Source organism: Quercus suber, unplaced genomic scaffold (assembly GCF_002906115.3).
Source record: "Quercus suber isolate HL8 unplaced genomic scaffold, Cork oak 2.0 scaffold_575, whole genome shotgun sequence".
NCBI lineage: Eukaryota > Viridiplantae > Streptophyta > Magnoliopsida > Fagales > Fagaceae > Quercus > Quercus suber.
In genome coordinates, this window is record NW_027070020.1 from 350,881 (window position 1) to 422,969 (window position 72,089).

At 34.1% G+C, this 72,089-nt stretch overlaps 5 protein-coding genes and 1 long non-coding RNA gene across 7 annotated transcripts in view; 2 read left to right on the forward strand and 4 right to left on the reverse strand.

Moving 5' to 3' along the window:
• The window catches only part of LOC112016262 (upstream activation factor subunit spp27), a 5,008-nt gene extending 4,795 nt beyond the window's left edge, over positions 1 to 213 (forward strand). The window contains exon 6 of the mRNA XM_024048781.2: positions 1 to 213. This exon is cut by the window's left edge and continues 263 nt beyond it. The gene's annotated coding sequence lies outside the window, so the exon portion shown is untranslated.
• A 2,067-nt stretch (positions 214 to 2,280) lies between these two features.
• On the forward strand, positions 2,281 to 11,888 carry LOC112016170 (uncharacterized). Its single transcript, XM_024048686.2, has 10 exons — positions 2,281 to 2,491; positions 2,623 to 2,700; positions 3,917 to 4,018; positions 4,990 to 5,035; positions 6,418 to 6,493; positions 7,957 to 8,317; positions 9,811 to 10,060; positions 10,303 to 10,545; positions 10,635 to 10,754; positions 11,352 to 11,888. The coding sequence occupies exons 2-10, from the start codon at positions 2,629 to 2,631 to the stop codon at positions 11,795 to 11,797; spliced, it is 1,716 nt and encodes a 571-aa protein (XP_023904454.1). The 5' UTR covers positions 2,281 to 2,491; positions 2,623 to 2,628; the 3' UTR covers positions 11,798 to 11,888.
• A 1,332-nt stretch (positions 11,889 to 13,220) lies between these two features.
• On the reverse strand, positions 13,221 to 14,138 carry LOC112016292 (protein LATERAL ORGAN BOUNDARIES). The gene has a single exon (XM_024048826.2). The coding sequence runs from the start codon at positions 14,115 to 14,117 to the stop codon at positions 13,266 to 13,268; it is 852 nt and encodes a 283-aa protein (XP_023904594.1). The 5' UTR covers positions 14,118 to 14,138; the 3' UTR covers positions 13,221 to 13,265.
• A 6,581-nt stretch (positions 14,139 to 20,719) lies between these two features.
• LOC136063777 (uncharacterized) lies at positions 20,720 to 22,264 on the reverse strand. Of its 2 annotated transcripts, XR_010625431.1 has the most exons (4): positions 22,062 to 22,264; positions 21,816 to 21,962; positions 21,404 to 21,539; positions 20,720 to 20,800 (listed from the first exon to the last, which is right to left on the reverse strand). It is a non-coding gene; the product is annotated as an uncharacterized LOC136063777 (long non-coding RNA). The 2 variants fall into 2 exon arrangements; XR_010625430.1 differs by lacking the exon at positions 20,720 to 20,800 and having other exon boundaries at positions 21,034 to 21,539; positions 22,062 to 22,258.
• A 10,311-nt stretch (positions 22,265 to 32,575) lies between these two features.
• Positions 32,576 to 33,172, reverse strand: LOC112015112 (uncharacterized). Its single transcript, XM_024047472.1, has one exon. It carries the CDS (start codon positions 33,170 to 33,172, stop codon positions 32,576 to 32,578), a length of 597 nt encoding a protein of 198 aa, XP_023903240.1.
• A 37,135-nt stretch (positions 33,173 to 70,307) lies between these two features.
• LOC112025867 (uncharacterized) lies at positions 70,308 to 71,345 on the reverse strand. Its single transcript, XM_024058553.1, has one exon. The coding sequence runs from the start codon at positions 71,343 to 71,345 to the stop codon at positions 70,308 to 70,310; it is 1,038 nt and encodes a 345-aa protein (XP_023914321.1).
• Between the last annotated feature and the right edge of the window lie 744 nt (positions 71,346 to 72,089).

Here is a 72,089-nt window from a genome sequence, read left to right on the forward strand (position 1 = left end):
AAAAGAAAAAAAAAATAGTCTCTCTTTTTTTCCCTAACATTTCGTATGTCTTGTCATGTCTTCTTTAGCCGCTGCTGAAATTTTAGTATTCTTTGTTGAGGCCAAAAACTGGAGATTTTCGGTACAGAGTGCCTCCACTGCAGTCATTCAGTAGGCTGAACATGTTGCCTTTCAACTTAATTTGATCTTTCTGGATTTTGGTTGTGATTTCCACATGAGAAATTAGGTCCACAAATCCTCTGGAAAAAGGCTTAAGTAACAGCCACTGTATTCATAATGAGTTGTTGCTTAATTGTTATTTCCTTTTCCATAATAATAGGATGGATGGGGTGACAGTGGACTAAACTCCTACGGGTGCCTGTGTGGAACTTATCAATAAATAAATTATATAAAAAAAAAATTTAGAGATAATTTCAGCCTATGACGTTTACTCCGAATGATTGATGATTATTATCAAACCAAGATTTCAATTAGATTTTTGGTGTAAGAAGAAAAACAAACTTATTCATATACTAGAGATTTAGTCATTTTTTCTAGTAAATTCAATGGTGTTTTAAAATAAGGTAATATTGTGATGAATAATTTATATGTTTATTTGAAAACTTGTAGTGATGCATCTGAATTGATACTGATTTCTGAAATTAAAAAAATGAAAAAAGAAATAAAAGTGATACTAATTCACATTCATCTCATAATGTTTCTACAAATTCCAAAATTGAATATTCTAAAATGATGGTTTTATTGTTGGATTTTGTTAACAAATCCCTAAAAGTAGTAGTTAAGTGTATATAATGTTTTATTAAATAAATTTTTAATACATTTTTTCAAAAAATAAAGTCAAACTATATACATATAAAAAAAAAGCGCATACAACCACAATAAATTTGAGTAAGACTGTAAGCACATGAATCATTAACATGTGTATTTTATTCTTTGAAAGTGTGTATTACTGCTTATAATTGAGCAATTATTAATCTTTAACATGTACTCTTAGACACTCGTTAACATAAACCGTTATTATTTTGCATATCTAATCTAAGGCCTTAAAACCAAGGATGAGATGCTTTGAAACCTTTATTATCTTGTTTATCTGATCTAAGCCTTAAAACCAAGAGTGGGATGCTTTGCGTGGTCTAAGTCAATGACCCGAAAATGTAGAGTTAATCGAATGAAAGAGACCAATTCAAACTCCCAATTTTTTTTTTTCAAGGCTTGAAGATACAAAAGAAATTAAATGAAGAGCACGAATGACGATTCAGTGCTTTTCTCCGTTATTGATCTTGTTTAAAATAAGCACAAAAACTATTATCTATTGCTGGTTATGTTACTTAAAGAATTTTTTATTTTTTTGGGGGGATGAACATGGGAATGCATTAGATTAATAAAAGAAAGGGTTTTTTTTTTTTTTGTTTTTTGTTTTTTTTTTTGGGTTTAACTTGTATCAGAGTACATTTGTTAAGGAGGCTCCTAACTACATGAAAATCGTAAAAACTAATATAAAAAAAAAGAAAAGAAAAAAAAGAAGAGGTAATTGCACATTCTAAATATTTAATGTCTATAAGTTCAAGTATGATGTTCACATTTAAAATGTGAAATAAGAAATGTGTACTGATGCATTTTAACACTCATTAACATAATTGAAAAAAAAAAACATAATAAAAAAAAAAAGGTCAGACAAAATATCACATCTAATTGGAAAAAAAAAAAAAAATCTCCTTATTCTGTTGGTAGATTTCGTTGTATTGTGCCACCCATAAGCTTTTGATGAGTATCATTTAAAAAAAAAAAAAAAACTTAAAAAAAATGATACACTAAAAAGCTAGTATAAGTTAAATTCTAGCATATCCATATTTTGAGATGTGGCCACCCACCCAAGATGGATGGGGTGACCCATTTAAACCAATGGTCTTCACGTTCTCGATTCTTAGCAATTTGTTGTTTTGTTTTGTGAGCTACCCACCCATGGCCCATGATGGATTTGGGTTATATCCAGACACATATTTTGTGAGACGGTTCATGCATGTTTTGGATTGGCCCATTAACTGCTTGGGCCAACAACACAACTAGCAGGCCAGGCCACATCCCTGTAATTTTTTCATTTGGTAGAAAGGAACTTTCATTAAAAACTAAACTAGCTGAAAGCCTAAAACAAAGGAAGATACAAATCGAACCCCCGCACTATCCAGGCCTAAACAAAAGAGCTACGTCTGCTATATCGTATCTATTACTCACTATTAGTTTTAATGAAATATATATATATATATATATATAAAAGTTTAAATATGTCATTTGCTAACGGAGTTTGCCAAGAGGGTCATATCGATTAAAAAATCCAAATGGAAGTACCTACTGTTTCCAAAAACTTCCAAACCCTTTCCTTTCTCTCCCTCCCAAACACCGCCTCAACCTGAAGTCTATGCAACGGTTGTAAAGCCCATGCTCTGAGTTTGATTTTTCTGCTCTCTCTCTCTCAAAGAACCCTTATTCGTAGGTGAGTACTTCTAGAATCTTCTATTGCTTCAATTGTTATCACTTGTATGTATTTCCTTTCAACTTTTTACTTGTAATTGTTAAATAACAAGATTATATATATATAAAAAAAGTAACTACTTGTAATGGCAGGGAAGTATGAAGGAAATTGTGACTGTTCAAGTTGGAGGGTTCGCCAACTTCGTTGGCTCTCACTTCTGGAACTTCCAGGTATTTTTTACTCGTTAAACCCTGTCCCTTCTGTTTTTTTTTTTTTTTTTTTTTTTTTTTTTTTTTTTTTTTTTTTTTTTTTTTTTTTTTTTTTTTTGTGGTGATTCTCCACATTTTATATTCAGCAAATATAGTGGTTCGTCTATAAAAATTGTTCACATTGGAAAGGAAAAGTTGACATTTGCTGAAATTAGTGTTCAAAATATGAACTTGATCAAAGGCAATAGAAAAAAAGGAGTATCACTTTTTAAATTAAGTACACAGTAAGTTAGTGAAGTTATTACACTGTTTCTTTTTGACTTTGCATATGTAACATTTGAAAGCCAATAACAGATTTTGCATTTACATGAGTTCTTAATTATGTCAATGAATTATGGGATGATAATTTATTGATTCTCTTATAAAACATGGGTTTGCGAGGTTTAGTTTTGCTCTGTCTGATCCATTGGAACTGGATTAAGTTATAAAAATTGAATATTGGTCAGTTTTGGGCATTAAATTGAAAATATTACTTCTCGGTTTGCATGGGGTTAAAGTTACTTTTGCTACTCTTGGTTATGGGGAAGTTGTATTTATTTTGTTATTTTTGAAGCAGTGGTCAAATTTGCTGCTTCTATGGTCTCCTTCACGTCGGAAATTTGTAAACTTCTCTTTTGTGAAAGACTTTCAATTGAAAAACTTTATAGGAAGTTTATAAAAGTATCAGGAAAATCCTAGTTTGCAGATTGAGGGAAATGTTAAAAAATGCATTGCTATCCCAAGCTTTGTATTTAGAAGGAATTTTGGTGTATCATTCTGGTAGACAGAATAATTTGGTGACTTCCCCATAGTTCATGTTGTCAAAGAAATCCGAACTTTTCCATTTTCTTTTATTTATTAAACATTTTTTCTCATGTGCTACACTGCTGCGGTGTACAAATAGCATTGTTAATGAAGGGACGGGCTTTATAGTTAAACAGGCGTTTGATTCCAACTTAGATACAGTCCTATGTTCACTTTTCTGTGTTGTCTATTAATAGTCCTTTTAGCTTGTGATTAACTGTAGCACTCCTAGCTGTCGAGACTCAAGACACGGTCCCAATGTAGGTTCTTTTGCTAACGCCAAGGAATAAAATTATCTCTTGATAAAGTAATAGGATATTTTAATTTTTAATTTGTATTTATTTAGGCATTTTTTAAAATGTGATATATTAACCTCATGTGCTTGATGCTGAAGGATGAGTTGCTTGGATTGGCTTCGGACCCTTCTGGTGATCCAGTCTTCAAGAATGATGCTTTAAATATGGATGTGCTCTACCGTACTGGTGAGACACAACAGGTGAAGCGTTAGGACATTGAAGTTCAATTTAAGCAGATATTTTGCAATTGTTTTTACTTACAAGCTTAAATTGGTGGCTGACTTGTTTTAGTACGTTGGTATCAGCAAATGTGGGAAGAAATCTATGCAGTTTTTGTTTTGATATCCATTTAGATATTAGTTGTGAGAGTACATCATCAACTCATTGTTATTGAAAGTTAGCTTAGAAAAATATAAGGTTCTTTTTATTAATATGGAAGAAGTACACACTTTTTAAGCACCCTTTTTCTTTTTATGACGTGGAACCTCACCAAGACAAGGCCGTTTGGATGCATCCCTGGGGAGAAAACCTTGGATACATGGCCTCACCTGCTAGAACCGTGTATCGGATAATCTAGGGGAACTCCTACTGGGGATTGAATCAAGTTGTCTAGGTCTTCAGCTCATCTCAAGCCTTCAACCACTAGGCTGCACCTTGATTGGTTTTTCCATCACAATTTTTAAATCCTTGTAATTTGAATGTTGCACTATGCCTGAGGGTTATATTGTATTTCTTTATTTGACTTCATAGATCATTTAAATCTTCATTGTGTAATTCTTTTGGAAGCTCCATCTTTGTTTGTTCCTTTCTTTAATAAGATTTTATTAATAAGAAATAAATTTTATGTCTTTTTTAAATTCCTTTTCTTTTCAATGAGTGGAAGATTCTTTTTTTGAGATTAATGGAATTTTCCTGGTGATAATTTTCTTGTTAACTAAAATTATTATTGCTAGAGTTCTATTATTTTGAAATTATAATATTTCATTTTTTTTTTTTCCATTTTTAATGCTTTCTCATATTTAATTTCTATGCTTTCTTATGAAGAAATATTTACCCTTGAGGTTGTCTCATCACTGGACCATTTTTAGTTGAACTTGATTTTGTCATTTCTAACTTGCATGGCTCTTGTAAAGATACATTGCTAACAGCATTGCTGCCAAAACACTTGCAGGGCACCCTTACATATACTCCTCGCCTGCTTTCAGTTAACTTCCAAGGTACTTGATTTATATTCGATGTTAAAAGAATACTCAATCTAGTTTCCTTTTTCATTAGGCAATGGGATTTATCTGAATGTGGTAGTAGAACTTAGATTGACTAGAGTTTCATTTTCTGAATAAGCTGGCGCCCTCTTGCTTGCTGCCCACCTTCTTACCTCATCTCATCTCTAGGCTTTCTAAAAGTGATGCCATTCTTTGCTTGCAAGGTGAAGCTCAGTCTTTATACATTAGTTCAGCACTTAAAGAGTGTAGAAATGTATTGCTCTCAAACCACAGTTGACTCTCAAAAAATTCAGATATGAATTCTGTGTATTGGACCATTGGTGCTTGGGTAAATGTCTGTAAGCCTTATGCTGGCCATCTATGTGCTACTCTGAACATAATTTAGTTCAAGCTGGCACTGCGTCCTTCATCTTCTGCACTCTGGAGCTACTTTTCAACTTAAGGGTGAAATTGGTAGGGCTAAAACATAAACATTATAGTTATAGTGCATCCAGACATGCTCTTGAGGATGAGAATGGCATGGTTCCTAGATATCATTTTTCTGAAATGCATTTCAAATTCTGATTGTGAAACTTTAGACAGGTTCGTTTAGATGTTCATCTCCAATGTGCTGAGAGGAGAGCTTTTCTATTTTGCTAATGGTGACCTGTTTTGTGTGGGGGTTAATTATAACTTCCATCAATGTTTTTGCTTTTGTCTTATTGTACACTTGTGAAAAACATAATTATAGATTACATTCTTTCTTGTCTTTTATTAAAGGGTAAATTACAATTTACTCCCTTGTGGTTTGGCCTTATCACCATTTAGTCTACAAACTTTCGGTGGCACATTTGACCCCTTAAAGTTTGGATTAAAATGAAACTGTTAAGGTTTTGTGCAAATTAACAGATTCTGCATTTTTTGGACAAACAGATCAACCTAGTATACTTTGACATAATCACAATTTACTACAACAAGAATTTTCAATTGTTACATTTTGACTCCCTAAGGTTAGGATTAAAATGAGTTAGGGTACGTTGGAGAGAACCCTAATGATTTTATTTTTGTCCAAAAGCAATTGAAAGTTTGTTGGCTAAACTGTGATAATTTCAAATCACAGAGAGGCTAGTAATGCATGCTTGTCACCAAGTGGGGCATTAAAGTGGTTAAATTTGTGTGGAATTGCTAAGGGTTAGATGCAGAATCTCTGTGGTTTGTCCAAGTCTGGAGCGCAAGCCCCTCACCCTTGGGGTTGAAGGGTGACGCCCATCCACCATGGGTGGGTAGCTATGCTATGTATCTGGCTTGCATTTTTTTTGTTCCCTTGGTATCCTATGAGATGTTATTTAATTTATTAGTGTTTCTCTTGAATAATGTGTTAAGTTTTGATATCACAGGATCCCTTGGATCAATGAGTTCGTTTGGTACATTGTATAATGAGGTTGCATCTACACCACCAGATGTTCTCACATGGTAAGATTACACGCACACAAATGAATGTTTGAAATGATGACTTCATTACTGATCTAGGTTTGTCTAGTAGCATTAACTTTTAAGCTGGCATTTTAAAATAGTTAAGCTCTTTACAAATGACATGCTTTTCAAGTTTCTAATATTTAGAATTAAAACAATCTAAAGTTAGAAAAGCGTATGCCTTAAAAGGATGTTCCCCTTGATAATATCTTTTAATAGTGAGTTTTCTTTTAATAGTGTGTTCTTTTAGTCTGATTCGACTGTAACATGATTTGGCCTCATTTATGATGATATAAAACATAGCTGATAGAATGTCATTTACTTTGTGCATGACCAAAAAAGCGTCATTTATGATGATATAAAGTAAAACATAGCTGATATAAAGTTCTGTCAGCTATGATTGCCACCTTAGATTCTCATATGATCTATTTTGTGCATAACCATCATTTCCAATGCAAAGAAACCCTGGAGGCTTTTTTGTGTGTGTGGGTTTGGATGTTGTTTTCTACTAGAAATTACATGCTTTTGGCCCTACTGGTGTTAGATGTTTTATTAGATCACTTTATCAGGAATACTGATGATTATGCACATCTTAGATATGTGTACATCAGTGGCATATATGCATGTGCTGCAATTTGGGATCAACTGTAATTCTAGTATGCTTTCTCTTACTTACATTTTTTCATTATTGTACGTAGTACCCACTGTATCAATTTCATTTCTCTCATCCCGCCCCCCTCCTCTTCCTCCCTCTCTCCCTCCTTTCCTCTTTCAGTTTCCTTTACATTGATAATGTTGCTGTGGAATATAAGTTTGATATTGGATCTTACCTCATTGTCTGATTGTAATATGTCCATCCTTTTTAGTAGTTCATCAGCCTATGTACAATTCTGGATTTTATGTGATTTCTTAAAGGTAGAGGAAGATAAAAAATTAAATTAGTAGAAGCAATAAAAAATTACATCAATTAATGGAGTAGCAGAGAATATGACTTTAGATAGAGCAGAATGGAGGCAAAGAATACATATGGCTGATCCTAACTAATATGTTGAGGATCCATAGCCCCAAAATTTTGGTACTAAGGCTTTGTTGTTGTTGTGTTGAATTTAAGTCAATGAGTAAGTCTTCATGAGTCAACAAGTCTTATCTGACTTTTGACTGCATGATTTTGGAACTAGGGGGTGTTTATTATGCAAGTTGTCTCTAGCGAATCATTTTAGGCTAATGTGAAGCTTCTTTTACTAATTAATGTTATCTATTATAGAGAATTGTTCTCTACAAACCTATCTTGGGTTTGTGTCTCTTCATCTATTTTTCTGTTCTCCTTTTTCTTTGCTCTAGATCAGCTCTAGCAGTCCTTTGAGTACTGTGTACCGCATCAAAACCTAAGGCTGGGGTTGCAAGACTGGTAATGTTTTATTGTGCTTTTTAAATGAATTGAATATCTGTAAATCAATGTGCAGGACTGGTAATGTTTCCACTCATGCATCTGAACCTCGAAAGAGGAATTTGTTCTTGCAAAGATTGTATGAAGAAGAACGGGATAGTTTGACTCAGGAGAATGCCATCAATGGTGGGAAGAATAAACCCCAGAGAGAAACTGAGGATGAGGATATAGTTGAATACTTAGAAAATGGAGTCCAATATTGGACAGACTTCTCAAAAGTTCACTACCATCCTCAAAGTTTATATGAAATGAGTGGATTATGGATGAGTGTTCAGGAATTTGACAGTTATGGAATTGGAAGGGATACCTCTTGGGCTTTACGAGAAGAAATTAGTGAGAGGCTTCGCTTTTTTGTAGAGGAGTGTGACCATGTACAGGTATATATTAAAAGCTCCTCGTCCTTTAGCATGATTATGTCTTTGATTTTTTACATTTTACCCCAATATTGAAGAAAGATATGGTAATCAGGAATATTCACTCTATAAAGCTCAAGATTGATAATATGTTGCTGCATGTCACTTGAAGTTAGGAGTGGGTGAAGATTTCCAATGTCCCATCTATATATGATGATTATATTCTTATAATTACGGCCGAATTACCCTATATTCTATGAGACCAAGTTATCTTTTGATTTTCTTATTAAAATAAATAAATAAGATTTTTTAAAAAATTTCTTACTGTCAAGGGCCTTGCTCAATTGGTATCTCCTAGTGTTTCCAACAGATACGTCCAAATTCAAATCCCTCCCTCCCCCTTTTTTTTCTTTTTTGATACGCCCTCCCTTCCCTATTATAACTATCAAAATCCCTTAATTTTCTTATTGAGAAACTTCTTTATCTTTTTTCTTATAAAGTTTGTAGAAGTACAAAAATCAATGAAGAAAGTTTTATTAGTGTTCAGGTGCTAATTACATTTTTTATATTTCAATTATTATGGGTTTAAGAAAATGGGACCTTTTTCTTGGAGTGCTTAATGATTTCCTACGCTCGAGTTTTGTAAAACTTGTAGTGCTAAGGTTATTGTTGCCTATAATTTAAAATTGCACCCAATAACTCATTCCAGGATGTGTTTTCTCAAATGGGGGCATTGTTATTGCCACTTGTCAAGAAGTGTTGTAGTCTTTACTAGCGAGGTTGAATTTGTAGTGTTTGTAAGTTTTGCATTACATGTCAAGGTATCTGAAGTAATCAGATAGAGCCTAAAGCTGATATTGCTGCTCTTCATCTGTGCTACTAATTCATGGTTTTTTTAACCATGTTTCCGTCTTGTCATTATTACTCTATCCATTGGTGCTAAGATGTCATTTTGGAGTCCATTTGTTTTGAGGCTTTTTTTTTTTTGGAGTTTTGGGACCATTCAATGTTGTCTGTGATCAGTATCTCTATGGCTATAGGCAATGTGTAAGTTTTGACTTGCCAAGTCTTTACAAGGTTTGTGATCTTCGCATGTGACGGTCCTATTCAAAACATCCTTGGCTGTCAAGAAAATGGTTCCATTTTCACCATATGAACCAAGTTTATTTAAATGGTTAGAATCTAGCTTCATGAACTTTTCCTGGCCTTTTGTATAAGGATGCCTAGACCAAGTTCTTGTTTCGTTTAGCCTTTTTTTAAAAAAAAAAACTTTTTTGTTGATGTACAGCTTTATAAAGCTTCATTTTTTTTTCTAGGTACAACTGTACATTTACCCAGCTTAATTTTTAAGCAAAATAAGTCAATGAAAATAAGCTAAAACAAACCAAGCTCTAAGATATAAGTTTGGGTGTAGGCACCTTGTTGTATGCCTGTGGCTGCAGGGATTCTCAATATGAATTGTGATTCGATCTTTATCCTTCTTTTTCTTTGTGCTGAACCTTTGGTGATTTTGACAGGGTTTTCAGTTCATTGTCAACGATTCAGGAGGCTTCTCATCTGTAGGTGCCGATTTTCTAGAGAATATTGCTGATGAATACACAAACACACCTGTGCTGCTCTATGCTGTTAAGGATCCTGGTTCTCACATGATCCCCAAAAGCCAAAAGCAAGTGGTCTCTAAGAATCTTCATGATGCAATTTCATTTTCAAGACTATCATCCTTTTGTAAACTGATTGTGCCAGTTGGTCTACCCTCCTTGAGAAGAAGTAAGTTATATGATATATGTGGAATGTATTGTTTCAGTTTCAGATGTCTCTCTACCCTTCCTCAGTATTTCGTTGTTGCTTTTCATGTGCCATTTCTTTACCCTTTTTAACTTGCAATTTTTTATAATAATAAGTCTTTTCCTGGCATCCAAACAACACCCTCTCCACCCAGCAGGCACCCACTGACCCAACCATTTTTCCCCTATATTACAAACTAATCTTTTGTTCTTATTTTTATGAAGGTAAAGCTTCCGCGTTCCTCTGCGTTGAAGATGAGAAGCCTTACCACTGTAGTGCAGTTTATGCCTCTGCTCTGCACGCAATTAGTCTCCCTTTCCGAATGGAACCACTTGGTCCCAGTGCAGATTCATGTTATTTTTCTGGTGCTGTTGATATCCATGGTGTTGTAGAAATTTTAGCAGGGCAAGCTAGACAGAATAGGGTGACTATTCTCGATGTTGCAATGCCTGCACCTTCTTTGACTGGTAATATCTGAATGGCTTACATGTTTAGGCCTTGATTTTAAGTGATGGGTTTGGGTAATTGACTAATTGTTCAAAATTTTGAAATCCAGGTAAACAGGTTGAGCAATCTTTCTTAGGGAATTTGCAGACACTGACACCTGAGATATCAGAGGATGTGGAAGACTTGCAGGCGGTGGAATCCATGACCATCCATGGAGCTCTTGGATCAGGTGCTTTGAAGAATCTGTTCACATATCGCCATCTTTATTTTTCTCATTTCATTGCCTTAAGTCCATAATTAGTTCTGGAGATCAAGTTGACTTTACTGGCTAGAAGAGATTTAAAAGTGCTAATTGAAGGGTTGAATTTGTGGAGTTGGGGGTGTTCTCCTATGGGATTTTCGGGATCATATTTATCTTAATTTAAGATCACAAAATTATAAAATGCAAACTGTATGGACCTTTAAAGCCTATTTTGTAAAGGTTGAGGAGTGATGAGTTAGCTGAAGACATACTTGTTTCTGTCTCCCTTTTTTTTGCCATTTTTAGTGAACTCAAAATTTACTGATAAATTTAAGACAGAGAAGTCATCCTGAATTTGGTTGCAGGACAATCTTTAAGTATGCCAGGCCACATTATCTTGTTATAAAAGACTAAACTGCTTTTTCTTAAAATATTTTGTTGGGTATGTGCTTTTATTGGTGGGGTTGGGGGGGTGGTGTGGTGAGAGGGTAGACAATATAATCACTAATTTTTGTCTTATATTTATTTTGGTGCTTAAGAAGTGTCCATGTATCTAATGCTTTGACTTATTGTTTTGTTCTACAGGAGGTCATCGGGCTCTAGTTTCTGAAGTGAAAAATATGGTTCGTGCTGCTTATGAAAATGCAACGACAAGACCAAGGTTCTGCAATCTGTCAGTGGCTCTTTGTCCTCTTCCAATACCCTTACCTTTTCCAAAAATATTTGGAAACCTTGTTGGCCAACATGGTGAGCTACTGGGTAGTCCAGTCGATTCTCCATTGAGGGGGTCACTTGACGTCCATTCCATCCCTTTGGCGGCTAGACTACGTTCTAGCAGTGCGGTCTTGCCATTTCTGGAGAATAGATTGGGGAATATTCGTAGACTTGGAATTCAGCAAGGGGCAGCTGGGGCTGAGATAGTTAGAAATTTGGGCTATGGAAAGGATGAATTAGAAGACATGGGGGAGACGCTATCTAAAATGGTTCTGGAATTGGATCCTTATTCTCAGATGTCTTCTGATTCAGATTAAGTTTCTAGTTTGTGTAAAATTTGGTTTCTTTTTCGTTTGTTTTCTCCACCAATGTACATTTCTTGAAGAAAATGGTTCAATTTTGCCTTCATATCACTCCGCCACATTTAGATATTGGGATGCCTTTACAGTTTACACAACAGAAGACGAAAAAAAAAGAGGGGGGGGGGGGGGGGGGGGGGGGGGGGGGANTATTTGTTTTTCAATGACTCCAGATATTTGACAAATTTCACAACCATTTAGTGTTAGGTGTGATTGGTGTATAATAAATTATAATATCAGTTGTTGTCTTATGTGAACATAATGTTGAACTCATCACAATCTCACATCAAATGTGAAATTTGTCAATGCTATACTCATCACAATCTCATCACATAAGACGTGAAATTTGTCATGTCTATGGCAATGTTATTTTTTGTACGAAAATTTCAATCATGTGGCTGTGGCAGGTGGAGATAATCATTAAAGCGGGGAAATAAGTTTTACATTTGCATGGATGAGAGTTTAAAGCACAAGTTGTGGAGATTTGGGAGTAAAGTCAAACCTTAAAGTGTGCTTGAATTGAAAAAAAAAAAAAAAACACTAAGGGTGTGTTTGAATATTGTTTATTTTGTTAAAAACTAAAAACTTATTACTGATAATAATAAAAAAAATAATTTTTAAATTACTGTTTACTCTCCTAAATACTGTTCATTTACCTTAATATACTGTTTATGAACAGTGCAAAAGACGTTAAAAAAAAAAAAAAGACAAAATGCTAAACGTGGACGCTGGAAGTGGGATCCAGATTCCAAATAGGTACTAAATGCTCCAATGCTGAATGGATCAAAGTGAAAATAAAATAAAACCCTAAAATTTTGCAAAAAATAGTTAAATTTCGCAGCATCCTTCTAAAGTTTACCTACAATAATTTTCCCATCTGTGACAACAAGATTACAAGTGTGTTTTGAGGCTCCTTGAGTATGGAACATCAACAATTTAAGCACCAATTTCTTTTTCAACAAAGTCTCACATGCTTGTTACAATAGAATTAAAATCTGAAAATTATGACATTCATACGATTGAAAGCCTCCTCTATTAAGCCAGTTTTTACTTGAGACAATATTTCAGTAAGATCCAACCTTATCAAAATCATAATTTTATTTCGTCTTCTACTAAACAATGAAATACAACCCGTCCCATAGACACAAACAGAACCTAAAAATCTAACCTTTAAAACATTTTTGGAAGGAAAAAAACCTTTTAAATATAAAATAAAGCAAACATATTGAAAGAAAAAAGAAAAAGAAAAAGAAAGGAGATCTAGACTTCTAGTGGAGTGTACAGAATGGAACACACATTCAAAGAATATATTTTTATTCACGATTTCCATCTAGCAGACCTAATGAAAGAATGCATCCCTCAAATGGAGGGACGAAAAAGCCAGGAAGGTCAAAGAGCAACAAAAACGTCAATCAACAAGACTAACCTAACTCCTACCCTCCTTGCTTTCCAACTTAGGCTGCTGAGGCTGACTTTGTTGGCCTTGTTGTGGTGGTTGTGGTTGAAGATGGTGTTGAGGTTCAGCGACCTGTGTTTGAATTAGGTAAGGGTTTTCAAAGGTGCCCAAAGCCAAAGGAGACATGCCAGCAGCAGCATCATTCCTTTGATTATACACATTGGGATTGATCGAACCCAGGTTAGCTGGTGGGTCAAATCCAGTGTTGAACCTCACAAACTCCCGTTCCTGTTGCTCTCTGGCAGCCACAGCCGCAACCATTTTTTGTTCCTCAAAAATCTGTTGCTGCATTTGCAACATATGTTGTTGTTGCTGCTGCTGCTGATGTAGTTGCCGCTGCGTTTCGCGAATCGCCAATTGGCCACCATGCGTATCAGCTCCAGTGGGAATGTAGGGCAAGACTGAAGAAGAAGAGGAAGGGTTGTCCAGGTGCTGTAGTTTTGGGATAAACCCTGGTGAATAGAGAGTAGGGTGGATGGCTTGACCGCTCGAGAACCTTGCAAGCTCCTGCTTGGCATTGTAGAGACTGATCTGGATCTGTTTCAGCTTGTACTGGAGAATGGAAATGATACCTACGCAGCCATAGACTGGATCGCTCAGACGAGCCTCTGCCTCGTACGCCAAGGAGTTTACTGCGTCCTCACGCTGGACAGGGTTGAGTTCATTCAGAATCTTGGCAACATTGCTAGCTCCAAACACATTGTGGACATTAGCAAACTTCTGGGGCTGGTCCGCTGGAAAATACGGTGCAAACACGCAGTCTTGCGTGCACTTTCGCCTTTGGAGCTTGCATGCTGCGCATGGCGAATTTGAAGATGACATTTTCTCTCTCAATTTTTAGAAATTGAGAGGATCCTGTTAAAATTTAAAAACCAAAATTTGGTTCAGAAAAAAAGTTGACAAATGGATAAATCGACTTCTTCTTTGAAATACTAACTTTTTAACTTTGTTGACGTAGTCAAGTAAAAAAAAAATCTTCATTCACAAAAATTAAAAAATAAAAAGTAAAAAAGATTCTTAACATGGTATATTATTGCAATATCTCCTAATTAATGTGCTGGATTTTATTAATTATTTTCATTTATTAATTTACTTGTTTGAAAGATATATTTATAGTTAGCTTAAATAGTTAAATTATAAAGTAGTTTATATATATTATTGGACAAAATTTGGCTACAAATTTGTTTTAATTCCAATTAAAAAAGAAAAAATTTACATGGCTGAAAATTTTGAAATTTTAATCATATTCTCTACTATTCAAGCAATAAATTTATTTTTTATGCATAATTTTAGATAACAAAAATTTGAAATTTAAACATTTGATTATAATATAACTATTAATATTTGATATTCTTGAAATTTTGCAAATATGAAAGATATAAAAAGAATTAATATATCCTCCATACTTGTAAAATTTTAAGAATATCAAAAGTTAATAGTTGTGTCATCAATTAAATGTTTAAATTTCAATTTTTTTTTAAATTTAAAACAATACATAAAAAAAATTATTTTATAAATTAAATAATAAATAACATCTGTTTGACATGAAATTAATATATATATATATATATAAGTAAAGACCTCATGTTGGAGAGTGTGGAGTTGTGCCAAGTGGCACATTTCTTAAAATTATTTTTGTGGGTACTAGAGATTTTGGGCTACCCGGAGGTTTTACACCCTCACCCGAAGCACCACACCAGAAGGTTTTTGTAGTGGTACACTCTTGGTCGTGCCAAGCACTTATAAACCTTGAGTGGGAGGGTTACTTAGGCGATGTGGGACAATCCTACCCCTTTGTGACAAAACCGTGAGGGCTTGGTTCTCCAAAGCGGACAAAAGCCTTCTGGTGTGGTGCTTCGGGTGAGGGTGTAAAACCTCCGGGTAGCCCAAAATCTCTGGTACCCACAAGTTTTATTTAGGCTTCTACTTCAAAGAGTTTGCATTTATATCAAATTATTAGTTCATTGAATTAGCTAATAGAGTAGATGTATATGCTAATTATATATAGTTGTGCATTAATTATTTATATTAAATGAATTTATAAGATTATTTTTATAAACTTTGTTTAAGAAATAACTTTTAGTTGGAATAATAATATTCGATTTACAATATGACATTGTTCCTCATGTTTAGTTACTTTGATAAAAATTGACACAAAAACTAAAAATAAATAAATAAACATTTGTGAATTCACTAAAAATTAATTTTAACCTTTTAAATTTCCTGATTCCTTTTAGTGACGTGTGATATATGTATATATATATATATGTATATATGTATGTGGAACTAACATTGTGTTATTTATTTTATATAATTAGAAAAATAACTAATAGAGTGAATATGTTTATTTTGTTATATTAATTATTTTAAGCATAATGAACTTCTAATATCATTTTTCTAAGATTTATATGAAAAACAATTGATTTTTTTTTTTTTTTTTTTTTTATGTGAGGAACAATTGTTTTGAAATATGGTATTCTTACTAAAATTTTTGTTGTCTTTGCAACTATTGAAACAATGTCCAACCAAAAGGGAAAAAAATAAATAACTTTACTAACACAAAATCTAGAATGTAAAAAAAATAATTGAAGGATATTTGCATTTTTTGTAAGCATGAAACATGCCTATTTATATGACCCAATATATCATGCAATTTTCAATTTAAAAACACATATATATACTATGATCAAATCACTATATTATTGTTAGTGTCTTTCAATTTTGTCTATAAAATAACTAAAGATTACCCTTTTTTACAAGGAAAGTTATTGAATTTTTTTTTATATATATATAAATTGATAGCTGAGGGTGAGAGATTTAAATTTGTCTCTATTAGAAATTGAGATACCAACTAGTTAAACTAAATCTTATTAAAATGATACCAACTAGTTAAACTAAATCTTATTAAAATATTGGAGAAAACTAAAATGAGTTGCACAGGAACTTATGTAGCTATGTTAAAATAAAAGTTGTAACCTTAGTTACAATTAAGTTTATAGCCAAATTTTGTGTGATTTTGTTAAAATTTTCATCCAATAAAAAAATATTGATTGAAGATTAGCTATAAACTTGCCAACTTGCCAACCAAGTACGATAATCAAATATAGGAGAAGTTAATCAATATGGGAATAATTAATGCATTAGTTTAGGAAATATTTTTGAAAACTTTTTTTTATGAAAATTGATAAAAAATTTTTTTTAAAAATCTATTGACTTACTTTTCCGAATCATTAACAAATATCACAAGAGTACCCATTAACAAGAGTATCTATTAACAAATATCGTAAATGTATCGATTAACAAGGATATCCATTAATCTAAGGTATCTATTAACAAGGGTATCCATTAATTTATTAACAAATATCATAAAGATATCTTGATAGTATTAATTAACATGATACATCATGTATTTTTTTTAATAATAATAGTAAAAAATGCTCAATGAAGCATAGAATCTTATATCGGATTACCTTTTTTTTTTTTTTCTTTCAAATGTCAGATCACAATCTTGGCACTTTTTTCTTTTCCCCTCTCAAATGTCAGATCACAATCTTGGCACTTTTTTCTTTCCCCTCCCTCGGTGCTAGTAATGCACTGTCACCCCTGTCACCCCTGCGATTTCGTCTGCCCTCTCTGCGATTTCGTCTGCCCTCTGTCGGTGCTAGTAATACTTTATCACCCCTTCGATTAAACATAGACTCCAAGAACCGAAAGTTTGTAGTGGAATGAAAAAAACTGTTATAAGAAATGAAAGATGAGAAAGTTTGTAGTGGAATGAAAAAAACTGTTATAAGAAATGAAAGATGAGAGTAATGTTCAAGTGAGAGAGCATTTGATCCGATATTTGAGTTTCACGATCCCAACAGAAGAAGACTGGGAAAAATAACATGTGTAAATTTTAGAATAAATTGAGAGAGATACGTATCATAACAGAACCGGTAAGGACTGTTTCAGTAGAAACATACAATGCACTTCGAGATCCTCTTTATTTTTAAGTCCGCTCTATTTCTTTCATTTCTTCATAAAATTCTTTTTCCTCTTGGATTTAACCAGCATAAAAACTGCCACGTTATTTAAAATTTTAAATGATGCGATAACTTTTATAGGTTTGAATTCATAAAATCTAATTTGAATCATAAAATCTATGAAATGATTAATATTTTTAAAGAAATGATATGTTCACAATATTTTTACAACAAATTTTAAGTGGCAGGTTATTATTGGTTGTTATTGTAGAGACAAAAAAGTAATCTTAGTGTTAAGTTAAAATTTGAACTTATAACAATTAACCACCTATGATTTTTTGTGAAAATATTATAAAAATGTTGTGGATGTGGTACCTCTCATATTTTTATGAGGGTAAGTATGCCTATAGAAGAATGAGAAAAAGATAAAGATAATTCTCATAGGATCTCTCCGTTTGAAATTGATATGGAGAGGATCCTAACGTTTTGGTTTCAATCTCAGCTAAGCCCCACGTGCTTTTCAACATACCCATGCAGTTTACACAAATAAAACTCTTTCTTCCCTTATCTCTAAGGCTTCGTAGGCTTCCCAAAAAAAAATCCCTAGGGCCTCGTAGCCTAATATTCATTATAAAAAAATATAAAAAAAAGTCGTAGCCTAATCTTGACAAGTGACAACTCACCTAGCCTAAAAGAATAGAAGGGTTTATGTTATATTCAAGTTAACCTTCCTTTTTTGTTTTTGTTTTTTTGGTATAACGCTTATCACATTTTATTATAAAAAAAATAAAAAATAAAAACTCGTAACAATGATAACCCAGATAACAATACGTACTATTTAGTTATTTGCATTTACCCAAGATCTATTTATTTACTTTTTTAGTAGTTGATAGTATTTGTTTAAGAAAAGCGTATATTTCATCCATATTTGTTTAAGAAAAGCGTACGTATATTTACTTCTTTGGTAGCTTTTAACCATGCGAATTTTATTAATGTCAGTTTATTTGTTAATTTTTTTGGGATATTTGTTATGTATTTAGTTTAAGTTATTTAAACTAATGTTTCTAAAAAAAATTATTTAAACTAATAAAGTAAATAAATAATAAAAAATTTAATGTCATACATTATATATAGTAAAAAAAAAAACATATTTATATATATATAATGTTGCATTATTTTATGCTTCTATTTTAATCTCAATTGTAAATAATTTAATAATGAAAATTGTGCACTTCATACAAAGCAATTCATGGGTACTACTATGAATTGACAATATCTAATTATTTATCTATATATTTTATATCATATCATATCATATCATATATTATATAATAAAAGTTAGGTTTAGGAACCGTGGTTGCACCAAGTAACTTCATTAAATTGTAGACAATTGTAGAAAATTCTTTTTGAAAATAGATATAATTTTTCTTCTCCTATAATTTCTAAGTTAATAAAAATCATAATTTGATTACAATCCAAATTATATTTTAATTTGATTACAATCCAAATTCTTCATCTAATCTTTTATTTTTAAAAAATCTTAATTAGAAAAAAAACCTTTGCACGTTTATATGATTTTAACTTCTCCTATAATTTCTAAGTTGATAAAAATCATAATTTGATTATAATCCAAATTCTATCTTAATTTGATTACAATCCAAATTCTTCATCTAATCTTTTATAATAAAAATATTAATTAAAAAAAAAAAAAAAACCAGCAACATAGTACACGTTTAAGTTGAAAAAAAAATCTTAATTTAAAAAAAAAAGTTGGCTGCCCCAAATTGCAAGAAATTTATAGATAAAAACAAAAACAAAAAAAATAAATAAATATTAAGCCCTATGTATATCACTATATCCTACTTGAATTTGATCACTAATCCGTATCAAATACCACTTCCAAAACTAATTAGATAAAGCATGAATACGAAAACTTCTAATTAAAATGAATTACAAGGATCAAAAAAACTAATTTGATAAAGCCTAAGACACCTAAACAAAAAGGAGAATATGCATAAATAAATAAATAAATAAATAAAAAGACAAAAAAGTAGAAGAAAATTTGATTACAATTGAAACACTATCTGTGTCAAATACAACTTTTTTTTTTTTTTTTTAAATACAAGATAGAAATTTTAGTCTAACCTAATCTAAGTGTATATCTGTGTGAAACTCCCTTCTGTATACTTGAACCTCAGTTTTTGCTCTTACACTCTACAAACACTTATACTTGTAGAATAACCATCGCACCAAGGTGTATAGTGGTCAAATACCACTTTTAAATATTAAAGTTTTAGTATTATATATTGATTTCTTTTTCAAACTAAGTCTCTCTCTCTCTCTCTCTCTGTTTGGAAAAAAAAAAAAAAAATCTCACTCCCTCTCCAAGAAGCGGTTTGACATGGAAGACATCACCACCACTACCACAAGCAAGTATTTTTTTACACTCTACATGCACTTGATTTGTCTTTCAAATATGCATACTTTTAATTGGGTTGTGTATTTCATAATAATTTGCAAGATTAAAACAAAAATCCATTATGAATTTATGGCTATTAAGATCTGTAGATTCAGCCAATAAAAGACAAAGAATAACAGATCATATAAGCAATGAACAATTGATGGCAACCAAATAGTCATACATTTATTTTACATAATAAATTTTTATCAATCTACTTCAATTGTGTACATTTATTTTTATAATACATTTGTTGAATATTTCAATTAAATAATAGGATGCTTCAAAATAATAAACAAATAGATAACATATCTTCCAGATTTCAATGCCTTAAAAACAAAGATTTACCAAGCAACTAACTAAATTTGAATGCTGAAACTAATACTCTTTTCGATCTCAATGCATCTGTTTGGCTGCATTGAACTTAAAAAAAATAACATTGACTCAAAATTCAATAGAATTCACCCCCTCACATCATAATCAATAATTGTTCAACAACTATAATTTTATGTTTTACCCTAGGTATAAAAGGAAACCCTAGCCACAGTTTTTTGCGGTTTGCTTTATTTGTTGTGTGTGTGAATCTCTTGTGACATCTGAGAGGTGGTTGCCTTCACACATACTTAGGATTATCAAGAAGGAGATTTCATTGAGAGCTTGATAATCATTTAGTTGCTGTACTAAAGAGCTTAAAAGATACACAAGCGGGTGTACTTGTACTTGCTGGACTAACAGTTGTTATTTACAACTATGTGTTTTGTTAGCTTATATTCCGTACCAAATTTGACTGTATTTTTATTCAATCTTTTGTACAACTAATTATTTATGTAGATTTTTGTCAACTGTGTTTCTTTTGTAAACTAAATCCAAATCTAATCATAAACTAATCTCAAAAACCAAATCTTGTTGGAATTTGAACATATAGCACAAATTAATCAACCATTTATTAACAAAAGAATAAATTAAGAACCAGACAATTAATGGGGAAATTCATAAAAACTACCTTTCAAAATTTTTGGTGCTTGTCTAATGCAATGACTCAATCGCTATAATTTGTGAACGCTGTAGCCTATGTATCGCAACTGCAGGGAAAAAATTAAATTTTATTTTAATTTTTTAATAAAAAGCTCTCAAATAACTTGACAAAAACGAACAAAGAGAACATTAGAAACAAAAACATAGGAAGAAGGAATGAAATAAATACCAATTAAAAAAATAAAAAAAAACAAAAAAAAAACAACAACAACAACAACATAAATTAAAAGGCATGCATGTTGATTTTAAATAGATACCCAAAACGAATGTAACCCAAATAGACAAAACAAAAACAATTCTAATCCAATTTCTTTAGGCAAAACCTAATATAAACCAAATACCAAAAAATAAAAAACAAAAAACAAAAGGACCAATTCTAAACTGAATTCCAACGGTTTAACGATGGTGGGAGGCCGTGCTGACAGCGGAGGCGGCCCACAGATTTCAATCTCTACCTTACAGACTCTGACTCTCTCTCAGTTGTATAGGTCTACATCATTAGTCCAATTTTTTCCCGTTGTTAAAAAATAGAGAGAATGACATGGGATTAGGCAAAAATGGAACCAAATTATGATCAGTGAAACTTCAAAGTGGAAATATTAGAGAGAGAGAGAGAGAGAGAGAGAGAGAGAGAGAGAGAGAGCACTTACCTATAGTGTGTTAGCCGAAAATACCAAAAATGGAACCAAATCCCGTTTCCTTATGATCTGTTTCTCTCTCCCTCTTTCAGTATCTTCTCACCTTAGAAAGGAGAAACCCACGCACACATAACTCCAAACCCAACAGCTAAAAGTTTAGAAGAAAAGAAACCCAAAAGAAGAAATCATGAATGGTTAATACCCATATTAAAGAAGGATATCTAAAACAAGAATGAAAAACGCATTGAAATTTCAGAGAATTGGGTTTTGGCGAAATTCCCAGCCTTGAGACGTCAAAGCTTTCATCAAATATAATAAAGGCTCACTACCAGTTTTGTGAAATCAATACCTCAGTATAATAAACAAAAGAAAAAGATAGATAGAAATCAATCAAACTATAAAGAAATTTAGGGATAGAATATACATGTCATGTGAGCTTAAAGAAAACCACCGAAGCCACAAATCAGTCCTCTGCTTTTCCATTTCCTTCTCTCAACCTTCATATGCTTGGCTATGATCTTGGAAGGGACGGAAGAGGGTTTGAGAAGTCTTGGGAGGGTCCTTTCCACACCTACCCATAACACATATCAAAAATCTGGAAGAAAGAAAGAAATAAATAAATAAAAGCAAAGTATATAGAAGTAAAAAGGAAGAAAGCAAAAGATCATACCTTTCAACTCAAAGCCTTCCCTCACTCCGATCTATCCATCCCCCTTTGCTCTATTCAGATCAATCGATATACCACCATAGACATCCAAAAAAAGCCATCGGTAACCATGGCTTGCTCTCTCATTCCAAAAATTCTCTAGATATTGAGGCAGAGAGAGTTCTAGATTCCAAAACTCTCTAGCCCTCTCACCCTCTATCTCTGCCTTCTTTTTCTTTTCTTTTTTATTTGGTTTTCACATTTTAGCCAAACAAACCGTTTTGGTTTCACAAAAAGACAAAATAGAGAGACTCACCAAAATTGCACTGTTGATGAACAGTGAAAAACGTTGGATGCACAGTGACAAAGCACTGTAGTGGCATAGCCGCTTTTTATATAGTTAATAGAAAAAAAAAAATTGTGTTTTATCGTTCTATCCATAAAATAGAACCAGAAAGTTTAGAAAACGCAGAGATTCTCTTCTTGAGTTCTTGGTCGTTTATCTATCTTTATGCCTATTCAGGAACTAGGTTGATACATTTATACTTATGATTTATGCAGATTTGATTGTTATTTTGGAACTTGGTTGATTTTGAGATATATGTGGTGTAGTTTTCATGGGTGTATATATCATTAATTTCTGCCTTACAGCTTTTTGAGTTTATTTGTCATTAGATATTTAGCTGTGGTCTTGATCTTGGTAATCTGTGTTGTATGTGTAATTTATATCATTTTTTTGGGACAGACAGAAGAACCACTCCTAAAGAAAAACCGAAGGGGAGATGAAGACCCACGAGGTAAAAGATGACAATTATTTAGTGGTTGTAGTACAATTATATTAAATCAATGTGGCTAAAGAAATCTCATTATCAAGTAAAAAATAAAACACCTGATATGAGTAATAAAATGTTGTTTAAGAAGTTTTAGGTTTTGTTGTATATGTTTGTTATTTAATCTTTTTATATTTTTTGAGCACTCATATATTTTTATTTACTAAAATTTTTTTCTTAATCTTTGAGACGAAAAAGAATGCAAGTCAAGTGAGATATCAATTTGGAAGAAAAAAATATAATTGTTTAAGAAAATAATTAGAATGATAGTTTCTTTAAATGATTTTTTATTGGTGTATTGCTTTGGTATAGTTTTAGTTTACTTTTATTAAATTGATGATTTGGTATAGTTTTCAATTTTTCACAATGGTAGGTACACAACTTTTATTTAAAAAATTATGGTTAATTACCTTTTAATTCTAGAGTTTTAAGTATCTTTTATATATTTAAGACTTTTTTTCACTTAAATAATTACACTTAAAAATTTCTAAATACACTTCATTTAAATCTTTTATTTGTTACCACCATTTTTTTATGAATATGGTTAAACATCATATATAAGTTGATTTAAGCAAATTTGCAAATCCACTTTTACAATTCACTGTACATCTCACTCTCTATTCTACAATTCAATATTCTATTAAAATATTAAAACAACCCATATAGACTTTTCTCCAAAAATATACCAGATTAGACCCAAAATACTCTAAAAATGCTCGGTGAGACCAAAATGAGCTGAAATCATATAGTACAACTTAGAGCTGAGAAAAAGAAAGCTTCCCCCCCCCCCCCCAAAAAAATGATATAAATTACACATACAACACAGATTACCAAGATCAAGACCACAGCTAAATATCTAATGACAAATAAACTCAAAAAGCTGTAAGGCAGAAATTAATGATATATACACCCATGAAAACTACACCACATATATCTCAAAATCAACCAAGTTCCAAAATAACAATCAAATCTGCATAAATCATAAGTATAAATGTATCAACCTAGTTCCTGAATAGGCATAAAGATAGATAAACGACCAAGAACTCAAGAAGAGAATCTCTGCGTTTTCTAAACTTTCTGGTTCTATTTTATGGATAGAACGATAAAACACAATTTTTTTTTTTCTATTAACTATATAAAAAGCGGCTATGCCACTACAGTGCTTTGTCACTGTGCATCCAACGTTTTTCACTGTTCATCAACAGTGCAATTTTGGTGAGTCTCTCTATTTTGTCTTTTTGTGAAACCAAAACGGTTTGTTTGGCTAAAATGTGAAAACCAAATAAAAAAGAAAAGAAAAAGAAGGCAGAGATAGAGGGTGAGAGGGCTAGAGAGTTTTGGAATCTAGAACTCTCTCTGCCTCAATATCTAGAGAATTTTTGGAATNGGGGGTGGGGCGGGGCAGGGTTAGAGACCGGAAAGACAAATTCAACAATTCAGGGATGCCTTGGATGATTGCGAATTAATGGACTTGGGATATAGAGGGCCAAAATTTACTTGGTTCAAAAGAAATGGTGAAGAAGAGAGTATTTTTGAAAGACTTGACCGTGGAGTTGCAAACCCGGCGTGGATAAAAACCTTCCATGAAGGGTATATTCAGCATTTAATAGTGGCCTCCTAGGATCACAGGCCAATTATTTTGAGAACAAAAAAGAGAAACAAAAGGAGGATTCGTCCATTTCGGTTTGAATCGATGTGGGTGGGCTCAGAAGTGTGTGAAGCTGCTATTAGAAACTCATGGAATGAAGAGGAAAGAGATGGAGATATGGAAAATCTTTTTGAACGAATTCAGTTGTGCGCTCGGAATTTAGAAGAATGGAGCAGAAAGGACTTTGGAGAGATTACCAATCTTTTGCAGGAAAAGAAAAAGATACTGCATAAGCTTGGAGAGGAACCTAGAACTGAGGCCATTGTCCAACAAGAGGCTGAATTGAGAAGAGAAGTAAATTTGCTCTTGGTAAAAGAAGAAAAGATGTGGCATCAGAGATCCATATTTAATTGGCTACAAAGTGGAGATCAAAATACAAAATTCTTCCACACTTACGAGTCAAGGCGAAAGAAGGGCAACTGGATTCAGGGAATTGAAGATAATGATGGTGTATGGCACGAAGATGTAGATAAAATTGAGGATGTGGCTGTACAATTTTTCACAAATCTTTTCACATCAACGAGACCGCAACTGGGTGAACAGTCTCTCAAAGGAGTACACAAACTCATCACTGATGACATGAACAGGGAACTTTCATGGGAGTTCACGGCAGAGGAGGTTCATCTAGCTCTGAGACACATGGCTCCCCTAAAGGCCCCTGGGCTAAATGGTATGCCTGCACTCTTTCATCACTCATTTTGGCATATTATTGGGCCTAACGTTACTTATACTATCCTCTCTTGTCTAAACTCATGTAAAATACCAGAAAGCATAAACCACACTTTCATCACCTTAATTCCAAAAGTCTCAAGCCCTAAAAGAATGTCTGATTTTCGTCCCTTTAGTTTATGTAATGTTATATATAAAATCATGTCCAAAATGATTGCCAACAGACTAAAACCCATTCTTTCAAAAATCATATCTGAAACTCAAAGTGCATTTGTTCTAGACAGATTGATTACTGATAATGTTTTGGTGGCATTTGAAACACTATATTACATGAAAACTAGATGTGAGGGTAGAAAGGGTTTTATGGCAATAAAACTTGGCATGAGTAAAGCATACGATAGAGTTGAATGGGGATATCTTAGCCAAGTAATGAGGAAAATGGGTTTTGAGGAAAAATGGATCTCTTTGATTATGCAATGTATATCCTCTGTTTCATATTCTGCTCTTATTAATGGTGATCCTTGTGGTTCTATTCACTCAGAGAGAGGTTTGCGTCAAGGTGACCCTCTCTCCCCGCATCTTTTTCTTATTTGTGCAGAAGGTCTTTTAGCTAAATTGAAAGAAGCAAAGTTGGAAGGAAAAATCACGGGGGTGGCCATAAGTCGAGGAGGTCCCAAGATCACAAACCTTTGCTTTGCAGATGACAGCCTACTTCTCTGCCGGGCAAACATTGAGGAGTGCAGAAATATTCAACAAGTCCTACAGGAATATGAAGAAGAGTCAGGGTAAAAATTGAACCAAGATAAGACTACTATCTGCTTTAGCAAAAATATGGAGGAAGACACAAAGAATGCCATACAGGCGAGTCTTAGTATCCCAGAGATAAAAGAGTTCGAAAAATATATTGGCATGCCTTCTTTTGTGGGGAGGAATTAATGAGTTTCCTTCAGCAACATAAAGGAGAAGGTGTGGCGAGTGATACAAGGGTGGGGTGAAAAACTACTGTCACAGTCTGGTAAGGAAATTTTAATCAAGGTAGTCGTACAAGCAATCCCCACGTATGTGATGAGCTGTTTCCGGCTACCCACATCTCTTTGCAAAGAATTAGAGATTATGATAAGGAAGTTTTGGTGGGGTGGTGTTGATAGGAGGCACAAGATCCACTGGGTAAATTGGGAGAGACTTTGTAAACCCAAATTTGGAGGCAGGTTGGGATTTAGAAACATTATAAAGTTCAATGAAGCTGTCCTAGCAAAACAATACTGGAGACTATTAAACAACAACAGCTCTTTGGCTCACAAAGTATTCCAACACCAATTCTTTCCAGATGGGAATATTCTCAATCTAAATAACCGGGCTAAGGGGTCATATGCTTGGAATAGTATAAAGGGCGTTAAACATATAATAGAGATGGGCAGCAAGTGGCGGATTGGGAGAGGTAATAACGTGAAAATTTGGAGAGACCTATGGCTGCCAAATTCTCACACACACAAGGTCCAATCCCCAGTTAGTCTCTTACCTCATGATGCCAAAGTTGAAGAGCTCATTGATTGGGAGAACATGAGATGGAGAAATGATTTAATTGACCAAATTTTCTGGCATGAGGAAGCTACTCTTATTAAAAAAATCCCATTGAGTGAATGAAAACCACCTAACCGTTTGATTTTGGCTGAATTGAAGGACGGAAAATACACAATTCGTAGTGCCTATCGAATATTACTTGCAAGGGAGGAAGCTAATCAACCAAGTAGCTCTTGTTTCAAAGAGAACACTATTTGGCGTAAGATATATGGAAGCTGAACATCCCTTCAAAGATTAAGCATTTCCTATGGAGAGCTCTAATTAACTCACTGCCCACTAAGATGAATTTAAAGAAACGGGGAGTACAAGTTTGGGAAATTTGTGATAGATGTGGTGTAGACAAAGAGGACACAAACCATTTCCTATGGTTTTTTCCTTCAACAAGAGTGGTGTGGGAAAGCAGCCCATTGTGGGGCTTGTTTTGCAATTCTCAGCATCAGAATTTGGAGGAGGTGACAAAGTTTATTCTCCAATTAGATCAACCAGAGGTGCGAAGCAGTTCGCAATCCTTGCTTGGTCTTTATGGTTTTGCCGAAACAAAATTAGAGTGAATGAGCTTGATAAAGTCCCTCATGATGTGATTTCTTGGGCTAATAATTTTAGAGTTGAATTTCAATCCTTGAAGGAAGGAACGAAAGCTGCTAGACCAAAGGATAATTTGAAATGGGTACCACCCCCCCAAGGCTGGTTCAAAGCTAACGTAGATGGAGCTATATTCAAAGAGTCTAATTCAGCAGGTATAGGTGTGGTGGTGCGTGACAGTCAAGGTTGGGTGCTGGCTGCTTTGTCGGGGAAACTGGAAGGTGTGCAAGAGGCAGAAGTCATTGAGACATTGGCTATCTGGCAGGCCATCAGGTTTGCAATTGAAACTAGCTTTAATTGTGTTATAATTGAGAGTGATTCACGTGGGGTGGTTAAAGCTATCCAAGACTCTACTGATTCTACTTGTCATGTTGGACACATCATTGAGGACGTGAAGCAGTTGGCAAAGGCTTTGAAAAGCTGTGATTTCCAGCACACAAAGAGGGAGGCAAACCAGGTTGCTCACACTCTGGCCCGCAATGCTATTAAGGTTGACACAGTACTGGCTTGGCTTGAAGAGATCCTCCTTGTGTGGCTAATGTAATCTAGTTGGATGCTGTGTAGTTGTTGTATTTGCTTGTTGCTATTCTGCTGTTGTTGCTGTTCTGGTGTAGCTCTGTTCCTCTTTGGTTCTTTGTTTTAGCTACTGTATTTCATTTCTCTCAAAAAAAAAAATGGAGTTTTTATAAAAAATTTATAATCTATTGGTAATTTTTTATTGTTTTTTATGAGATATTACAATCTTGTTAAAACTTTTTAAGTTCCTTAAAAAAAAAAAAATTTGTTTTGTTTTCTTCTTTTGAAGAGGGGTCAATTTTTATATTTTTTTTTGGGAGTCCAAATCATGGACCACTGACTAAACCTTCTCTTTTAGAAAGAAATTGGAAATACCAATATTAGCCGATATTAATCAGTCCGAATACAAGTTATAGAACTTAGCAGCATTTAGATTTAGATAGGAAATTTCAATGGACACTCGAATGAACTGCAAGTTGCAATGATTACAATGGACAATTATGTTTGAGCCTTTATCAAGTACACTACTTCTTATAGCATGTGCACAACGCCAAAACACTAGATTAAAGTCCTATAAAACCCCATATTCGACAATATTCGGCCCCACATGATACATACAGTTTTGGCCAAGCAGGCTGGTAGACATGAGTCAAGTTGTACAATCAATGTAATGTGCACAAAGGCACAAAGGAAAAGGATTCAAGCTTATGTGCACGAAGGCAGAGAGGAAAAGGATCAAATTTATGCGCACGAAGGCAGAGAGGACAAGGATCAAGCTTATGTACACGAAGGCAGAGAGGACAAGGACACAAGCTTATGTGTAAAAAGGAAAAGGAGCGAACTTATTCGCACGAAGGAATAAAGGACAAAGACCAAGCTTAATCATGGGCCGAACGCCTCAAAGTAAACACATGACATGTCACACCAAAATTCCTACAAACCCTGTCACAGAAATCTGTAATGTTACCCTCTCACAGCAACATTTAGCTCCTATAAGCGCAAGAGCCTACAAGCCCTTTCCCTATTCTCTTCCTCTTGCTAATTCGAACAGGTGAGTGGTGATAATAGCTATAACCATCTTGTATTTACAATTTACAATTTCCTTTTTTTTTTTTTTTTGGCTCCAGTATTCATGGAATTAATTNTGATATAAAAAAGTACAAAAAGAAAAAAGAAAGAAAAAAGAAGAAGAAGATAAGAAAATAAGGATTGAACCTGAACACACAAAAAAACACAAAACATGAACATGTTCTTCTGAAAAAAAAATAATAATAAAAAAAATTTATTTTATTTTATTTTTAAAAAAAGTTAGAGGAATTTTGGTTTAATTTTTTTTTTAATGTGGCTTTTATTAGAGAAGTACTACATCCACAATATCTTTACAATACTTTCATAATAAATCATAGGTGGTAAATTGTTATTGATTCTAATTTGAATCTATAATTAAATTACTTTTTTGCTCACATATAATAATCAATAACAACTTGTCACTTAGAATTTGTTATGAAAAAGTTGTGGACATAACATTTCTCTTTTATTTATTCATTTAAATGTTGACATGTAATTGTTTTATTGTTAATTAAACATTTTAATATTATTTTAATGACCATGTCAGCATCTATGTGCCAGCAGTGCACTCCATATGTCACATAGCTATTTCCGTTAATGAGAAATGGTAGAGACTAAAATGAGAATACTTTTTGATTTTAGGGACCACATCCAGGAAAAAACGTGGGGACCATGATAGAAATTGGTCCAAAATGTAAGGACCAAAAGTATATTTATATCAAGAATTTTGTTAATAATGGCCAAAGGGCAGTGATTAAAATATATTTTATATATTATATTGAATAATACTATATCTATAATATTTTCACAATAAATTATGAATAGTAAATTATTATTGTAAAATAAAAAAATGATGTCAATAATAAACCAAATTAGAACCAATAACAATTTATCATTTAGAGTTTATTGTGAAATTATTCTGAAAATGTTATTGACGCAGTATTACTCTATTCAAATATTTTTTTATACATTTTCCAAAAAAAAAGTCGAATGTACAAATATATCTAAAAAAGTACACATAATCACAATAAATTTATATGCATGAGTCAATAAATGACATCTACTTTATTTTATTTATTTTAAATATGCACTAAATTCATATATTTATAGATTTTTAACTTTTACCCAGGAATCATTATAAAAGAGCAAACCAAACAAAACAGATGGGCCCACGGCGTACAAAGTACAACAAAAAACAAACAACAAAGCACAAATAATTTGTGAGCGAGGTTGAGGTGTAAGTCCAAATGGACCAAATCCCAACAAGGAAAGGCCGTACAAATTGTACATTCGGCGTTCTTGTGCCTAAAATGTAGAAACAAATCGTACTTGTTTTATTTTATTTTATTGATTTCAGGTTCATTGGGCTTAGCTCTTTCAAGCGACTTTATTGTGCCTAGATTTTTGAATGAGGTAAAAAAAATTGTGACGTTTTTTATTTGAATTTAAGAACATATTTAATTATCATCGTAGTAAATCTTTTTTTTTTTTTTTTGAGAAGCAATCATCGTAGTAAATCTTTGTATACAATATCCAACAACAATGTGGTCTTTCTTCAATCCTAACATCGATACTAGCTTACAAGAATATGAGCTTTATGAGCTTGAACCCTTGTAGTTGTATTATGAGTGTATTTGATATTAGTTTATTTAACTTTTTTATTTATTTTTTTATTGAAAGTGTATTAAAATATATTTGTATTATGAAAAAGTAATAATTTTTTTTTTTGTTCGGTAGATTATTATTTGCAAGTCCCAAAATTATGTTTTTGGAAAAGAAAAATCAATACAATTAACTGAATGCAAGTCTCACACTATTAATTTTCTCAAAATGTCAAATTTTTTGCTTATTGTATGTCCCATTTTTTTTTAATTAATAGTACTTTCAGCATAAAACTAAATAAATTGTTTCGAAATCAAAATATAGACTAACTATTGCACTTAAGGCCCATTTTCAAGGGTGGCCAAAATGTGATCGAGCTCTTTCAATAGGTTGCCACAAAAGGATATCATGTCACAGAGCATTTCTTAGGCTTAAACCGTGCTTAACATGCTCAAAGCTCGATTCATAGTTGATATATGCCGAATTGAGCATGAACTGAGAAGAATAGCCCTTTACTGTTGGGCTCATTATGAGCTTTACAAGGATTAAGACCCAAAAAAGTAAGAAAAAAGAGGGGGGGGGGGGGGGAAGAACAGAGACTCGGACCAAGGACCTTCAACATTTCAAGTAAACTTGGGTGATTTTGAAAGTGTAATTTTGGTATTGAGGTGTTATAAAATTGTTCTTCTCTTTCTGAGTTTCAAATAGTTTTTGAATCACAAAAATCGAGACTTAAACGAGATTTTGCAGCCTATTTTAGTGAAATTGAGTCCTTTTGGGCACAAAAGGATTGGCATCTAGTCCAGTGGCTGGTTCTTTTTTCTTTTTGAATCCAGTTGGCAAGTCAGCATGTATTCAATAGGTAAAAATCGGGTCAACGTTGATGACGAACACAAACGATTTGACAAATGTGTCATCTAAATTGCATTCTAAAACGACAAGTCGATTAGTTAAATTTAGGTGCACTACTTAATCTTAGGAGTTAGGATGCGTTGTTTTATTCTTTGAAAATTTTTGCAAAATGTTGCGTTTGTCTTTCTTCTTCCTTATTTGAGCATCAAGTTTGAGGTCCTAAAGCAACGACATGTTTTTTTCTTTCTCTTGTAATAAACAACAAGAAGAAATTAATTCCATGAATACTGGAGCCGATGAACAAACTTCATCAATCTGAGACAAAGAAACAGAAGGAAATACAGATTTTAAAGCAGAAAAGAAAATCTTAGAACTTGGATGCCCAAGTCTATGATGCCATAGCAGAATATTATGTGGTTTGAGAGTGACAAATGCAGAATTCTGAAGAGAATTGAAGCAGGGTGTAGAAGACAGACTAGGATTAGATGGAATTGGGTAAACTCCATCTTTACTCAACCCTGCGTAGAGGATCTTCCCCGTGGACAAATCCTGAATTAAGAACTTATGTGCATCAAAATAACAAAAAGTATTATTTTGACGACAAAGTTTTTGAACAGATAGAAGATTGGATGCAAGGTCAGGTACTCTTAAAATGTTATTAAGCCTAAAGTTATGAGTTAAGGTTCGAAGCTCACCATTACCAATGTGAGTGACTGGTAGTTCTTGTCCATTGCCAACTGTGACAGATTTTGATCCTTGAACTGGTTGCTGCATAAAAGAGAGTTGAGACAGATTAGGTGTCACATGGTCTGAGCAACCAGTGTCAGTAAGCCAGGCATTGGAAGCTTGAACTTGAGCAGCATTAGCCACCATGGAGGCCAGTTTAGCAGGTGGATGCCTACCTTGATATGTGAAGTCCATTCCTGAATTGAAACTGTTTGAGTTGAAGTTCTGAGACTGATTAGGATGAGAATAACTTCCACCACCATAATGAGAACCTCCAAGATTACCTCCAAAATTATGATGATTACTTCGACCTCTTCCTCTCTGATTATTATTTCTGCCTCCTCTTCCTTGTTGAAAACCTTGACAATGAAACCTTGCAGCCATAGCCATAGAAGCTTAATCAATTGTATTAGACCTCTTTTTAATTACTCTCTCCTCAGCATTGAGCAACACATTCAATTCCTCTACTGACAAAACACACTGCTAGTTCTAATTGCTGAACTAAACGAATCAAATTCAGAGGGAAGACCATCAAGAATAATGTGGAGCAGCTCTTCATCATCCACAAACACAGAAACAGCAGCCAATCTATCTCTGACTTGCTTAATTTTCTGAAAATATCCATCAATGGAATCAACTCCTTTCTTAATTGCATTCAACTCATTTCTCAGACTCATCACATGAGACCTTGAGACAGATGCAAACCTTTTCTCTAACACCTTCCAAACTCCCCTAGCAGACTTTTGCCCAACTGTAATAGCAAGAATTGCAGGGGAAAGAGTGGAATTCACAAAAGTGAACATGGCTTGTTCATGATTCTTCCAAGCTATGAAAGCTGGATTCACTTCAGTAGTAAAATTACAAGATGAATCTTTAAGAAATCTATCTGGATCAGTGATTGAATCATCAAGAACATCAATCATGGAATAGGTATCAAGAATTACCTCGATTTGATGTTTCCAAACTATGTAGTTCCCATAATCGAGCTTCACAGTCATCATCGATGACATATTTGATAATAGCAACAGTGAAGTATTCACTGGTAAATTTGTAGTAGCCATAGTAGGGAGATTAGTTGAGGCAGATGCTGAAGAAGACGAAGCTATTGAACTGGATCAAAGCTCTGATACCATGAAAAGTTCTCTTAATCTCTATAGAATTATCACAGAAACTCAAGAAATGAAAAACAGAGAAAAGAGAGAAAAATAGAGAGAGAGAATAGTTGCAAAACTTCTTCAATTGTTATATTTCTGAATACAACTCTTAATTAAATTACAATGGAGGTGATCATCTATATTTATACATTCACAGTGAGGGATAGAGAGACGGAGGAGATTGGTAACCGTTTCACACATGCTCTAACAACCTCACACACGTGCACTTCCACAGCTAACAAACTTCTAACTGACTTATGTTTTATATACAAAACGACACCGTTCCTTTTAATGAGAAACGGTAACGTTTTGTTTTGATTTTCCTTTATGTTTGCCTCGCCTTATGCACGACACCGTTTTAGCTGTTAAAACTTCTTCTTCTTCTTCCTCATGATCTAAGCTTGCTGGACCTCCAGTATTACAATGGCTTTCAGCATGGACTGTTTGGAATCAAAGGATCAAGGTGAGGCTCAATTTGCAAGCCTATCCGATGCACCATGTTGCTGAACAGGGAGCTGAATTGTTGGTGCAATACAAAGCCAACACAGAAGCATCAGGTACACATGTAAGGAGTAACGGAAATGGAGGAAACAGGTGGAGAACACCACAAGCTGGTTTTGTGAAAGTTAACTTTGATGAAGCAGTTTTTGATGATGCAAAGAAGTCAGGTGTTGGTGTTGTAATAAGGGATAGCTATGGTGCTGTCTTAGCTTCTTGTTCAGAGAAGATTCTGTAGGCGTATAAAGCTGAGGTGACAGAAGCGTTGGCTGCTTGGAAAGCTCTGTCGTTTGCACATGAGCTGGGGTTCCAAAATGTCATTCTCGAAGGTGATGCATTACATTTGATTCAAGCTTTGAAATCTCAAGAACAGAGCCTATGCGCATTGGGTCTGCCGGTGGAGGATGTGAAAATTTACTCAAGTCATTTTCAAAGAGTGTTGTATTCTCATGTAAAGAGAAACGGCAATGGTGTAGCTTATAATTTGGCGAGACATGCTATAAGCATACCAGATTTTCAAGTATGGATGGAAGATGTACCTTCTCATATTGTTTCAGTTTTACATTCGGATGTAACTCATTTACATTAATAGAAGTACTAAAGTTCTTTCCCAAAAAAAAAAAAAAAAAAAAAACTAATAATCTATTTCCTACTTCCTACATTTTTTTGCTGGAAGCATGTGAAAGAATATCAAGTTGTTGACGTGTGTTAAATTTCTTGTGAAATTTAAAGTGGACTCTGTGTCTTTAGACTTACTTACTAGGTAATAAAAGGCATAAGGATAATGACCCATTCCATTGTTGTTTAACCTTAACTTGCTTTGCAGGCTTTGACCCCCAAAGGCTTCGTATTTTTTGTTTTTGTTTCCTTTTTTATTAGTTTTTGGTCCCAAGAATTTTGTTGTTTTTGTCTTTTTGCCTTTTTTTCCCCCTACTATACAAAGTTCAAATACGAAGAAAAAGCATAATTAAGTTGAGGTCTATCAGCTCTGATAAATAATTCATTGCAACATGTAGGAGTATTTTCAGTTCTTCCACCAACCCTTTTGCTACACACAAAGTGACCAATCTTCTTGTAGGAATTGCATAGTCTATAGGGAAAGAGCATGAAGAGAGAACTTTTTTCCTAGATTGTCAGCCAAGTCTTTACCTTCTATTTTCTGGCTTTTAAACCATATGTTCTTCCAGATCAATTGCGTTTGTTAAAATTTTCAATAAATAATTCAATAACTTTTTAATTTTTTAAAGCGAATCCAAATATCCTATGCAGTCAGTGATATGTAGGGTATAGTTAATCATAATTAATGGGAAAGAAATGCAGTGAACAATATATTGGGAGGTCAAAAGTAGAATAGAAGTTAATTTTAATATTTTAGATCCTGCATCCATTTATTTTTTTGTTTTTTTTTAAATAATAATTTTGAAATTATTAAAAGAATGTTCATTTTCATTTTTCTTTTCATTCTAATTCGAGACAGTTTATATATCATCCGACAGTTTGGGGTTCGAAATATGTGTTCATTTTCTTCTTCGATTTTTTTTTTTTGATAAATATTTTCTTCTTTTATTTTGTTTTTTTATATATCTAATTTAAAAAAATTTAGAAATGAAAATGAAATTTAGATCGCATTCTTCAAAAAGTGGTCCTTTAAGTAAGCACAGCCTTTAGTCAAACTAATTTTACGACCTAAGTCTGCTTAAGCAATGAGTGCTGCTTTGGAAATGTTCTGGGATACCAGCATATAATATTATTATATATGAAGATGAGAAGTTAAACTTTTTTGGGTAACAGAATCTAATTAATTTCAGACTTATTAGGGTTTTAATTACATTTTAATTTGTTAGAATATTCTCATATAAAAGAGAAGAATAAGTCGTTAATATAACATATTTAAGTACATATTTATTGGATTTAAATCTTTTAGGTTTAAGTAGTGTATCAATATATTATATGGAGAGTGTTACAACAATTCTTAGAGTTTATTCTCATAATACATAGATTTCTAATAATGGTTATTTTTTCCCTTCACAAAAATTTTCTTAAACTAGCATTGGCTGCACGTGCTGCCCTAGTAGTGAGAAAATTAATATAGATTTTGTGTGTAAAATCGTGAATTTTGACTCACTCAATTTGATTATATTAAAAAAGAAGTTTAATGTAGCTTACCCAATTTTGGCTCACCCAATAAACCAAAAGCACTGTAGCTCTAGTGCTATCCATCAATAATAGCTTACTTATGATTTATTGTGAAATTAATGTGAAAATGTTGTGGATTTAACATTTTTTGTTTGATATATAAGAAACTAAGATTTCAACTGTAGGGTCTATTTTTGTAGCTCAAGCCCAAAAGCTATGGGTTGTGAGCCCAATGAACCCAGTATAATGAATTTGTAGAGAGTGTGTGAAAGAGCTGGGCTAGTAATGAATTAAACAGTAATGGATTGAGGTGTTTGTGAATAAATTAACATGCAATCATGCTCAGACAAATGCAAGCATGAACGTCCGAAGATGAGTTTTATTGGATGTACGTTGGATACAGTTCATAATAGAGCTACAGTAAAGATATTTTCTTCTTCTTTCTTTCTTTTTTCCGATCCCCTTTCTATCAAAGGTCTCTCCTCCTTATATAGCACCCTCTCCCTTCATCTTAATCGTCCACTTGTTCATCATCTAAACACCAACTTGAGTGCATGTCCCATCATGTATCTTCTTTATCCTTGTATGAGTGGCGGTAGCTAAGATTGTACTGTTCAGGGGTCTTCTCCACATTAATGCGGCCAGAAAAGTAGATGCAGTGCATTTAATGTGGTGGTTGAAGTTTGTCTTCTAGATATTTCTCCGTTCCTAACATCCCCATGCGTGCCTGAGGTTCATCTCTATCATTAGACTTGTCAGGAGGATTATTTGAACTCTCCAGACACTTGTTTAACCAATATTCTTCAAATCCGAGGACAATGGCCTCTTCGGACAACTGAATATCTCTTCGGACAATGCCCCACGTTCATCCTCGGGTATGTTCCTTTTACATGGGCTTCTTCTCAAATACGCTCATCTCCTCAGACAAACAGTACTCAAACAGGGCCTTAGGCCCAATATATTAGGTTGGGCTTTTTACCCCCACAATAGCCCTCAAAATTTTAGTTTTTCCCTCGTGTCCGAGGAGAAAAATAGGATTTTGACTTGTCACGAAATGGCAGTTTGAAACAACAAAATATCCGAACTTACACATGTGTGTGCATAGAAGTAGGCGCCTTATAAATGCTGCTGTCGTTTCAGTATTCCCAAAGCATTATTAATTACTCCAGGCGGCACTTTGTCTTTAGTATCCAACGGTGGACCATTGATCCAACAAACATGATTTCTCCTCAGGATTTGGGCGCAATGACTCCGGTTCATTTGCTTGTCCCTATATAAAGTCTTAGAACAAGTCATTCCTCCTTTACTTCACAAACTCTTAGAGCGCCAGCAAACTCAAGCATTCGAATCTTCCAAGTTCTTCCAACCACCGGTCTTAACCTTCCTCAGAATCCATAAGAATTTCTGAACGAGTTCGAAGGTCAGTCTCCAGTTTAGTTTGAGTAAGTTCTTTTCCATTAAAACCTTCTGTTCTCTCTTCGGCTAGCCTCCTCGGCTTTCACATAGTCAACTTTGAGTCACTACGCTTAGTGTTTCCTTCTTCCCGGTTAGTGAAGATGGGTAAATTTGAATATCTGGTAGATAGCCGCGCCCAAATAGAGGAGCTTAGGAGAACATACCGCATACCTCAAAATGTGGGTTTGAGGTACTACCCCAGAGAGAATACTAATAGATCAAAAGACGGCAAAGTTGTAATCCCCATCATCGCTTTTTTAGAAGGTGGGATGACTATCCCTATGGGTCCCATCACCAGTAACTACCTCCAAAACCATAGGCTTAGTCCTGACCAATGTGCGCCCAACGTTTTTAGGATCCTAGGAGCCATTGACGATCTAAACATCTCCTCGGATTAGGGCTCACCTGGCGTGACGTGGTACACATGTACGAGTGTCATAGCCAGCAAGGGGCAGGGTATTATCTTAAATCCGATCCGATGTCGTTAGGCTCCTCTCTTGCCTCCCAAGTCTAACAAAGGATGAAAGATGACTACGTGATCATCTCGGGTGCGTGGCATGATAGTCCTCATTGCCGAACCAAGCTAGGAGAGCCAGGTGGATATGTTAAACTTAGGTTTACTAACAGTGGGCTTAGGATCTTCACCTTCTAACAATCTTTCCTTCTTTTGTATCATTATTTTCGAGTTTCTGACTACGTTTTGTTGTGATGTTTAACAGATAGAGAACACGTTTCTCCTCGGCTCAGCCTTACAAACACTGCTGCGCTCGACTACTTGTTAAGATCAGAGATCTTTGTAAGTGAGGACAGACAGCTTCGGTCGGTTCCCCTTATTCTCGGCTATAAGGCACACAAGAAGGATTTTCAGCCAGTCGGCAACGCGATAAGCAGGGAGATTGTCGTCTCAACCATATAGACGTAGCTCAGAAAGGCTTTTTGGCTCCCTATGATCTCTTGCCTGTGCCACATCCAATCCACAGGGTATACCACAGCTTTTTCAGCCAATTCAACAGGTTCCTCCTGAACCCGCTGCGGCCGAGGAAAGAGTCGCTTCTTCAACCTCTTCGCTTGAGGAGCAAATAGACAAGTTCAAATTCAAAGGAGAGGCTTCAAGAGAAGTTGAAGTGATACGAGTGCCTGACACCGAGGAGGAAGCTGACAGAAAATCTGTTGTACACCCTCCTATTCTAGTAACTACTCTTCTAGACGACTCTTCGGACGAGGAAGATATGGCAGACTTGAGGAACTTGATGAAGAATGGGGTAAGAAGGCTGAGCAGAAAGGGACTGGTTCGTCCCAACCCGTGGTGAGTCTGCTTCTAGCACCATCCAAGTTCCTAACCCCAGCCTGAAGCCCATGCAAGATCTGAAAAAAGAAGAAGACCCTCCTCGAGACTGAAGAGAGGGAGGCGTTGCCACCCAAGGGGACCAAGCAACAGAAGGTAGTGAAAGACCACCGGAGCACAAGGGCCTCGTCTACTGAGAGCCGAGATGAGGTTATCGTGGCTGATGTACGCTGAGGAGGACCTCGCATCTGGTCTCCAAGGTTGGAGTTGGATGGCGCTCCAATCCCTAGGACACCTCCCTTAGGAATTACGACGGGGGAAGGGCAGGTTATGTGCTGCTGGGCCTTAGAGCAGCCACTCCTCCTTCCACATGACATGGAGTCCTACAGGCGCTTCAACTAGCAGGAGCTCTTCCTATCCCTTAAGAGGGATATAGCCATGGTAAGTAAACTTAGTCTGTTTGGTTAAATCGCAAAGCCTCTTTATTTTTCCCTTTTTTCTGTGCTTTACATTCGAAATTTCCATTATGTAGGTTACCCAGCAAATCTTTGTGGCCGAGGAGTGGAATAAAAAGTCCTATCTTGAGGCCGAGGCAGCAGCCCAATCTCGGTAAAAAAAAACTAATAACAGAATTATGATTCTCCTGTTTAAAAGCTTACAAATTAATGTAACTATATATATATATATATATATATAAGATAGAAATTTTATTATAACCTAATCTAAGTGTATATATGTATGAAACTTCCTTTTATATATTTAAATCTCGACCTTTATCCCCAATGCTCCACAAACACTAATATTTAAAGAGTAACCATCATGCTAAGAGTACGTAATGATTAACAATATATTGAAAGTAATTAGCATTACATCAATATCATAACAAATAAATCACAAAACTACTACCTATTTTACTACATAATATTTGCAAATTGTTATAGCAATGAATTTGTTTAGTGTCATATTAATAATATAATAAAAAAATTTCTTAATTACTTATTTGTTGTATTTTAACGATTGATATATCAATTTGTAAGACTTATTTAGTAAAATTTATAATAATTGTCACATTATTCTAAGTAAATTCATTATACCAATCAGTAAAAGAAAAGACACATAAATATAGTTGTTTTTGAATTATTTGCGTTTTTCTTTTGAAATAAATCTAATACTGTCGCTAAGTTTCCCATGATTTACCAATCAAATATAAGTCACATTTATCATCATCATCTAATTATTTGTCAAATGTTATTGAACTAAAAAAAATTAACTAACATTGCCAAGGAAAATAAAAGAACCACACTTCTAAGTACCAAACAACAAATAACCAATGTCAAACAACTTAACAACTCAAGTTATTTGCAGAAAAAAATGTTAAATAATCAATGAATATGTTTTGAGAGCTTACGAAAGGTCGAAAACTATACACATTAGTACACACACCATACGGATACACTTGATCACATGGTGCAAAGTCACAAGGAATAGCTCATCCATGATTGCATCTCAGTGATCTCACTGCTTGCAACAATTCTCTCAGCCCTAGTGCCCCACCCGAATATGACTGCATCTCTCTATATAAACTAAACTAACTTACAGGAAGACTCAGCTTTCTTTTGATTCTGTATATCCTCCGCAACACATTTAACGCAACCAACCAAAAATATATCTCTCCTTTTCCTTTCCACTTTGTTCTATCCAATCATCCTTTATCTCTATCTACTCCTCCAAACAGGTGAGAATTTATAGCAGACTATATATATTTAATTAACAAAATTTTTCTAATTTTATTTTTGTTGGTTCCGGTGTTGATAGAGTTAATTTCCTCTTTTGTTACTGCAGGAACAAATGTAATTGCTTTCGGACCTTAAACTTGCAGTTCAAATACTTGGCCTGGTGATCCTCATCATCACGCTCGTTCTTGCACTACGCAAGTTTACAACAAACAACACCGATAATGCTAGTACCCAAAGGCTTCCTGGAGACGACCTTGCCGGCGGCCATGGCGTTATAAACAGCGGCCAAGACAATCTCCAAATGATAGCTATGAACGTCAACCCTGTCTGAGCCTCCAGTGTACTATGTAGGCTTCCTGGTTATCCATGCTCTTTTTTTGCTTGTTGGTTTGTTTGAGTTACGCGTTATGAATAGTCTCTTCTGTGAGGTTTGCAATATCTATATTGTGTGGATGTGTTTTACTTTTTAAGGTTTTATACTTGAGTGAAAAAAAGAAAACGATATTTAGTCTAATACTTGTTGAAGAGTGATTATGAAAATTTGAACTTTGAAGTGTTTGTTTTCCTGATTGTTTAGTAGAAGTCATGCCCGCTTTTTTTTTTCTTCCCTCCTTTAGGAATAATAGTGTGGGTCTGGGCCTTTTTCTTTCTGCTGACCGGTTTGGAAAGTTTTAATAGGGAAAATTTATTTGGGCCTCTAAAACCAAAAATTTGGGCTTAGAAAATAAAGATGTGGATTTTTATAGAAAGCTGACCCAACATTGCCAATCTGAGATTGTGATTGATCACCGATGCATATGTATAACAATAAATTGCATGTTACACCTTTAAAGTTTGAAAAAATTTAGATTTTATATGTTAAAATTTTAAAATTTAGATTTTATCTTCTGAAATTTGAATGTATTTATATTTTACACCCCTAACGTTTCAGAATTTTAATTTTACCCCCTAAATTTTAGGAGTGTTTAGATTTTACTCTCTAAAGTTAAAGGATGTTTGGATTTTATTCCCTAATTTTGAAATTTTAGAGTATAAAATCCAAACACCCCAAACTTTAAGGGGTAAAATCTAAGTTTTGAAACGCCAGAGTGTAAAATCCAAACACTCTCAAACTTCAGGAGGTAAATTTTAAATACTGAAACTTCAAGGTCTAAAATCCAAAACCTCCCAAACTTTATGAGTGTAATTTACAATTTATCCTATCTATAATTTGCTCTTTTGTATGATTTGGAATTGGATTTCCTTGTTTTTTACCTGTCAAGGGACCAAATAAGGGTTTTCTTTTGGTCATGTTTGCCTTGTCGATTTGGCATCTACGCTTGTCGTCATGTGCTACAACGGAGTTTTTTTCCAAATGCTTAGATTTTTGTTAGTGCATGGACATACACATTACAATAGTAACAATACAAGTTCATAAAAGTTGGGCGTGGCGGATATAGTGTGTGGCCTATAAATATAGCTTCCAGTCCAAATTATTTGGTTTAACCAACAAGAAGAGCAGATAAATAGCCCAAAGATTGTTCATGAATCACACTCTTTTTTAACCCAAGTAGTGTGTTTGTTTTTGGTTTGGTTCGGCTCATCCGGGAGCATATTGATTTGTTTTGGCACACTTTCAGGGTAATGTGATGGACACAAAAATAGGCACAATTTTGTGCCACAATTCGCCACGTGGTGAGTTATGATTTGTAAAGATATGTCTCCACATGACCCATCATTACATTTTTACCAATCATAACTCACCACGTAATGAGTTGTTACATAAAGTTGTGCCAATTTCTGTCTCTAACATTACTTACACTTTTATGATGATGAATGTGGGCAAGCCCACTATCACAAATTGGAATGTATTATTAACTCTTAACTCTTAACTCTTAAGAGACAAATGATCCTTTTGGTAAGAAATTTTTAGTAACGTTGTTGTTGTTTTGTGGAAATATGTGTAGGTGAAAAAATGTATAGAAATACATGTAATATTGTTTAAATACTGAAAACTGTTGTTTAAACATTATTACCAAACAACTTCTCTTTTTCATTTTTTTTCTTAAATTTTAATTATCACTTTAATTCTTATATTTTCAAAATTCAAAAAGCTCCTTGCTAGCATACGAATGGAAAATATTGCTATGGCAAACAGAATTTATACCTCATCTTTAGCTTCACTCATCAAAGGAGCCTCCATTTATTGAATGTTGCTTTATACGTTAACATTTTTTATCTATCGAATTCCGTTAAGGATCTTTTGAAATATTCTAAAGTATAATAATCATTTTAAAACAAAAACTAATGGCTCTGACCCAAATATACAATTTAACCAACAAATTTTAATAAAACCATCCAAAACCTGACAAATTCCAATCAAGCAATTGGTATTTTTTTTAATAATAGTTAGAAAAAGTAAATGCCAAATTTGATCATTGAAATTACATCCATAGAAAAAATGTAAAACATTTTTTTACAAAATTTTAGTGTCAGAAAAAATAAACAACCATAAATAAATAAATGGTGGGAAGCTCCCTAAGAAATGAACCACTGATGGCCTACCCTCCTACGGTCCTTCATAGATAACAAAAGCAATTAAAGCAACTCAGACATGTTTTTTTCTAATGTCATGTCACTGCTTTACCAAACCGCTAGCAAGGCTGCACGTGCAACGCACGTGCTGCTCCTTGAGTGAGAAAATTTAGGATAGAATTATTTTTTTGAAGTAATATCAACCCATATATTTAAATTTATAATAGTTATTTAACATATAACTATCCATTTAGTATGATAATTTTTTAGAAGAATATATTTGGTATTAAATAAAACATCATGTCAACAGAATCAAAATCTAATAAATGTAAAACATGTCAGTAAAAAATAACTAACATGCTAACAATTGAAAGACATGTGTTAGTGGGTAGTTTTTTTTTTTTTTTTGCACACGTCTCTTGTTCATTGGATTTAATACAAATGACATGGTATCATTTAATATAAAATACTTTTTCATTTCTTAGAACCTTTTTACCAAAATAGTATCTGCTCACAAAATTGTTTTACTAAGAATGGTAACAAATGTCATCATCTTCCAATAATAAATAACTAAGTTTTGATAAAATATTATCATAATATTTAAATTTTCACAATAAATAATGACATATGATACAATTGAAACTCTTCAACAAATTAAATACCTGCAGCCGTTTTATAATTTTATAATTTTACTATGACATATGGTGGACTTTGGTATGATATTTTATAATTTTATTTTAGAGTAATGCTACATCCATAACATTTTCACAAAAAATTTTAAGTGATAAATTGTTATTGGTTTTTAATTAGGACAACCACTTTAAACTATGCATTAAAAAAATAAAAAAAAAATAGAAACAACTACCAACAAAAAACCAGCAAAAGAAAATTGTGCTTGAAATAGTGAATTTTTTCTCACCAAATTTGACTAAACCAAAAAAGAAGTCTAGGAACACAAAAATGTCACAATTTTTTCACAATACCATTATTTTCAGCCATGGTAAGTCTCGGTATAATATATTATTATTTATTTAATAGAAATGCTATTTCCATAATATTTTCATAACAAATTCTAGATGGCAAGTTGTTACCGATTTTAAAATGAACCCACGACTGATATCAATTTATTATCCATCAATAGTAGCTTACCTATTATTGGTTGTGAAATTAATGAGAAAATGTTGTGGACTTAACATTTTTTTTATTTGATATATAAGAAATTGAGATCTTAACAATTATGAAAATATTGTGATAACAAAAAGTGTTACAACATATTCGCAAAACATTTATTTTAAGTTGTGGTTAGTCACAGTCTCATATTTTATTATTTTATTTCGACTTATAAAAAATTGACACTTTAATAATTGCGAAAATATTGTGAAATTTATTGTGTTAGTATAATAATATATATGCCAGCTCATATAAATATTAAATAAAAAAATAGCACAAACCAATGACTGAAAAAATAAATAAATAAAAAGTCAACGAAGTGATGCACAGTACATATTAACAAACCAAAAAGTATTGTAGCTTTTACGCATTTACACACAAATATTACAACATTTTCACAAAACATTTATTTTCAATTGTAATTGGTCACAGTCTCATATTTTATTATTTTATTTCGACTTATAAGAAATTGACACCTCAATAATTGTGAAATTTGTTGTGCTAGTATATCAATATATATACCAGCTCATATAAATATTTAAAAGAAAAAAAAAACACAAAACAATGACTGAAAAAAAAAATTATTGTGTTAGTATAACAATATATATGCCAGCTCATATAAATATATATTTTTTAAAAAGCACAAACTAATGACTAAAAAAAAAAAAAAAACAATGAGGTGGTGAAAGGTACTATTTGAACAAACCAAAAAGAACTGTAGTTTTTACATATTCACACCACAAGTGTTACAATATTTTCACAAAAAAATTTATTTTTAGTTGTGATTGGTTACAATCTCATATTTTATTTCGACCTATAAGAAATTGGCATCTCAATATAATTGTGAAATTTATTGTGTCAGTATAACAGTATATATGCCAGCTCATATAAATATTTAAAAGAAAAAAAAAAAGCACAAACCGATTACTAATTTTTTTTTTTTTTTTTTTTTGTGTCAGTAAAAAAAAAAAAAAAAAAACAATGAGGTGATGAACAGTACATATTGAACAAGCCAGAAAGTATTGTAACTTTTACACACTCACACAATAAGTGTTACAACATTTTCACAAAACTTCTATTTTCTATTGTGGTTGGTCACAGTCTCATATTTTATTATTTTATTCTACCTATAAAAAATTGACACCTCAATAATTGTGAAAATATTGTAAAATTTGTTGTCCTAGTATAACAATACATATGCCATTGCCAGCTCATATAAATATTTAAAAGAAAAAAAAAACTATCAGATTACTATATAAAAAAATAATAATAATAATAAAAAAGGTAGGCACGGTAGGTACAGTGCCAATTGAACAATCCAAAGGGCACTGTAGCTACGCGCATTCCGCTTTTATTATATAGAAAATGAATTATTACAGAGGATACCACATTAGAGGATTAGGCTCCCAAGCACGGTGGTGATGGTGGAAGCGCTTGCTGCTCGTAAGGCTGTCTTGTTTGCTAAGGAAATCAGTATTCTCCGGGCTGTGATGGAAGGTGATTCTTTGCAAGTTATCTCAGCCATCAACACCTCTAAACCTTCCAAGGCTCCTTATGGGCATATTATTGATGAGATCAAATTGTTGTCTTCTTCTTTGTCTTACTGTAATTTTGTTCACGTTAAGCGTGGGGTAACAAGTTAGCTCATGCTCTCATGTGTCGAGCAGTTTTATTTTTAGATACTAATGTGTGGTTGGAAGACCTTCCACGTGATTTGAATGATGTTTTACAGTTTGATTTAGTTTAATAAAATTTCCTTACCGGTTTCTCAAAAAAAAAAAAGGAAAAAAAAAGGACACCACATCCGCATCTACAAATACAACACCTAAACTTAGATCAATCAAATACTACTATTTCGACTCAACGATCTGATTTGTCCATGTAGATTGATTGTACTTGCGTAGGGGTGGCAAATGGGCGAGTTGGGTTATAAATGAGTTAGGTCATAAATGGGTTGGGTGTGTAATTTTCCATTTATCCATTTATGACATGTTTATATATAAATAAATTATTCATTACCAACCCAACTCATTTAATTAGTAACCTACTCATTTAACCCATTTAACCCAATAGGTGGAAGAAAAATTACAGAGACACAGAGAGAATTTGGACAAAGGGAGCACCTTGCCTCTCTTCCCAAACACTTTTCTCAAGACTTCCCCTTTTTGATTCTGAAACTAATTTTCTCAAATCTCAAATTTTCCCGGAAAATCTTTGCGGGAGCCATTTGCTAGGTGAGAAAATATGCTAGTCAAGTCTGGCTAGCTCAACCTCAGCCCACTTTGCCACACTACCAAATTTAAAAAATTAATTAAATAAAAATAAAAATAGTAGTATATATAAATTGTTGTGAAGAAAATCCTGTAATAATTTGTATATATATAAAAAATTGAATTCAATTTTCGAGACTTCAAAGTTTGAAAGCGCTTTTGACCTGCGCACTCATCTCTGCTTATCGTGTGCATACCTTTTTCGGCTTTAGAGCTCAGATCTCGAAGCTCATTGCGAATCGCAACACTGATTCAAGCAACAGTGAGCTCTTCGTGTATTTTTTTTTTTTTTGGTACTATTGTTTCTCCGATTTCCAGGTATGGATCAGTCTCTGTAGCTCTTCGAATTTTTCAGTTACTGTTAGCTTCACTGAAAACAAATCGCTCTCAAAATTCGAACTCTCTATCTCTGTAGCTCTCTTTCTAAGGTACTTTCTTGCATTCTTGTTCTACTTTTCCAATTTTAATTTAAGGGAATATAAGGAAGTGAAATTTTTGTTTGGTTGCTCGGAAAATGGAGGAAAAGAAAATAAAGTGATGCTTTTCTGGGATCCTTTTTTTTTTCTTTGCTTTTATTATCAGAAAAATGAAAAATCGGCTATTTTTGGGCTTAGTTGAGTGGTAAAGTTTCTAATTTTGTTTGAACAATCTTCTTAGGTTTCGAATTCCTATTTCTGTCATTTTCCGCTACTTTCTTAGTAACCAAACAAGGAAAGATTTGGACTTTTTTGTTGTTGATGAAAGTAATTTTGTAATCTTTAGTTTTGCTTTTCTGGAAATTTATAATTTTTGTTATTTATTTAAATTTTAGATGGGTTTAGTAGGTATTAGTGGATTTATCTATTTAGACCCATCTAATTAAATAACCAAATGAGTCTTTATCCATTTAACCCAAATATTTAAATGGGTTGGGTTAAGACTTATCCAAATAAGACGGGTAATGGGCGGGTTCATAGATATGGATAAAAATTGCCACCCCTATACCTGCGTTGGCGAATAAAAAAAAGAAAAAAATAGTCTTATTTGTCTATTATGCAAGATGTAAATGGAAAGAAAATCTTTAAGGGACTCTTGCCTGATATGTGACCAATTCTCAACAAAGTTGTAGATGGAAAGAAAATCTTTATGGGACCGTTGTCTAATATGAGACTAATTCTAAACAAAGTTTGGGGTATTAGGGGGTGGAGGGGAGGGAGGAAATGGGAAGGAGAAAGCAAAGGGATCCGATTTTAGTGAAATTTAATGTATTTTCTATTTTCGATTTAATGTTTCTTAAGTATAGGATTTAATCAATAAAATTGCATTTTTTTGCCCTTGTCTTATAAATCATCCTCTCCTCTCATTTTCACCTTACAAGTTACCACTAAACAAAGACATGGTCTTGGGGGCATATGAATAAAGGATAGAAAATTTTACAATATTATCTATTTCTATCATTTCCCCTCCCTTCAAAATTTCAAATTTAATCAATTTAATCTCTTGTTTTTTATCAAGAAAGGAGGGAATCATATGAAATGTAGGGAAAAGATACTTAATTTTTTTCTATATATTTTTTTAGATTATCATAATGATATGAGAGAAAGACTTAGTGGTAAAGTCATATTGTTGCTTCAAAATTTTGAATTTTTCTTTATAATTTACACAAACATATTCTCAAGAATTAATGTTTGGGCATCAAAAATCCTATCTCCCAAAAGGAAAATTGAGCTAATCAAATGAACAAAAATGATTTTAATATATATATTGGCCAGATGAACTCGCTAGTGGCCTAGGTAGCACCTCATAGAGAAATTTTATAATCATTAATACTAGTGTAAGTGTGTAACATAACAAATCTATGTTACAACAAAAATTTTACATCAATAAAAAATAAAAAAATTCTTACTTTACATTTTTTTTTGGGTAAGTACATAAATGTGTCTGTCTACGATGTGAGATTTACATTTCTAGTATAATATAAACATATAATTACCCCAACAAAAATATTATGAAGTTTTAGGGATCTATTCAATATAAGATTTAGAGAAATACTATGTCCACAATATTTTCACAACAAATCCTAATTGGTAGATTATTATTGATTGTTATTGGTAGGCAAAAAGTAATTTAAATTATGGATTCAATTTAGAATCAATGACAACTCACCATTTATGATTTGTTGTAAAAGTGTTGTGCAAATTTTGTATTACGAGGTGAAGTTAGGGTTATAAATCAAACCGTTGATGAACTAAATCTTCTAACCGTTGATAATTCATCTAAAGCCATCCTTATGTTCCTACAGTCAAATGAACTAGACGTATTTTAGCTTAAGAGAAAATACAATAGTAGAAGAACCTCCACACAACCCAAAAAATTCTACGGCATCATATAATTTTTTGAGAAATTGGAGAAGCTAAGGTGCCTAAAGCTCTATTTAGTAGAAATTGGGTTCATATGAAAATGTCTCCTAAATAGAGCATACAAACACACCACACAAAACCAAAATAAGCTTCTTGATAATGTTTTATTTACCATTTTCTAATTATATTTTTATTGCTTCCAGTGTTGATTGATTGAATTAATTTCCTCTTGTACATTACTGTAGGGAACAAATGTCGCTTCTTTCTGACCTTAAACTTGCAACTGAAATACTTGGATGGGTGATCCTCGTCATCACACTCACTACGCAAGTTTACAACTAACACCATGGGCAACAGTGGTGGCGTTGATGGCATCCAAGACAAAATTGAAATGATAGCTCTAAATTAACGTCGTCAACCCTATTTAAGCCTCCAGTATTACTATATAGACCAAAATGGGCTTTTACCCCTTTCTCACAAACTTTCTAGCAAAATGCTCAATATCTTAAATTAATTAAGGAAATGCCTCTGTTTTGAAACTCGATTTTCTAAAAATTGAGTTTCAAATGTAAAACTCAATTTTTGGAACAACGAGTTATAGAGAACGTGGACTTAGAAAGTTTTTTTTTTGAAACTCAAGTTCCATGTAAAGTACTTGAGTATTTTTTCAAGAAACTCGAGTTCTAGAATTTTTTTTTTTTTTTTTAATTTTCAGTTCGCTATAACTCGATTTTCTAAAAATCGAGTTTTAAATTGAAACTCAATTTTTAGAAAATTTAGTTTCAAAATAGGGGTATTTTCCTAAATAATTTCAGATATGGGACATTTTTGTTGAAAAGTTTTGACGAAAGGGGCAAATACCCATTTTCTCCTTACTATATATGTATATATATATATATATACTAGTCTTTGAGCACACGCGTGAGCGCACGCTCAGAGACTCTTCTATTTTTTGGGTAAAATTTAATAATTTGAATATATTATAATTTGAGGTTACTACATTTTTCAATCACAAAATACCTAGGGGTATAATGAGTATTATGCGTTTGTAGATGAAATATTTTTTTCATCACACTTCTAGGTATTATGTGATTAGAAAATGTAGTAATCCCAAATCATAATGAATTCAAATTATTAAATTTTACCCAAAAGCTAAAAGAGCTAAACCTTTTACAATCATATCCCCATCCATTTTGAAATGAATAGATCAATATTTAAACGATTTTTGTTTTTTACTACAACCATTTGGATATTTATTTAAATCATTGATAATACAACAAAATTCACCATTTTGAATAGAGTTAGAACTCCATCATTGATGGAGTTATCCTAAGAAGAAGTGTGGGAATCCTACTCCAAAACTTTTTTTCATACATCTCTCTATAAAATAGTTGAATAAGAGATTTAAGACTCAATTATTGCATACACCAAAAATCTATCGGTGTCTTGGTCTGATGATAAATGGCACAATTATAAAAAGCGAACGCCATAAGTAGAAAAAAAATGTTATAGTTTTCAAATTCACTTATCAATTACCTAGTTAGTGAAATGATTAAATCCCACATAGAATAGAAATAATAAAGGTGAATGGTTAATAAATGGTTTTGTCATTAATACATTGATGTACTAGTTTCGAATATTAACCAAGTCAAATAAATGCCAAGCCTTACACTTGCCTCAATTAGCAAATCTACAAATCTAAAATGCCTCGATATGGTCAAATGCCTATGCTAAAATGCCTCAATTAACAAATCTAAAATATGCTAAAATGTCTCGATATGGGCAAATGCCAAAATGCTGATGTAGATACTAATTAGTTACTCTGAACATCGACCCTGTCTTACCCTCCAATATGTAGGCTTTACTGTTTTTGTTGGTTTGTTTGAACTTTGAATTACGTAGCTTATACTGTCCACGGTATCTTCTTTTTTTCTTTTTCTTTTTTCATTTCGTAAAATTCATATTGTGTGAGGATCTATTGTGCTTTGGAATGTTCCATGAATAATTTTAGTCCAATACTTGTTGAGGGCTTAGGATAATTTTAACTGTTTGTTTTTGCAATTGTTTTTGTGCAATTCACGCTTTGTTTTTCTCCAGAACTTGTTGAGGTTTATAAATAATAGTGTGGATTTGGGCCTTTTTCTTTCTACTGGTCGGTTTGGGAAAATGTTTTGGGCCACCAAAACAAAATCTTCCATTTTGGGCCCAGAAACAAAAGGATATGGATTTTTTTTTTTTTTTTTTTTGAGAAGAGAAGAGAAGAAAAGATATGGATTTGGATGGATTTTTATAGAAACCCCAAATCAAACATGGATAGGTCACTTTTTTTTCATCCTTTGTATTTTGGAGAAATGGTTCTTAGTTGTTTTTTTATTCGTGGATCAAAGATTATGATTGATGCAGATCTACTCGCTCTTTTGTATGATCTAGAAATGGGTTTCCATTTTTTGTTTTCCTTTACAAACCAAATAAGGGTTGTCTTTTTGGGATAAGTTTTCCTTGTCTTTTTTTTTTTTTTTGGGATAATTAGCTCAAAAAAATTCTTATATAAAAAAAAAAGTAGCCCAAAAGATTAACATTTTTAGTGGATGAGAATCGAAGATGTCTGGTTTTAATAGGTTAGCCATCATTTTAACCCAACTATTAAATTTACTTTGGGCCATATAATTCTCTAGAAATCGACAATTAAAAGTGTGAATCACTTTTTTTCCCAAAAAAAAAAAAAAATCTAGACACTATTCCAATCAATTAATTGCCAATTTGATCATAAAAGTAACAACCATGGTAAAGAAAAAAAAAATTTACTCATTTTAGTGCCAGCCATAAATAAACCACTAGAAACTAGAAAGAAATAAAGGATGAAGAAGCAATGCCCTTATGAAAAGAAAACAATAGTGGAAAAGAAAATTAGGAAAAAAAAGTGATTGTTTGTTTCTTTCACTATTACTGCTTTACCTAACAAAATTGAATTATGAGATATTATAAGGGAATTCTCATCAAGATTTATGGTGCCAGTGACTCTTAAGCCTTGATTGAGAGGGGGACGAATGAGATGGGAAAAATGCAAAGAATATTTGTTTATATAATTTTTTTTATGAGCATGAGCCATGAATCCTCTAACTTGTTACCTACTCTAGTACTCTTTCCAACTCTTGTATAATTGTGTTGAAAAAAAAAAAACAAAAACAAAAACTCGTAAAATTGTGCAAGTGATCCTTTGTTGAAATTTTCAAGAGGCAGTGTGACACAAAATTTCCAATCACCTTACACCTTAACCCTTAAAAATTCCATCACCCCACACTAGCCTAGTACATAAAATTTCCAATCAACTTGCAATGTGTGGTGGTGATATTAATGATGAAATGTTCCAATCGTGGATCAGCAGCAAAATTTTTTAGGCCATCTCTGGCGAAGAAATGAATTGTTTAAGGAGGAATGTTGGATCACTTTACCCTTCCAATTGCAAAGTCAAATCCTATGTAAATTTTAACAATATGAAAGTAAACATGCTAATATATTGCTTATATATCATGTTACATAGCAAGAGATTCATAATAATATATACGGTTGATCTACACCATTAAAATGCTCATGCTTAAACTACGAATAACAATAAACAAACTTGAATTGGCAACTAATTCTTCTGAAGGTTTTTTATTCACATCAATTTATGAAGTTTCGTGGATCAATTCAATATAAAATCATCCTATTGTTGGGCATCAAGTAATGAGCCAAGGACTGATGTTGTTTCATTCCAATGAATAAAAAGAATTAGAAAGCCCAAAACGCAATATTGCTAAAATTTTCAATGGATAAAACTACGCGGAGTAAGTTTGAATACGATACTTAACTTTACCTTCAAGAAAACAACCAAATTGTTGTAATTGATCTACAAAATAAAATATAGGTCTAATTGATTTGTAGAGAGATATAAAGCAATACAAGGACAACACTCAACAAATTAAAATAGGTTTGATTATTCTTTCTTTCTTTCTTTTCTGTTTTTTTTTTTTTTTCCTTTTGCTTTTTATTTATTTTTTAATAATAAAATTTACCTACTCTTTCGAACTCTTGTATAATTGTGCAAGTGGTCTTATGTTGAAATTTCCAAATGGCAACATGACACATAAATTTCCAATTATCTTGCACCTTAAAAAGGCATAAATTTCCAAAGCCAAGGAGTGATTTTGTTTCAGTCCAATGAATAAGGACTAAAAAAGACCAAAACATAATGTATTGCTAAAATTTTCAATGAATAAAACAATGCTCCTTGAGTTTAAAGCACTTGAATTTATCCACCAGGAAACAAACAACTAATTGATTGTAAGTGGGACCATAAAATAAATATATAGATCTATTGGGCTAAGACTATACTTAACAAGATGGCCTTTTTTTCTTGTTCAGAAAATAACAAGATGGCCTTGATTACACCAAATTATTTTCACACAAGCCAACAAGGATAATTTTAGAAAAGGATCAAAATTAATAATTTCTAATGCAATATTGATTTAATCTTGTATTTTTACTAGTAACTATATATTTATTTATATATTTTTCTTTAAAATAATATATATTTATTTAATTTGTTACACTTTTTTAGAATGTGTTTATATATCTAGACAAGTTTAGGTACAATTTTTTATTTGTTGTATTTTCTGTTTCTTAATTAAAATTAAACACATTATTGCATTGACCAATAAAACATAAATAATGTTATTTTCTTTAAAAAAAATTACATTTAGAGTAATCAATTGTTTGAATTTAGATTCTCAAAAAAAAAATTGTTTGAATTTAGATAAAAAGCATAAAGTACAACACTTTTAATAGAATTGCGTCAAAGTTTAAACTCATGGGCAAGATATCAAGCTTTCCAAAGGATGACTTGACATAAAGCTCACCCGAGTTATATATTAATCAAATTTTGCCTATCTATATGTAAATCAAATTTTGCCAAGTTGGTTATTGGTATGGTTGGTAGGTAGCTTTTTTGTATTTTTTTCATTTTTTTGAGAAACATCAAATGGGTTCATGGCTAAGTCATCCTCCCCTTCCTAGTCATCATATGCTATGGATATCAATTACAGTCGAACTTACACATTTGCTTTTAGAGAAAATGATAAAAATTAGCAATTTTGACGTAATATTAACTATTAACTGAGTTGTATACCATTGGTAGAGGCTTATTTAATTTAGTGCGAATCTTAGATTTTGATGTATATATATTTTTTGAATGAATAATTTGTTGTATATAAATCTCTTAAAAACACATCAAGACTAATTTTGAAAAATAGATCAATTATAATTATTTGCATATTATGTTTTTGTGGAGGAAGATAAACTCAAAGCAAGCTAAATGATTCACAAATATCAATTTGGAGGAGTAGAACACACTCCTAAATTGATTTAAAATATAAGGCATGATATGTAATAAATATATGTTTATTAAAAAAAATGTGTATAAGTATTCTTATGTAATCTTGGATTAAAATCCTGATAGGATAATAAATACTATAATACTAATTATCATGAACCAAATAGATAATTTCCATTTATTTTAAAATTTATCATATCGATAAATATATAATTTAGTTATTTAAATGATTAATTCCAACATAGAACTTCTATAAATAAAAATAAAAAATAAAAAATAAATCCCACCACATAGGATAGTAATAGAAATAGTAAATGGTTAATATATCGTTGTTAAACTAACACATAACGACATAGTATAGGGAACGATTAAAACGGCCAGACCCCAGTAAGATTGATTCAATACATAAATGCACTTTGCATAGGTTTGCAAAGTGCGATACTTACTGTCAGGTCAATATCAGGTTAATAGTCGAACTTTGCATAGGTTTGCAAAGGGCGATACTTGTCAAGCACAACAAAATTCAGCAACATAAATGGGGATTGTAGGGCAAGGGCTTTACAAGTACAACAATGGCAATGGCACATGATGGGTGAGAGAGTATTTCAACTTCTTCTTCCCTCATAACTCATTATTGACTCACACTCTGAAAGTTTTACTGTTATTCTAACAAATTCCTTTCTGTTTCAGAATTCAGGAAGTTGTGCTAGTCCTAGAACTCATTGGTGAAGTAGTTGGGTCCCTTGCCAGCTTTGTTGTTCAACTCATACGGTTAATACGCATATGCATAGGGATTTGGTCCATTTTGACTGGAAGACAACCTGCTTTTGTTGGCAATGGCCACCAGGAGGATATCCCACAAAACTCTGTAAAATTTCCATCCATGGCAGTGGCGGATAGGTGAGAGAGTATTTCAATCTCTTGCTCCCTCATAACTCTCTAAATGTGTGTGTAATTATATATTTGTACATATACGTGTCCATGTGTTAGAATTATTGTGTCAAACAAATTTTTTTGGATGATTCAATAATTATGAGCAGGCGGATTTCAACATCTAGAAGTAACAATTGAGCTAATGACATTTGGCATACGTTAAAGTATTTCAAAACATTTTATTGTGTAACAACAAAATTTCTGTTGTGATGAAAAGATTGCACCGAATTACCAATGACCTTTTTGTCAATTGGCTTGGCACTTTTGAGTATTTCAAACATCCAGTGTTCAAATATTAATCTCTTATTTGAAATATATATACACACACTATGAAATTACTAGGATCAATTCAATCAACAATTTAAGCATAGCACATAACCAGCCCAATATATAGGCAGCTAAGTTTGGCTCATAAATCATACGGTTGATCAACTAAATCTTCTAATTGTTTATTGTTTGATAATGCATTTGAGATATCCTTCTCTTCGTTGTTATATGGACATAAAACATAGTCCCTTAACAAGGTGTTCTTAAAAGATTTTATTATCATTAAATACTAGTGTAAGTGTGTAATGCAACAAAATTTTGTTACAATAAAGTTACTATGAAGTTTTAGGGATCAATTCAATATAACATTTAAGCATGGCACAAGAACAATATAGGTCGAGGTGAAGTTAGCTAGGGCCATGAAATTGTACCATTGATGAATTAAATCTTGTAATTGTTAATAATGCATTAGAGACATCCTTTTGTTCCTACAATCAAACGAACTTTACGTATTTTTTTTAGAGAAAATAATAAAAGTTAATATTTTAATGTAGTATTAATTGAGTTGTGTATTAATTATATATATATATATATATAAGCTTTATTATGAATTCTTATAATTTGTTGAACATAAGTCTCTTAAAAACAAATTAAGAATAATTTTGAGAGGTAAAACAATTATAATTATTTGCGTTTTCTTTTGTTGTTGAGGGAGATAAGCTAGAAGCAAAGTAAATGGTTCAGAATATTATTGCTGTAAATTACCTAGTTAATTAAATGACAAAATCCCACATAAGATAAAAATAGTAAGGATTAATGGTTAATATATGGTTATGAGTCTCATGACATTAACGTATTTATTATTTGGTAATTTCCGAAATAAAATGAACAAAAAAGTTGTTGTTGGCAACGAAACAAAAAAGTCAAACGGCAACACTGCTTAGGTTCGGTGACAAATTGTCAGCAAACTTGTCAGTGTTACACGATTCGGGCTAAGAATTGCAAAAACTACTGACATTGACAAGCTAAGAATTGCAAAAACTACTGATATTGACAAACGGCAACACTGCTCAGGTTCGGTGACAAATTGTCAGCAACTTGTCAGTATTACACGATTCGGGCTAAGAATTGCAAAAACTACTGATACTGACAAGTTAAGAATTGCAAAAGCTACTGATATTGACAAATTGTCAGCAGTCAGCAACATAAAATTAGATCCATTAAGCCAATACAGCAACATAAAATTAGACTAACTTTCTTCTTTATAAGCACAACAATGCCAATGGCACATAATAGGTTAGAGAGTATTCCAACTTCTTCTTCCCTCATAACTCATTATTGACTCACGCTCTGAATGTTTTACTGTTATTCTAACTAAATTCCTTTTTGTTTCAGAATTCAGCAAGTTGTGCTGGTCCTACAACTCATTGCTGAAGTAGTTGGGTCCCTTGCCAGCTTTGTTGTTCAACTCATACGGTTAATACGTATCTGACCTCAAAGTAAGTTGTCTTTCTTTGCAGACTTTACTGTAAGAATGAAATGCATTTTTGCTTCTAAATCCGTTGTTTATTTTAATTTCTTCAGAAAAAAGAAAAGGCTTTAGAAGATTTATTTATCTTGGTGATCTGTGTTTTTTATTTATTTATTAATTTTATCTTAGTTATCATTGTTTGGCGTGAGATTTATATTATTAGGGAGAATTGAATGTTTTCCTTTCTCGCATAAGTTTATACTGTTTATTTGATTTTCTGGAAGTTTTTCAAAATATTCATTCTTCTATATCATCTGATTTTAGTAGGAAATATGTCAACCATTTGTTATTGTGAATTTTACAATGGACTTTTAAGTAATTAAATAAAGAGCGCGTGTGCACAAGCAGTTGGGCCTTTTGTGACTTGGCCATATAGACTGTTGCTCTCTCTCTCTCTAACCTTTTGTGCCTTATCGGTCTGCTATAAAAAAAAAGAACCAGAAAGTTTAGAAATTGTTTTTGACATATATACATATATATAATATATGGTGTAGTTTTCGTGGGTGCATACATCTTTAATTGTGAGATGGGTCATTGCCTTTTAGCTTGGAAAGGATTTTTACTCATACGTCTCGGCTGAAAATTGGTACAGTATCTTTTCCTTAGCACGTAGCTCGGAATTTGGGTTTGCTTCGTTTTTTTTATGCCGAATTTCCGCCTTTCTGCATTCTGGGTTTCTTTGTCATCAGATATTTAGCTGTGGTGTCGATCCTGGTAATCTGTGTTGTATGTGAGATTTATATCATTTTTGTGAAAAAAAAATTGCTTTCGTTTTCTCAGCTCGTAATTGTTCTATTTGATTTTAAGTATTTTGGGTCTGGGGCACTCCTCAAAAAAAGTCTCCTCTGTCGCTAGCGAAAGTTTGGTTCTCCAACTTCTCCTAGGCTGAGGAAGAGCCGGTCCCTTCTTTTGAAGGCTAGTCAGTCCCTATTTAGCCACCATTTGGTTGCTACAGGCTAGTGGGTTTTTCTTGTGGGGGTCTGGGAAACACTTTTATTTCTTGGTCTCATGGAGGAGATTACGGTGGGATGGGATAATATGTCCCTGCAGGGGACCGGAGGAAGATAAGTTTGATCTCCGGTCTGATATGGGGTCAAAGGAGTTTATTCTTGCTGCAAAGTTTTACACAAAAAGGATCCTTAACGTTGATGCCGTAGCTCGTAATTTCTCTCAACTATGGCGTACCCGAAACGGTTTTAAGATTAAAGATCAAGGTAATCACATTGTTCTCTTCATCTTCGAAAATAAGTTTGACTGTGACAGAATCTTCTCCTCTCAGCCCTGGAGTTTCGATAAATTTTTAGTAGTTTTTCAGAGGTACGATAACAGCATCCATGTCCGAAATCTGAACTATGAGAGAGTTCCTTTCTGGGTGCAAGTTTATGATATCCCAATCACTTTCATGAACAAAACGGTGGCTGAAGGATTATGTTCAGGTATTGGGGAAATATGTCCTTCTGAGTTCTTAGTCATGGAAGGGGGCGATCATGTTCGTGTCCGTGTGATTATGGATATTTCAAAGCCTCTGAGTCGCGGTCGTAAAATCACTCTCGATGGGGGTACCACGGGATGGGTCTCTTTCAAGTACGAAAGGCTGCCCAGCGTTTGTTATTGGTGTGGTTGTTTAAATCATAGTGACAAAGATTGTGAGAGATGGATCACCAGTGAAGGCACACTCACGGTGGAAGATCGGAATTATGGGGCGTGGCTACGTGCTCCTTTATCAAATCAAATTCGAAAATCCACCATTGCAGTTCCGGGTTTCTATAAACAGAAGAAAGAATCAAAGATTTCTAAAGAAGCCGGTTATGAACCTTTTCCAACATCTCATCAAGCTTCCTCGCCGGAGTTCGGAGTCCCAACCACACCACTGGAAAAGGTAACCTCGGGTACCCTGTTTTCAAATATTTCAAATATTGCTGCAAATCCTGTTGTCAGGGAATTGGAAGATCCTCCGTCGGTTTTTGGGGAACAGCAAAGTTCAATTAGAAAATTTGGGAATACTTTGTACAAAACTGTTGCTGAAAAGGAAAAAGGTGAAGTGATGGAAGCTGCGGATGGAAATATGGAGTTGTTTAATATTAAGGAGCCTGCCACTTTAGCCAAGTCTAGGGACCAATTAGGAGGTGTATTTAAAAGTCCAATTCAGGCCTCAGACTTGGGTAATGTGCTAGGAGCTGTAAAGGGAAATTTGGAGTCTTTCATAAAAGTGGAGTTGGCCTCTTTAGCCAAGCCCAGGGACCAAAAAGGAGGTGTATTTGTAAGCCCATTTCAGCCCTTAGTCATGGGTGAGTCTAGGGACCAATTAGGAGGTGTATTTGAAAGTCCAATTCAGCCCTCAGACTTGGGTGATGTGCTAGGAGCTGTGAAGGGAAATTTGGAGTCTTTCATAAAAATGGAGTCTGCCTCTTTAGCCAAGCCCGGAGACCAAAAAGGAGGTGTATTTGTAAGCCCATTTCAGCCCTTAGTCACGGGTGAGTCTCCATTACCTATCAGTAGGACAGTTAGACCCCCTTTTGTTGACCTGACAAATACTTTGGACTTGCCCATGTGTACCTCACTTCCATCAAAGCCTTCATGGACTCGCATTAACCGTTTATCTTCTGAACCTGAGGAAACATTGAAGGTTTTCATAGGAAAAAAGAGGGTTTCCCAGTCCAAGAAAAATCAGCAAGGAGGTTCAAAAAAAACAAAGTTGGTATCACAGATTGATGAAGAAAATGCAGTCACATTGGTGGAGGCTGGTTCCCAGCCCCGCCAAGATCAATGAATCTCATTTGTAGGAACTGTCGGGGGCTTGAGAACCGGTAGACAGTTCAGGAGCTTGGAGAATTAGTCCGGGCACAAGATCCCTCAATCGTGTTTTTAGCCGAGACATGGTTGGAAGAAGCAAGGCTAAGCAACATTCGGGATTCTCTTCAGCTCAGTCATTACCACGGAGTTTCAAGGACTACTTGTGGGGGTGGTTTAGCAATATTTTGGAAGGAGGGTTTCATATTAGATATTGAATCCTCATCTCAGAATCATATAGATGCGGTGATAAATAAAGGAAAGGACAATGCTTGGCGTTTCACAGGAATTTATGGAGCACCAGAAACGCATTTGCGAACTGAAACGTGGGAGTCGATTCATGGTCTGCAGAGATATGGAACTTTGCCATGGCTGTGTGGAGGCGATTTCAATGAAATTTTGAAATCTCATGAAAAGAGTAGAGGTAGACTTAGACCCTATGGTCAGATAGAGCAGTTCCGTGGTGTGCTGGACGAGTGCAACTTATTGGATCTTGGCTTTACTGGAAATAAGTTCACTTGGTCTAGGTGTTATCCGAATGGGGGTATGGTTTGGGAAAGGTTGGATCGAGCTGTGTGCACAGCGGAATGGTATGATTTATTCTCGGCAACGTGTGTAAATACTTTGACTTGTGTGTCTTCAGATCGTAATCCAATTTGCATTCGTCTTGGGGGGTTTGAAGTTAAGAGCATGAGACCTTGGCGCTTTGAGCAAATGTGGCTTGAGGATTCGGGATGTAGAGATACAGTGGTGCAAACTTGGGATAGATTAGTTTTGGGCTCTCCCATGGAATTGGTAGTTGCAAAGTTGGGGGCTTGTCAACAGAGTCTCTTGAATTGGAGTAGAAACTCTTTCTGTCATGTGAGACGAGAGATTTTTGAAAAAAAGAAGTTGCTGAAAGTGGCGGAAAGTGAAGCTGCCCAAGGGAGACAGGTGTATCGATTCTTAAAGCTTAAGTCGGATATTGTGGATCTCCTCCGATTAGATGAAAAAAATGTGGCAGCAGCGAAGTAAGGAGCATTGGATGATTTCCGGTGATCGTAATTCCAAGTTCTTCCATACAAGAGCCTCGCAACACTTTCGTCGCAATAAAATTGTGGAGCTCCGAAACTCTGAGGGTGTGTGGGTTTCTGGTGAAGGAAACATATCTTTGATGGTTCGAGATTATTATAAAAATTTGTTCCTTTCGTCTAGGCCGCCGGAAGTGGATGAAGCTGTTCAGTCCATAAAATCTGTTGTTACCGAAGATATGAATAACAGTTTGATTAGCCCCTTTTCTCGGGTGGAAATCGAGTGTGCTTTGAATCAAATGGCTCCCCTTAAAGCTCCTGGTCCCGACGGAATGCCTCCCATCTTTTTCCAAAAATTTTGGAGTGATATTGGCGACGATGTGGTTCGGGCAGTGTTATTTTGCCTAAACTCTAGCAGCCTCTTTTCAGGTCTGAATCATACTTTTATTTCTCTTATTCCTAAAGTTAAAAACCCTGAATATGTCTCTGAATTTCGTCCCATTGCTCTCTGTAATATTTTATATAAGCTTGTATCAAAAGTGTTGGCTAATAGGTTGAAAAAAGTCTTACCTCATATCATCTCAGAATCTCAAAGTGCTTTTCAATCCAATAAGGCAATCTCTGATAATATCCTAGTGGCTTTTGAGACTCTCCACCATATGAAGCGAAAGAAAGGGGGTAAGGTAAGTCACTTAGCTCTAAAGTTGGACATGAGTAAAGCTTACGATAGATTGGAATGGGTGTTTCTCAAAAAGGTGTTGGAGAAAATGGGTTTTCATGGGAGGTGGGTCGGCTGGATTATGGAGTGCATTACATCTGTGACTTACTCGGTTATGATAAATGGCAAGCCTTCAGAACCTTTTTCCCCAACTAGAGGCATTCGCTAAGGGGATCCCCTCTCCCCCTACCTTTTCCTTCTTTGTTCGGAAGGTTTTATTGGCTTGCTTGAGTAGGCAGTGGCTGCAAAGTCCCTTGAGGGTTTCTCTCTTTGTAAGTATGGGCCGAAAATTTCCCACCTTTTGTTTGCCGATGATAGTCTCCTCTTTTGTCGTGCTAGAGTGGCTGATGTTTCAAAAATTCTAGAGATCCTAGGGAAGTATGAGAGAGCTTCGGGGCAGAAAATAAATGCAAACAAAACCACTATTTTCTTTGGTGGTAATGTGACGGAGTCAGCTAAGTTACAAGTGCAAAGTCTCTTGGGGGTTCCGGAAGTAAGGGAGTATGAGAAATACTTGGGTTTGCCGGCGGTTGTGGGAAGACACAAAAAGGCGAGTTTTAATTATATAAAGGATCGTGTTTGGGGAAAACTGCAAGGTTGGAAGGAAAAACTTTTATCCCAAGCCGGTAAGGAGGTTTTGCTTAAAGCCATGGTCCAAGCTATTCCGACTTTTGCTATGAGTTGTTTTCGCCTCCTGGTTGGTCTTTGTCAAGATATTGAGATGCTTGTCCGTAAGTTTTGGTGGGGTCAAAGGGGGGATCGTCGAAAAATTCATTGGAAGAAATGGGAGGTGTTATGCAAACCTAAAGAAGAGGGTGGCATGGGTTTTAATGATTTATGCAAGTTTAATGAGGCTTTGCTCGCAAAACAAGTGTGGAGGTTGGCTCATGATAAACATTCACTGTTTTACAAGGTGTTTAATGCTAAGTTTTTTCCTCATGGGTCCATTTTTGAAGCCACCACTTCTTCGGGGTCTTATGCTTGGCAAAGCATTTTGAAAGCTAGACATTTAATTGAAGCGGGGGCAAGATGGAGGGTTAGAGATGGCAAACTTATTAGAATTTTCAGTGACAAGTGGCTGCCATGTGGGGATGGAGTTTTATCTCCCTCCTCGGGTGAGCTTCATCCAGGGGCTACAGTTTCCGAGCTTATAAATCGGACTTCGGGGTGGTGGAACATTCAGCTGATTGATCGATGCTTTCACCCTCCCGATGCAGCTCAGATTAAATCTCTTCCGCTTTGCTCTACTCCCCAATCTGATGTGTTGATATGGCCACTTGAAAAATCTGGAAAGTATTCAGTTAAAACCGGGTATAGTTTGCTGTGTGTTGTTCAGGATCCTGTTGAAAGTTCGCTCCAAGTCAGTATGGATGAGCGGGGCTTTTGGAAAAAGCTTTGGAAAATTCCGGCCCCTGGAAAAATTAAGCACTTTCTTTGGCGGGCATGTACAAATTCTCTAGCAACAAAAGAGAATTTGGTGAAACGTAAAATCTTAACTGATGCTACTTGTTCTCGCTGTTTGGTTGCTTCTGAGGGCAGCCTTCATTCTCTGTGGAGTTGCAGCAGCTTAAAGGAGGTTTGGGAGAAGGACTTTGGCTGGATTTTTAGTTCTGGCGCAACCTTTACTTCCTTTAAGGAGTTGGTAGAGCTAGTCTTCACAAAGCCTGAGTCAGTTGCTCTGTTTGCCACGACAGCGTGGTCTGTGTGGTTTCATAGAAATAAAACCAGGTTGAATGAAAATACCAGACCTTTGGGCCAGCTTGTTGGCTTTGCGCGTGACTATATCCGCGATTATAGGTCTCAAAAGCATTGCTCCACCTCTGTCCGTGAAGTTGCTTCAAAGAGATGGTGTCCGCCTGAACGTGAGGTCTGGAAGATTAACTTTGATGGGGCTATGTTTGGCGAATCTGCAGATGCTGGCATCGGGGTGGTTATTCGGAATTCCAATGGCGAGGTGAGGGACGCTCTGGCTGAGAAGATCAGTAAACAACCCTCTGTGGAGACGCTGGAGCTGCTGGCTGCCAGACGTGCTGCTCTTTTCTCCCAGGAACTTGGTCTGAATAGGGTGATTTTTGAAGGGGATTCGGAGTTGGTAATGAAGGCCCTTCAATGGGGTGGCTGGGATCTCTCTTCGGGTGGTCATCTTATCCAAGATTTTTTATGTATTGTAAACTCCTTTGCGAGTATTTCTCTCTCTCAGGTCTGCAGGCGGGGTAATACGGTAGCACATGCCCTTGCCGAGAGAGCTAGGCATTGTTTTCCTATTTCAGTTTGGATGGAATCCTATCCATTGGACATTTCCTCTTTTGTATTAGCTGATTTTCAGCCTCGGGTTGTTTAATGTTATCAGTTCTCTTTCTCAAAAAAAAAAAAAGTATTTTGGGTCTGATATGGTTTTTTTTTTTTTTTTTTTTGGAGAAAAATCTGTATGGGGTTGTTATAATATTTTAATAGAATGAATTGTAGAATAGAGAGTCAGATGTAGAGAGGATTTGTAAATTTGAAAAAAAAAAACATATTAAGGGCGAAATTAGAGAAATTATAAAAGATAGGTGTGAATGTCAAATAGATATTCTTTCTTATAAATTTTATTTGATTCTAGGAGGAAGTAAATGTCATTAATATTTGGCTTTGTTGTTTTGAGAGGATAAAGTTCTAGCCCTGGGCAGATTGGTGTTATATTATATATATCTTTATTTTTCGCAAATTGTAATTACAGATGTTATTGTGAATTTTATAACGGATTCCTCAAAAATTGTTCTCAGAGTAAAATTTGTATCTGGATTCATAGGCTGTTTAAGCAATTGCGGCCTAGTAATCTGTATATGGTTGCTGATGGAGCATAGCTAGAGTCTTCTATTCAATTTTTCTTTTCTTTTTCTTTAAAAAAAAAAAGAAACTTTTGTTTTGGTGGGCAACTGGGCTAGTGTAGTTTTGTTCCATAGTTTCTTTTGCTAATGTCATTTGAAGATTAGTCAAGATGACTTTACTTTGTTATTGAATGATGAATTTGCTGTTCCAAAGTGTTTTTTACTTTTGGTAAAACTAATTGATATGCGCTTCTTTGCCTATACATGGTTCTTCTGGGAACACACATCTCCTTATGTGATCAAAACACACATTTAAATCCTTATCTTATGTCTGGTTGTTAAAAAAAGGTAGACAAAGTTCTGAACTTTGCAGTTTGGAACATTCCAGCATGTAAAAAATAAGGTACTAAATTAGAACAAACAGTTTTAAAAAGGTCAAGATCAGTTAATGAACATATGAGCAGTCATGTCCATGGTATAGTGTTAAATGGATAAAAATGAGTGGTTTTTAAAGTGTTGTGATATTCATTTTCCAAGCTAAAGCCTGTTGAGCAAAGTGAACTGGCTGGTTATCCTATATGATGACTGATAACTATATAAGAAGCTGGTTTTAAGTGTTGTCATTGCATTAATTTTTAATATGCTACTTCACCAGTGTAGTTTGATGTCAGTAGGATGGTTCATTTTGAGTTGGCTTGATGTTGTGGACTGATGAGTTTTCTAAGGAATACTGTGATCTTCACAAATTTCTGTTCATAATCATATTATTGACTCTGATCTATTGGAACTAAATGGTTTAATTATTTCATGATTGGCTTTGATGTATTGAGAATTAAATTTAGCCAAGATAAATTGGGGTTAGATATGTCCCTTATTTTGGGCAAATTGTAATTACAGAGTTATTGTGAATTTTACAATGGACTCTTCAAAAGGTAGTCCTTAGAAGTAAAAATTTGAAGGAAATTATTTTGATCCTGATACATAGGTTATTTTAACAACTGCTGCCTAGCAGGCTTTGTATCTGGTTTCCGACAGAGCATAAGTAGAGTATCCCATACAGTTTTTTAAATGCAACTTGTGGGCAAATGGGAAATTGCTATTTGGCTCCTCAAGTTCTTTTGTTTGAGTCATTGGAAGACTAGCCAACATGGCTTTGCATTGTTTTTGGATGTTGAATTGGCTGCTCCATAGCTTTTGTACTTTCTGGTAATATGAGATGTTTTGAGCCATTTAAATATTTTGGTAAAACCAATTGATGTGTACTTCTTAGCTTATATATGGTTGTTCTAGAAACAAAGAGACACCTTCCTTATGTGATCAAAACGCATGCATTTAAGCCCTTAAATTTATGTTTGTTGTCTAGTAAGATAAACAAAGTTCTGAACTTTGCAGTTTGGATCATTTCAGCATATGAAAAATAAGGTACTGAACTAAACCAGGACAAATAGTATGAGGAAGGTCAAGATAGGTAGATGAACACATGAGCAGCTCTGTTTGTGTTAAGTGTATCAATGAGTAGGTTAAAGTGTTCTAATATTCTCACTTTCCTATTTCTGGTATCTTATGTGCTACTGCACTGGATTAGCTTAATGGCAGTAGGACAGTCCATTTTGAGGTGGCTTGAGGATGAGGACTTATGTGATGAGTTTACTATTGAGTAATGTTTCCTAGCTAAAGGCTGGTTATCCTATATGATTGACTGATTAGTATATAAGAAGCTGGTTTTAAGTGTTGTGTGGACAAGACAATCTCCAAATGATAGCTGTGAACGTCAACCCTGTCTGAGCCTCCAGTGTACTATGTAATATGTAGGCTTCTTGTTTATCCATGCTCTCTTTTTGCTTGTTGGTTTGTTTGAATTACGTGTTATGAATTGTCTCTTCTGTGAGGTTTGCAATATATATATTGTGTGGATGTGTTTTACTTTTTAAGGTTTTATAATTTAGTGAAAAAATGAAAACGATATTTAGTCTAATACTTGTTGAAGAGTGATTATGAAAATTGAACTTTGAAGTGTTTGATTTCCTGATTGTTTTAGCAGAAGTCACGCTCACATTTTTTTTTTCCTCCGAGGTTTATGAATAATAGTGTGGATCTGGGCCTTTTTATTTCTGCCGCACGCTTTGGAAAGTTTTAATAGGGAAAATTTATTTGGGCCTCTAAAAACAAAAATTTGGGCTTACAAAATAAAGATGTAGATTTGGATTTGTATGGATTTTATAGAAGTCTGATCGCCAATTTGAGATTGTGATTGATCATTGATGCGTATGTACAAGAGTAAATTGTAAATTACACCTATAAATTTTTATAGTATTTAGATTTTACACTTTAAAATAAAATATAGGTCTAATTGATTTGTAGAGAGATATAAAGCAAGACTCATAGCTAAGGACTACACTCAATAAGATAGGCTTGATTATTCTTTCTTACTTTCTTTCTTTCTTTCTTTCTTTTTTCTTAAATTTATTTTTTATAATAAATGTTAATTTCTCTTTCTATCTCTTGTATAATTGTGCAAGTGGCCTTACGTTGAAATTTCCAAATGGCAACGTGACACATAAAACTTTCAATCACCCGGCACCTTGATAAAGCATAAAATTTCCAAAGCCAAGGAGTGATTTTGTTTTAGTCCAATGAATAAGGATTAAGTGTGCGTTTGGCATGATTAATTTTGTCAAATTATTTTACTATTCAACTTATTTTTACTTCTATTCATGGGCCTTACTGCACTTTTTGGTACTATTTTAGCAAATTTTTACTTTTATTTACAATATTTTTAATAAAAAGTTTTTAATTTCAGCAAAATAAGCGGATTTCAAACAGTTTGTAAAACAATTCCAAAACATAACGTACTGCTAAAATTTTCAATGAATAAAATAATGCTCCTTGAGTTTAAGGCACCTAAATTTATCCACTAGGAAACAACTAATTGATTGTAACTGGGACTATAAAATAAATAGTAAATTACAAAATTGGTTCATATCTTTTACACTATATTTTAATTTGGTCTCTAACATTTCAATTATATCAATTTGATCCTTAACTTTTTCAGTGTTGTGTTAATTTGGTCTGTGTCGTTATCACTTGGATGGAAAAAATGATGTGTCAAATGAAATAATAAAAAATGATTTTTCATGTCACATCAGCAACCAACTATTCCGCAACGTTAGGTTTTTTTTTTTTTTTTCTCTCTCTCTCTCTCTCTCTCTCTCTCTCTCTCTCTCTCTCTCTCTCTCTCTCTCTCTCTCTCTCTCTCTCGTCACCACCAACCAAACCCATCTTCATCTCTTCTCCCACATCCTCAAGTTTGAAATGGGTGTTTCTCCTAGCCCATTAAAACCTGGCAATTGTTTATACTGTTACAGAGGCTCTTTACGAGATTTGGAGGAAACGCTATACAAAAGCTTTAATTCTTTTACATGTGGACTAGATGTGTAATATATTATACCATAAACAAAAACTAGCCTGGGAGACTTTGGTTGTTTTGAAGATCTAGAAGTGCTATCAGGGATGTTCCACAATCTACGATATCGAGTTGCGCTAGTGCCAGAAATAATATTTCGAGAAATGCAGAAGGAAATTGAAGCAGCAAATAAAATTTTGTGCACCTAAAGTGGAATCCCATGATTTTCAACTATTTTCGTTCATTTATTTTTCTTCTGTTAAATATTAGCATTGATACACCATGTTGAATATGCTAGTATGAATATGGAAGCGAAAGCATAAAGTATAAAACACAATAATACATGAGGGTTACGTGATTTAACCTAATGACCTACATCTACGAAGGAAACCCTAAAGGGTTACATCAATAATATATTAGAGTGTAGTACAAATTAATCTTGTGTTACAATGAATCATAACATGTGTATATATAGTAAATTAAACCCTAGACTAACAGACTTTTAGTACAAGTAGGAGACTTGGCTTACACACAAAGTAGAATTAAGTTTGGGCCTATGCTAATGGGCTAATATATTTCTAACACCCCCTATCAAACTCAAGATGGAAGCTTGATGAAATTTTGAGATTTGATAAGGTTGAGAAGATCCCTTATATGAAGTTTGGTTCTGTGATGGTAGTTTGAGGAAGGCAATGGTCTTACAGTATTGATGCGACTTCTAACGGTGGCATGACTATTCCAAAGAGTTTTGACAGTAACAATAAAAAGCCAAAGAAGATGAACGCAGCAAAAAAACACCGAGGAAGACAAAGATTGCTCTTAAATATACCGTAAGGACAGAAAACCATGGCCACAAGAAAGTGGCTCTAATATCATGTTAAATATTAGCATTGATACACCATGTTGAATATGCTAGTATGGATGTGGAAGCGAAAGCATAAAGTATAAAATACAATAACATACGAGGGTTACGTGGCTCAACCTAACGGCCTATATTCACGGAAGAAACCCTAAAGGGCTACATCAATAATATATTAGAGTGTAGTACAAATCCTATATTACAATGAATCATAACATGTGTATATATAGTAGACTAAACCCTAGACTAATAGATTTTTAGTACAAGTAGGAGACTTGGCTTGCACACAAAGTAGAATTAGGCTTGGACCTATACTAATGAGCTAATATATCTCTAACATGTTCCTTTTTTTTTCATTTTGCCTCTCCTACTTTTAGTTTCTATCCTTGTAAATATTGAGTGTCTAATTTTCTCTTGTATTGTTTTTGTCCGTTAATAAAAAATAATAATACAAAGGGATACAAATACACAGTAAATTGATTTTTTCTTTAAAATATTTGTTTCAAAATTCCAAAAAATTGAAAAATTTTGTTGCCTGAAGAGTGAAAACTCTTGTTAACTAACGAGAGAGAGAGAGAGAGAGAGAGAGATGAGTTGGGAATTTTGGTTATCACATCTCTTAGATTTAATTTGGTTTAAAAAAAAAAAAAACCTAACGTGGCAGTATAGTTGGCTGCTGATGTGGCATAAAAAATATTTTTTTTATCATTCAGTTTGACACAATTTTGGTTATCACATCTCTTAGATTTAATTTGGTTTAAAAAAAAAAAACCTAACGTGGCAGTATAGTTGGCTGCTGATGTGGCATAAAACATATTTTTTTTATCATTCAGTTTGACACAATTTTGGTTATCACATCTCTTAGATTTAATTTGGTTTTAAAAAAAAAAACCTAACGTGGCAGAATAGTTGGCTGCTGATGTGGCATAAAAAATATTTTTTTTATCATTCAGTTTGACACATCAGCTTTTTTCATTTAAGTGATAACGGTAGGGATCAAATTGACACGACACTGAAAAGATTAAGGACCAAATTGACACAATTGAAAGGTTAAAGACCAATTTGAAATATGGTGTAAAGGATAGGGGCCAATTTTGTAATTTACCCTAAAATAAAATATAGATCTATTGGGCTAAGACTATACTCAACAAGATGGACTTGATTACACTGAATTCTTTTCACACAAGCCAACAAGGATAATTTTAAAAAAGGATCAAAATTAAATTTCAAATGCAATTTTGATTTAATCTTGTATTTTTACTAGTAGCTATATATTTATTTATATATTTTTCTTTAAAAGACTATATATTTATTTAATTTGATACACTTTTTTAGAATGTGTTTATATATATAGACAAGCTTAGGTACAAATTTTTATTTTTTGTACTTTATGTTAATTAAAATTAAACACATTATTGTAGTGACCAATAAAATATAAATAATGTTATTTTCCCTAAAAAAATTACATTTAGAGTAATCAATTGTTTGAATTTAGATAAAAAGCATAAAGTACAGCACTTAATTACGTCAAAGTTTAAACTCATAGGCAAGATATCAAACTTTCCAAAGGGTTGACATAAAGCTCACCTGAGTTATATATTAATCAAATTTTGACTATCTATATATAAATCAAATTTTGCCAGGTTGGTTGTTGGTATGGTTGGTAGGTAGCTTTTTTGTATTTTTTTTCATTTTTTGGGAAACATCAAATGAGTTCATAGCTAAGTCATCCTCCTCTTCCTAGTCATCATATGCTATGGATATCAATTACAGTCAAACTTACGCATTTGCTTTTAGAGCAAATGATAAAAATTAGCAATTTTTGACGTAATATTAACTATTAATTGAGATATATACCGTTGGTAGAGGCTTATTTAATTTGGTGTGAATCTTAGAATTTGATGTATAAATATTTTTTGAATGAATAATGTGTTGTATATAAATCTCTTAAAAACACATCAAGACTAATTTCCTGTGATTCGCGGATTCTCCTACCATTTTGTTCGGCCACCTAAAGTATGGCTCATTCTCGATTTTCTCCAACACCCGGTGTACTGGCTCTCGAAATGTGGCATGGACAGCCTGTGTGTCGGCTGCTCCAGATTGCCCTGCAAAATCTCTCCTCGGGCGAGTGCTGTTATATCGGTCCGGCCTGGGGTCCCTCCTCTCCTGAGGGGCGGCCTTCTCCTTTCCTCTGTCCTGCAGTTGGTCTTCCTCCACTGGTTTGTACTTGTCGATCCAATCCATCAGTCGGCGCACACTGGTGGCAGGCTTGCTTGTTAGGGACTTCCTTAGGCCATGTCCGATTGGGAGACCATTTTTGAAGGTGCTGATGGCGACGTCATCGAAATTGCCTTCCAGTTCATTGTACACCTCCCAGTATTGGCCTGAGTAGGCCTTTAAAGTCTCTCCATCATGTATAGTTAGAGATAGTAACGCGCTCAAGGGCCGAGGCTCTATGTTGTTTGTAACGAAGCGGGAGCCAAAGGCCCTAGTCAGCTGTCTGTACGAGCTTATGGAGTTCGCTCTCAAGCCGTTGAACCACCTTATCGCCACTGGACCCAAGCTGGAGGAGAAAACCTTGCACATCAATGCTTCGTTCTTAGAATGGACAGCCATCCTCTGGTTGAACTGGCTCACGTGCTCCACGGGGTTCGTTTTGCAGTTATAGATGGAGAAGATTGGCTGCTGGAACTGCCGAGGAAGTGCAGCCCCTTCTATATGGCGTGTGAATGGTGACTTGGACAGTTGATCCAGTGCCCTGCTCATGGCATCGTACCCCAAGCCCTTAAGGGATAGGCTTTTACGCTTGCGCTTTCGATAGTGATCCTCTTCATGAGAGAAGGTCTTGCTTGGAGGAGTTCTCGATCTTTGCCGATAATCTCCGTCGCTCTCATCGTCAGAGGGCAGGTCGGGGCTAGGCTCAGATCGCCTCCGTTGCGCATGGCGTAGCCTCCTTTTCAAGTCATCTATCTCTTGCTGCATGGCTTGCTCGCTGTTCTACCCTTGGGTCACGTGGCTCCCCACCTTCTTTGGTCATATGACCCGGTTGTTGTTTTGTCTCTGTGGCACATGACTGTCCCCACGCGAGTAGCTGCTGCTGGTTTAAGTGGTGTGTACACTTCCCTTTCGAAATCTCCCATTCTCTTCATTTCAGTCGTGCTCAGGGTTGGCGAAGTTACCCTGGTGCTAGGGCTTGACCGGTTCAGGCTGATGAGGGCTTGCTTGATGAGGGCCGGATCCTACCATGCTTGATCTTTACCCTTACTAACGCACAAGTTCTCCCTAGAGACGGTACCAATTGTAGGGACTAGGTTTGAGCACTTTTACTGTTGAGAGAGTGGACTCAAGCCTAGTTAGCCCAGTACAATGAATTTGTAGAGAGCGGGTTCAAGAACTAGGCCCTAGCGAGGGATGCAATGGCCAGGCCTGGTTGCGTGTGGATTGAATGGCATGAACGTGGGTTAAAATACGCAATGGTGCTCCTCAGCTCTTCTCTCAGGAGCTTGCGATTCTTATTACTTACTTCGTGATTGGTTCCAAGAGTTTTTGGGAGAATACCGGTTGCTACCGTATTCCTTCTCCTCTTTTTTCTTCCTCCCCTTCATCTAGAGGGATTCTTTACATTATATATCCCCCCCTCAACTGATCCTAGCCCTACATTTGTTGATCAACCAGGCCGCTATTTGAATTCTTGTCCCATCAACCGCCTTTCCATCCTTCTTGTGG

What these genes read in the sequence shown, in the direction of transcription:
- LOC112025867 (XM_024058553.1), bottom strand. Translation starts at nt 71,345, where the DNA reads ATGCAGCAAGAGATAGATGACTTGAAAAGGAGGCTACGCCATGCGCAA.
- LOC112015112 (XM_024047472.1), bottom strand. Translation starts at nt 33,172, where the DNA reads ATGGCTACTACAAATTTACCAGTGAATACTTCACTGTTGCTATTATCA.
- LOC112016170 (XM_024048686.2), top strand. Translation starts at nt 2,629, where the DNA reads ATGAAGGAAATTGTGACTGTTCAAGTTGGAGGGTTCGCCAACTTCGTT. An exon ending in CCACCAGATGTTCTCACATG is followed by an intron (nt 6,494 to 7,956) that starts GTAAGATTACAC and finishes ATCAATGTGCAG; the next exon opens with GACTGGTAATGTTTCCACTC. An exon ending in AGGAGTGTGACCATGTACAG is followed by an intron (nt 8,318 to 9,810) that starts GTATATATTAAA and finishes TGATTTTGACAG; the next exon opens with GGTTTTCAGTTCATTGTCAA.
- LOC112016292 (XM_024048826.2), bottom strand. Translation starts at nt 14,117, where the DNA reads ATGTCATCTTCAAATTCGCCATGCGCAGCATGCAAGCTCCAAAGGCGA.